General features: G+C 37.0%; 1 protein-coding gene and 1 non-coding gene across 2 annotated transcripts; one reads left to right on the forward strand and one right to left on the reverse strand.

Moving 5' to 3' along the window:
- Positions 1 to 33,114: 33,114 nt before the first annotated feature.
- Positions 33,115 to 37,001, reverse strand: LOC127257623 (uncharacterized). The gene is made up of 5 exons (XM_051284059.1): positions 36,084 to 37,001; positions 35,113 to 36,022; positions 34,936 to 34,998; positions 34,642 to 34,824; positions 33,115 to 33,215 (listed from the first exon to the last, which is right to left on the reverse strand). The coding sequence occupies exons 1-5, from the start codon at positions 36,999 to 37,001 to the stop codon at positions 33,115 to 33,117; spliced, it is 2,175 nt and encodes a 724-aa protein (XP_051140016.1).
- On the forward strand, positions 36,340 to 36,446 carry LOC127257770 (small nucleolar RNA R71). The gene has a single exon (XR_007840114.1). It is a non-coding gene; the product is annotated as a small nucleolar RNA R71 (small nucleolar RNA).
- Positions 37,002 to 72,089: the final 35,088 nt, after the last annotated feature.

Here is a 72,089-nt window from a genome sequence, read left to right on the forward strand (position 1 = left end):
ATTGATATATTAAATTAAAAATCTTTCAAAATTCATAATTGGCTATTTAGCTCTTTAATCGACAATGTTTTCTAGCTACTAGCCTATTTGTAGCCTTAGCATTATATTCTGAAAATTTTACAACGATTCAAGAGAAATTGAAAACAACAATGGAATGTACTTGCCCTTTTGTTCATATATTTAAGTATTTTTATTTAATAATCGAGGGATATACAAATTATGAGGTATAAGGGTTTTGTAAGTAGGATATTGTATTTACTAAATATAAAAGTTTAAAACCCAACGAGCAAAAAATTAGCTTTTGAATAAACATGTAGCTCCTATGAATAAACATACAGCTCAGTCAATTTAAGAAAATAATAGGACATGTGTATGTCGAGGAAGATTTGGATGAAATTGCACAACCCAAAAAGTATCGATAAAAAGGTAAACAAGTAGAAAATTAAATCTAATTTTAAGAAATTGGGTATGCATGGGCATTCAGTTATGATTATAAGGTTAATGTGATATTATGGGGATAATCTTGCAATGCATGTATATATTTATATGTGTGTGTATGTATGAATGTGTGAAATTTCACATTTCATGATATTTGATATACGTATTTAATCGTGTTGGCGAATTTTTGAAAATGAGGATAGATTTATCGGATATATTTTATGGATCTATCGTTTAGTCTTCGTGTGCGATAGTGCTAGGCGAGGGCATCATTTGGGGTTAGGGTATTCGACCCTGATATACCGTAACACTTTGAATATAGTGGATAATAGTAGTTGGACAACTGGATGACTTAGTCGCACGGTCATTCAGGGATTAAACCCATTGTAGTTGAGACGCATTCAGTCTAATTATTCGTGTTAGGTGTTGTTCCATTCATTAGAGTAGCTAGGTGTAGTTTAGGATAATATATCAAACTCCAAATTTGATCCCATTAGGGAGTACGAGGAGTAGAGTTTCTGATTTTCCCTTGGGTAATTTCTGGTTGCATTGGTTCTACTCAATTACACGGAGTAGGACTAGATATGAGGGTTCTATATTCACTATCACAAACTATGGGGCGTCTTGTGGTTAATGGAGACAACATCGGCTATGCATGTATTGATTATGGGGGTCGTATGACGGGTATATGGAAGTGACCGGATGACCGTTATATTTTTATGGGTTTATCAGGTCTTTCCTTTGAGTTGATGATTTTTCAGTTATTTATTGATGATGGTCTACTGAGCTTATTATTTTGGGGCCGAGGTTATTCCAATTTTTCACTTAGACAGATATAGGGAGCTTATCATTATGAAGCCGATGTTATTTCAGCTGCTCACTTAGACAGATGTATATAAACATATGTGCATGGTTTATCAAATTCGATAATTGCATTATTTCACTATTGGCATGACATGACACTTATTTTGTGAATGACGAGATTGAACTTCATTTTGAATTATGGCATGATATATTTTATGTTAGTTTTTAAAATAGATTTAGTTCTATACCATTTAAAAAGAACTATTTGGTTCAAATATGCGTGGCACCTTTGGGACAAAAAGCGTCTCGGGATATCAGAAAAACAGGCTGAGTGTGTGAACTTGCATCTTATGTACTATATGTAAATTTCTAACTAGAAAAACCTCATGTAGGATTGTATTTTGTAAATATTCCTAAACTGGTTTGTGTGAATAATAAAATTCTTTTATAGTAATTTTAGCTTTAACACTGTATTGTAGGGCTAAAGGTAGGAGGTAATGATCTCATGATGCAGTGTGATGGTAGTAGTTTTAGTATGAGCCAACTGGGGGGTGTTACAAGTTGGTATAAGAGCATAGGTTTGTTAGATTTTGGCTATTTGGATAAAAAAGAGTTTTGAAAATAACAATAATAAAAATAACACGGCTATTAAATTGGTTTTGTGATGTTTGGGTTTTGTGGGTGCATTCATATATTTTATTTCTTATGTTTGATTGTTATATTTGTTTTAGTTGTGTTGTTGGGTTGGTGTTAAATCAGGAAAGTCGGGGGTAGTATGCCGAATTTTGAGGTGGTAGTTTACGTGGGGCTATCTGAGGCTCAGAGATAGATCATTCCTCTTATGAGTCACAGTATCCTATGCCAGAGCATGTACCGATAGCGGATCCTAGTTAGGATTCCTTATGGTAGTTTATGGCTGCAATCATGCCTCCACAGAGAAGTTTTATTGATGTTGTAATACAGCAAAACCCACAAGCATATTTAGGTACAATAGAGCCTGGAATTTTTGAGTTTTGGGTTGAGAAGATGAAAAAAATATTTCGAGTTGTTCAGGTTCCACCAGATCAATGATCTAGTATTGTAGCCTATTTTCTTAGACCAAGTGAGAAAGTTGTGAGTGTAGACCAAGTGAATATGACTTGGGGATAATTTCAAAGCAAAATTAAAGGCTAGGTTTATAACATCGCATGTTCAAAAACAAAGAAACAAGAAGTGTTGGACTTGAAGCAAGGCTCGATGTCAATTGAAGACTATGTTGTGAAATTCAATGAGCTAGAGATGCATGTTCTTGATTACTTTTCCTGTGAGAGAGATATGATTGACTATTTTGTAGATGGGTTGCTATAGAGAATTCAAGAAGCTTTAGCTGTGTTGGATATCAATTCATTGTATAAGGCTTACAAACGTGCGGCTTGATTTTATCATAAACAGAAACTCAAGTAGAAAGACAATGGGAAAGAGATAGATTACCCATATTTGTTTTGAGATAAAGAAAAATCCAAGGTAGAAGAAAAACCGAATGGTAATAATTGGTGACCAATATTCTAGTATTGGCTATGTCTAAGGAGATTTTCATTAATGAGCCGAGTCAAAAGAGGTCCTAGCAATCAGTGGTTATATCGCCAGGTTGTGCCTATGTATAGTGGTGTGTCAATAACTTCATATAAGATGGCACCATCCGGGCTCCCTATGGTTAAATTGTCATTGCAGGAATTGTTAGACAATGGATATATCCAAGTATATCATCTTGGATGTAAGATCTAGTTCTATTTGTGAAAAAAAAAAATATGAAAGTTTAAGGTTGTGTATTGATCACCATGAAGTAAATAGAGTCATAGTGAAGAAAAAATATCCTCTTATGAAGATTGATGATCTATTTGATCAATTGAGAGGTACAAGTATATTCTCAAAGATTTACTTGTGGTGTGGATATCATCAGTTAAGGATTGCAGAATATGATATTTGTAAGATAGCTTTTCGTACTAGATTTAGACATTATGAATTTACAGTTTTGTCTTTTGGATTTACAAATTTTCCGGCTGTGTTTATGGGGTTGATGAATAGAGTTTTTCAACTATATCTCGATCATTTTGTGGTAGTATTTATCACCGATATCTTGGTATATTCCCCAGATAAAAAGACACATGCAAAACATTTGTGTGTAATATTAAATACATTGCCCACAAGAAAATTATATGTCAAGTTATCCAAATTCAAGTTTTGGTTGAAAAAAGTTGCTTTCTTAGGGCATGTTATTTCTGGAAAGAGTGGATCCTTCTAAAGTGGTGGCGATCTCGGATTGGCCAAGACCTACCAATCAATTAGAAGTAAGAAGATATTGGGTTTGACAGTGTATTACCGAAGATTCGTTCTTGATTTTCTTAAGGTTGCATAACCACTAAATAATTTGCTAAAGAATGATGCAAGGATTAACTGAGATCTTGAGTGTGAGTTATCATTTTTTGAATTGAAACATCGGTTAACTTCAACAGTAGTCTTGGATTTACCAATGGAAGGTCAGAATTTTGAAGTTTATAGTGATTCATCGAAGTAGGGATTGGGATGTGTATTAATGTAGAATCAAAGAGTTATTAATTATGCATCACCGCAACTAAAACCTCACGAAGAGAATTATCCTACACATGGGTTGGAGATGGCAACAGTTGTCTTTAATTTGACGATTTGGATACACTACATTTATGGCGCTCATTGTAGAATATTTACTGACCACTAGAGTCTAAAATATATCTTCACTCAAAGGGAAATAAATTAAAGAGAAAGAAGATGGTTGGAATTGCTGAAGGAATATGATCTTGAAATTGTATATCACGAAGGCAAAGAAAACATTGTAGCTGATGCCTTAAGTAAAAAACCAAGGCATCAATTGGGTTTTATATCGGTTGTTGATGAACTATGCCAAAATGTGCCACATATGGAAATTGAGGTACTTGAACAAGGTATGACTCGGAGATATTTGCAAATGATGCAAGTTGAGCTTGAAATTTATGATCATATTAGAACGGCTCAAATGGAAGATAATAAGATGGTCAAGTTGACTATAAAAGTTCAGTACGGTTAGATTTGGTGGAATTCTCGTATAATAATAGTCATCAAACAAGTGTTGGAATAGCTCCTTTTGAAGCTCTCTAAGGCCGAAATTGCAGGACTTCTTTGAGTTGGAATGATATGAGTGATCGAATGATATTAGGTTTGGAAATGGTCGATGAATCAAAAAGTAGAATTCGAGTTATTAGAGAAAAGATAAAGGCAACTTAAGATCGTCAAAACAGTTATGCCTATAAAGCCCATTGTGAAGGTCAATTTCAAAGTGGAGATTTCGTTATGTTGAAAGTATCTCCAATGAAAGGTATTAGAAGGTTTGGAATTAAAGGAAAATTGAATCTGCATTATGTTGGATGTTATGAAATTATCAACGGAGTTGGTCATTGGGTTTATCATTTGAGACTTCCAAATTCTATGAAACGTATCCATAATGTGTTCCGTGTATCATAACTTTGTTGGTATGTCGCAAATCCTTATTATATTCTATCTCTGGATGAGCTAGAGCTGAATGGGGATATTTTATATGAAGAAAGACCTTTTTGGATCATGGACACAAAGGTTTGGACCACGAGGAATTGGAATATTCGTATGGTAAAAATAATTTGGTCCCGACATGGAGCAGAAAAGACTATGTGGGAAGTAGAACAAGAAATGTTCAAAGCATACTGATAACTCCAAATAATAGCATATTTATCGCTTGATAAACTATATATTTCCTGAATTTTTATGTGAGAACCATCACAATATCTTATTTATGACATACTTTATTGATATGTTTCATTTCATATGATCCAAAGTTCGCTTGTGAAGATTATTGATATTTTTAGCCTTTTTAACAACAATTCTGGCTAACAAATGCCTAAGTATGATGAGACGAGCGAGGCTGCAGCCAGCTGTGGCGAGCAATGTTCTTTTTGCTCACGCCCGAGCCAATCAGCCAGCCAGTTGTCCACCGTTGACGAGCAATGATCCAGAAGTCCTAAGAATTGATTAAGTATGGAGCTTTCAGTGGTCAACCAACCATTTCTGGCCAACGATGACAGCCTCACTTGAGCTGTGTCAATACCCTCCAACTAAGAAAAGTGTAGCATGGCAAGCGAGGAAGATCTGCACCAACTAATGCAGTCCCGTAGATGAGCGAGCTAGATGAGAGTTGTGGCAGTCCCAACCGCTCAACGAACTAACTACAACATCTCAATCGTTCTCAACTGTTTCTCTGTAACCGCTCAACTACCGCCAACTCCCGATCCAAATAATCTATAAATAGAGTCAGATTTCTTGTATAATATATTGTAGATCATATTGTGATACTCTGGTTTTACTCTATTTATTTTCCGTTAGCTCCAATCATGTAAGGGAGTTCACCTAGTTAGAGAAGGAGGTCGGGGGAGTGGAGATTCTCTCCTCCCCTGACCACCCAATTTTCAATTGCTTTCTAGGTAGATTTTTCTTTATTGCTTTCTTACAACTTTATTAATGTAGAGTTATCACTTTTCTAGAAGTAACTCAATATCAAGATTTTCCCATCTTCAAATTTATTTCCAAATTCAAGTTTATATTTGATTTTTTAAATTTGGAATTTTACTCGCCGTGGAAAGTGCATCAAAAGAATTGATTATCAAAACCTAATTTTGCGTCGTATTCAATAACAAATTTTAGGTAGTTCACCGTAATTAAGTACGTGAGAGCCTTGTCGACCTACTTAATTGCTATTTTAAATTCAATTTTGATTAAAGAGATGTATCAGAAGGGTAAAACCACTAATGAAACAGATTTCTAGAATAATTAGTTAAACATAGGCACTTGTCTATCAGGTCCCAAAAATGTCTAGTGATAGTAGATTTTCTTGCTTATAATATTCTGAATCTGTGTGTCATTGAAGTCTTGTTGTAAATCCCTTAAGGTCAAATACCATCGAGTCAACAATCTGGTTTAAATGAACAAGAATGATCACATTTTTTACTTCTGTCGCTTCTCATTATATATATGGTTTTCTATTTCACTTTCATCATTTTCTCTTTTCAGCTATGAGAATCTAGTCATTTTATTAACATACAGATCACACACAAACACCTCTGTCCATCCTCACCGTTGCTATTATCACCGCTCATTTACTCGCTTTCACTATCAATCACCGCTCGCCAACCATCATTCACATATATATATATACAACTCACTATCACCGTTGCCACTCCGCTCACCAGCACACCTGCCGCTCGTAAACCCTCACTCCGCCCACCGTCATTGCCACTCACTCTTTACTGCTTTCTTTACTCTACTGCATTTACTGTTTTTCGGCTCGCTCGCCAGAGAGCCAACTTTTATCGCTTTTTCGAATTAGCGAGACTCAATAATCTTTCTTGATTTAATTTTACGACTTAAAATCCTTGTGTTCGACCTGGAAACTCACCAGTCAAATAGTATAAATCAATTATAATATAACATTTTAGGGTCTACAACAACATCATTTACATTGATTTCTATATTTGATCATTTGCCATATGCCAAGATTCAAGATTATTTTAACCTATCAAAAATCCTTATTTGCTGAAAAGCTAAACCATAACCATTCACTTTAATCATAGATTGATCATAATTTGGCGCTGTTGCCATGGATTTTAACTTCAAGAAATCAAATATCTGGAATATTTGAGTTATGCGCCGTAATTTATTCTATTTAGGGTAAATTATATAATACCCCCTTGTATTTTAGTAAAAATGCAGAAAACACCCCGTATTTTATTTATTGCGTGAAAACCCCTTGTGTTAATATAAAATTTGCATGAAACACCTTCCTTCTCCAAAGCTGATATTTGGTTCTAAATAAAATATAAATTATGCAAGTTTTATACAAATAAAAAATGCAAAATATCTTAAACAATTTTTTTTTGAATAAAATAAATAAATAATTGATCAATCCTTTATTTTTATAGTTTTTATAAAAATCAAATAAAAATTTGTCTCGCAAAAATTATAAAATGGAGGATTAATTAATTATTTATTTATTTATTTTATTCAAAAAAATTATTTAAAATATTTTACAATTTTTATTTGTATAAAACTTGCGTAATTTAGGTATTTATTTAAAACTAAACATCAACTTTAAACAAGGAGGGTGTTTTATGCAAACTTTATATTAACAAAGGGGGTTTCACACAATAAATAAAATACGGGAGTGTTTTATGAAGGTGGTTGACTAAGAGAGTCGAACCATTTCCTCGCTTTACCTGCTAAGGAAAAAGGAACGGGAATTAGCTTGGCAACATCCTCCGAGATGCCTTGCACCTTCGAAGTAGCGGCGATACTGTTGAAGTTTTGGATGTGTTTGTAAGGGATTTCGTTGAGTAGCCCATGAATTGGTTCTGGCTAGCCAGCCCTATCAGTGCCGGCTTCAGTTCATAGTTGTCAGTTTCTCTGGGTGCCGTACTCATAATTAATGTCACATCCAACAGGGACTGATAATGAGAATCCATAAGGACCTCAGCAGTCGGGCGATTCGCGGCCCTGTGTCCCTAAAATTGCTTCAGTTGAGGTTCAACAATAGATGAAGGTAGAGTGTCGTTGGTGGGATTCACAGCGACGTGAGTTGGTTGGGCCACTTAAGTAGCAAACAGTGCAACCTAAGCAACCTAGTATTGCTCAACCTTAATAAGTTGCGCTTGTAGTCCAACCATCCTTTGTTGCATGGTTGCAAGTTCTTGATCAGATGCTCTTGCTTTGAAATAGGACATGGGGGACAAAAGTTGGTTGGGCCACAACATAAGTGTTTTGCAGCCCCTCCAGTGAAGAAGCGAATGGCTCGCTCTACACTGGTGCAGAATTGATGGAGTAGCAGTGAGCTTTTCCTTCAGAAGTTAGAATGCTTCATCGTACTGGCTCATCCATTCAAACCTAGCTTCCTTGCATGGCAATGTGGTCACCGGTTTTGCGATTTTGCTGAAGATCACTGAAGCACTGAAACTTCAGCAGAAAAGAATACTATCTGGGATGACCAGGAAGCACACCTCATGTCCACCGCTGCCAAATAGAGGTACTAGTTGCTCTCATTCTTCTATTGCTTTGAATACATTACCTATATAGGATGAGAATGTTCAAGCCCCGAATGAGGAAGTCAGCCCAGCTGAGCCACGAGCGACAGAAGCCGCTCGGGAGCCAACACTGACAAGGAAGGAGCCATCGCAAGGGAATAGCCAGAGCTCCCTTCCCTATGAGGCTCAGGAAGAAGGATACTTCCAAGGAGTTTGAAAAGTTTGTGCACACTTTTTGTAATCTTAAAGTCACTATTCCTTTTGTTAATGCTTTGCTACAGATGCCGTATTACGCTAAGTTTATCAATGATATAATCAATCGAAGGCATACCATTCCTGACATGGATGTAGCGGTGCAACTAGAGGGTGTGTGTAGCACCATGTTGAGCGAGGACCTCACATGTTTTTTATTAAATTAAGGCTGTATGAGCTTGAGCCATGCTATACTATAATTCAGCTTGCAAATAAATCAATAAGACTCCTGAAGAAGATTATTCATGATGTAATGGTGCAAGTTAACAAATTTATCTTCCCTGCAGATTTTATTATAATGGAAATGAGCGAAGATCATGATATTCCAATAATTCTAGGAAGACCTTTCCTTGCCACCACTCAAGCTAATATGGACGTCGCTCAAGGAGAACTCACATTGAGCATTGGTGGAGATAAAGTCACATTCTCCATGAACAAAGCATTAAGCCAACCCTATGATGAGAATGATGATTTTCTTAGTAAATTAATGAATTGAATTCTCTTGAAAACACTTTAATATTGGAAATTTTAGATGAAATTTTAGAAAAGGAAGCTCAAACTAGAGCTATTAGAAGACTAAGACGAGAAGGGGTTATACCACCATACAAATTGAGTCTATCGAACAAGTAAAACGAGAGCCAGAAGAGGAGTTCGTACAAGGGAAAGAGTTGAAAAAGCTGCCAGAACACTTGAAGTATATGTTTCTGGGGCCGGAGGAGAGTTACCCGTTGATTATCTCTGCTTTGCTGGTCCCAGACCAGGAAGCTCAGCTCATTTCCCTTCTCAAGAGAAGAAAGATGGCGTTTGCATGGAAAATCTCAAATATCAAAGGCATCAGTCCAGCGGTGTCTATGCACCATATCAATTCAGATGCTGAAGCGAAGTAATGTAGACAACCTCAGTGATACGTGAATAAAAATATGCAAGAAGTGGTAAAAAATAAGGTAATTAAGCTTTTTGATGCAAGTATCATCTACCCCAGAAGTGATAACCAGTGGGTGAGCCCAACCCAGGTGGTCTCCAAGAAATGAGAATTCGTTGAACAAACGAGCAATCAAGGGGAGGTCTTCATGAAAATTCATGTCACTAGATGGAGGGTCTGCATCGATTAAAGAAGGCTCAACACAATGATAATGAAGAATCATTTCCCACAGCCGTTCCTTGATCAATGCCTTGAGAAGTTAGCTGGCCACGAGTACTATTATTCCCTGGATGGCCGCTCAAGCTACCATCAGATTGCCATCAAGCTTGAGGATTGTGAGAAAACTACTTTTACTTGTCTATATGGTACTTTTGCTTATAGAAGGATGTCGTTTGGGCTCAGCAATGCCCTAGCCACCTTCCAGCGATGCATTTACCATATTTTCAACGATCTCCTAGACTTGTGCATTGAATTTTTTACAGATGATTTCTAAGTATATGGCAAGACCTCTTCCAGATGCCTGAATAACTTGGACAAAGTTCTGCTCCGCTGCATTGAGATTGAACTTGGAGAATTTCCATCTAATGGTAAATGAAGAAATTGTTCTTGGCCATAAGACCTCGCTCGCCGGTACAGAGGTGGACAAATCAAAGGTTAGTGTAATTGAGAAGATGACAGCGCCCAAGAATGAGAAGGCTATGCGAAGTTTCCTTAGCCATGCTTGGTTTTACAAAAGGTTCATAACATTACTAAAAAAACTGTTTTCTACTACGGCCGGAAAATCGTAACAAAAAGCCATTTTTCGTGCAATTTGCGTATTTGCTACGCCTTCGTTACGACTTTTTTCCGTAATGTGTACTCGCGTAACGAATTTTTTTTGCCACGCCATTTTTCGTAACTATTACTGTAGGTCAACGCTTCCTAATGCAGGGTTTTTGTTACGCTTTTTGTTACAAATTTCCCAGCGTAACCAAATGTCGATCCTTCCACACGTGTGTCAAAGCTTTTAGTTACAATATTTGTTACGAAAGGTTGTCGCATTACAAAAATGTTCTTGTGATCGCTTGTCATATTTGGTTTTTGTTATGAATATTTGTAACGACATTGAACCCATAATAAAAAAATATACTTTCCTATAGTCACGGAACAACCTGAAACAACAAATATCCAAGGACCACTTTTTGTCACGGTATTTCATCTTTTTGTTACGCAGAAGTAGCATGCTATGAAAAATAGTAGGTACACTGCAATTGAAATTGTGCGTAACAAAATGACCTACTGTGATCTCCCTAATACTGAAAGAAATTCCGCATACACATAATGCTATAAATATCATCATTGGCAATACTTGCAAACATTAATTCATAGTAAATACATTAAACCCAACATTAAGGCACATGGACACCACAGTTTTTACTGGACAATCTCCATACCTAACAACGAAGTAAAGCAACCCATAAAACAAGTCTAGCAAGCACTACACAGCAACATCCTGTTCCGCAAAACGTGCTTAACAGTTCAAACACCAAACCTAACAATAAGCAAGTACGGATATCCATCAATCCATAACCACATCTTTCACCACAAGAATTAAAACTCCAATGGTCTATGCATCCATTCCACATATAGTTCACACAGCCTCAACACAATCCATCCAAAAATAGGCACGGCATACAATCCATAAGATAAACGGGGCAACTAACATGGGTGAATCGGTAGATACGCTTCAGGGGCAGCGCGTGAGCTGCAATTGCCAACACAAAGATTAGTTTAAGTCATATTTCTTATAAAATTTAGAAGGCAATACAAACAGCACTGCACTCCCCTGTTAGTGCCACTCGTTCATCATCATCGATCGATCTCTTCTTTGACAAAATTTCCTTAAAAAATTTGGCATATACAGACATCTGCAAAATAGCATCAGAAAAAGGTACATCAATGCGCAACTTCTTAAAAACTTCAAGAAATTTAGAGAAATTCTTATCATCTTGTGCTGTTCTGAGACGGCTCGGATATGGAACAGGTGGTTGATACGCCTTGAACGCCTCTCATTTTTCCTCTATTGATTTTCCTCCAATTTTTTCATGCCTTTTTCTTTGATCTTTTGTAAATGCATTTCATCATTTTTATCCTTCATTAACTTTTCCGCCATCTCACCTTCGCAAGCAGCCCAGCCTCTTTTTTTTCCTCATTCGTAGATTCCTCGACAAAATCTCTAAATTCTTTCAAATTCGGATAAGGATAAGGTAATTGCTTCTTATTCCTTAGTGTTAATGCTTTACAATACTCTTTTGGATTCGGGTCAAGCATACTTGGCAATGTCCCTTGCTCCTCTTCAAAGTGTCACGAGCAATCTGCCCTACTTGCACCTCCAGATTTCGCATCGAAGCTTGAAATTGGTGAATGGTCTGTTGTTGTGCCAAAACTAAGTCCTTTAAGCTTAAGTCATCCTGTCCTCTTGTGCTGTGCTTCTATTGAGGATGATATGGTCGATTTGGTATTTGTTGCGGCTGTTGGTAAGTGGTTTGGTTACGGTTTTGGTTATATTGTGGTTGGTGATGAGTTTGGTATTGTTAGTTATTTTGGTAGTATGAATTTGGTTGAAAGTGTTGTGGTTGAGGCTGGTAATATGAAGATGAAGCACCGTCAAAATTCCTCAGCTGATTTTTTATAGAATTTATATCCCCGATTTGTTGCTCGGTCCTTTCACATTGTATTCTTGGATATTTCCTTCCAATAAGTGACAGTTTGTTGTCTCATGGCAGCCATGGCACAATTCACAACGAGATGGAACAACTTGTTGCTTTTTCAACAAATTTACTTCCCTCATCAATGCATCAAGCTTAGACTCCACTGCTACTTCTTTATCGACTTCGTACAGCCCCCTAACCTTTCCGCCAGCAGCCTTTTTTCCAGAAAATTTCTTCATGTTTTCTATCTTCTTCTTGATGATTTCCTTGGCTCGAGTAGGTCCAACAGATAGGAACGAGTCACCAGCGGCAACATCAAGTAAATTTCTCCATTGCTCGGTTAGTCCAGTGTAAAACAAGTGGACCTGCTGCCAATCAACAAAACCATGATTAGAACAACGAGATAACAATGAATTATACCTGCCCCATGTATCTTGTAAGCTCTCATCCTCCTATTGGATAAATTCTTTAATTCGTTCTTGCAATTCTAATACTTTCGCCGGTGGGAAAAATCTGTCCAAGAATACAGACATCATTTCCTCCCAAGTACTAATCTCACGAAGCACCAAGGTGTTATACCATGCCTTTGCTTTATCTCTCAAAGAAAATGGGAATAAACGAAGCTTAACAGCATCTTCTGAAGCTCCATTCAGTTTCACCGTGTCGCATAACTCAAGAAATGTGGTGATATGATCAACAGGATCATTCGATGGAGATCCATTGTATTGGTTGGACTGCACCATGGTGATGAGGGTGGGCTGAATCTGAAACTGATCAATGTAGGCCTCGAAGTTCGATTCGACCTTGTGTTGTTTCCTCCTTGTAAATGATCCTCAATTGTCCTTTCGGGCGCAATTGGTCCATTCTCCTGATTATTTCTTTCATGGTCATTCATGTTGTCCATATTCTAGCCTGAGTGAAAGGGATATTCAGAATAACTTCTTAACAATGACTCAAATTCACTGCTTTGTCTTCTTTCTTCGTCAGATGATGAATTTACATACACCTCAACCTGAGGTGGTCTTCTACGCTTATTGAGCCGATTTTCCCTACAAGTTTGTTCTATTTCAGGATCAAAGAACAATTCGCTCCCTCGAGCAATTCACACTGCAAGAATAATATATATATATATATACACATAATATATATATATATACACGCACAACTATTTATCACTTGATAAAACTGTGTATTTCTTAAATTTTTATGCGAGAACCATCAAAATATCTGATTTATGGTATACTTTATTGATTTGTTTCACTTGATATGATCCAAAGCTTGCTTGTGAAGATTATTGATGTTTTTAGCCTTTTTAAACGATGATTCTAGCGCAAAAATGCCTAAGTATGATGAGACGAGAGAGGGTGCAGCCAACTATAGTTAGCGACGTTCTTTCCGCTCGCACCTGAGCCAATCAGCCTGCCAGACATCCACCGTTGACGAGCGATGATCGAGTAGTCCCAAGAATTGATTAAGTGTGGAGCTCTCAGTGGTCAGCCAACCACTGCTGGCCAGTGATGACAGCCTCGCTTGAGCTATGTTGATGTCCTCCAGCCAAGCCAAGTGTAGCAAGGCGAGCAAGGAAGATTTGCACCCAACTAATGCAGTCCCGCATATGAGCGAGCAAGCTGGGAGTTGTGAAAGTTCCAACCGCTCAAAAAACTAACTGCCTAGCAGTTGCAACAACACCTCAACCGTTCTCAACTGCTGCTCTGTAATCGCTCAACTGCCATCAACCGCCAATCTAGAAAATCTATAAATAGGGTCATATTTCTTGTATAATATATCGTAGATCATAGTGTGATAATCTAGTTTTACTCCATTTATTTTCTGAGAGCTTCAATCCTGTAAGTGAGTTCACCTAGTTAGAGAAGAGGTCGGGGGAGTGTAGATTCTCACATCCCGACAACCCAATTTTCAGTTGCTTTCTAGGAATATTTACAACTTTCTTTATTGCTATGTTACAACTTTATTAATGTAGAGTTATCGCTTTTCTAGAAGTAATTCAATATCAAGATTTCCCCATCTTCAACTTTGTTCCCAAATTCAAGTTTATATTTGATTGTTTAAATCTGGATTTTTCCTTGTTGTGGAAAGTGCATGTGAAGAATTGATTATCAAAGCCTAATTTTGCGTCGTATTCATTAATATATTTTACGTAGTTCACCGTATTTAAGTATGCATGAGCCTTGTCGACCTGCTAAATTATTGTTCTGAATTCAATTTTGATTAAAGAGAGATATCAGAAGGGTAAAACTACTAATGAAACAAATTTTTAGAATAATTAATTAGATAAAGACGTTTGTCTATCAGATCTTAGAAATTTCTAGTGACAATAGATTTTCTTGCCTATAATGTTTTGAATCTGAGTGTCATTGAAGTTTTGTTGTAAATTCTTTAAGGTCAAGTACCAACGAGTTAAGAATCTAGTTTATGAATAAGTAGGATAACATTTCTTACTTTTGTCACTTCGCATTATATATATATATATATATCTATTTTTCTATTTCACTTTCATCATTCACTAATTTCAGCAATGACAATCTATCCATTTTATTAACATACAAATATCACACACAAACACCTCTGTCCAATGTCATCGTTGGTGTTATCACCGCTCATTTACTCGCTTTTTCTATTACTCACCACTCGCCAACCATCGCTCATATATATATAATGCTCACTGTCACCCTTGCCGCTCTGCTCACCAACACACTCGCTGCACTCGCCACTTTAAACCGTCACTCCGCTCACTGTCTCTGCCGCTCACTCTTTACTGCTTTCTTTACTTTACTGCATTTATTGCTTTTCGGTTCGCTCGTCAGCGAGCTTATAATACCCCAATTTTGGAGTGTATAAAATAATATTGTTATAGCAAATAAATATTTTTATAATATTTTGAGATCAAGAAATTAATATTTTGAAAAAAAATTTATTTCCTATTTTATATATTGATTATGATTGAAAATATTGTTAAAAGGATAAATATCGATACAAATAAATATAAAATATAATATAATATTTATATGAATATAATAAGTATAATAACATAATAATAATAAAGAAGATAAATATGAACGCTTAATAATCATAATAATAGTAATAATAATATAATTATATATATATATAAAGAAAAAAAAAAAAAAAACCAAACCCTTACCAAACAAGAAAAGAAAATATAATGCATCAAGGATTAAATCCATTGTAGTTGAGACATTCGGTCTAATCATTCGTGTTAGGTGTTATTTCACCAATTACAGTAGCTGCTAGTGAGGTCTAGCGGTAATTTAAGATTATATTTCAAACTCCAAACATAATCTCATTAAGGCGCACGAGGATGAGTTGAGTTTCTGGGTTTCTCTTAAGTGAATTTATGATGCACGGATTCTACTACATTACACAAGATAGGTCTAGACATTAGGGTCTTATTTTCACTATCACAAACTATGGAGCGTCTTGTGGTTAATGGCGACAACAACGGCTATCCATATATTGATTATGAGGGCACATATGGTGGGTATATGGAAGTGACCAGATGACCATTATATTCTTAAGGGTTTTTCAGGTCCTTCCGTTGAGCCCAGAATTTTTCGGCTATTTATTGATGATGGTCTAGTGAGCCTATTATCATGGGGTCAAGATTATTTCAGCTGCTCACTTAGACAGATATAGTGAGCCTATCATTATGAGCCGAAATTATTCTGATTGCTCACTTAGACAGATGGATATATATGTATGTGCTTGGTTTGTCGAGTTCGATAGCATTATTGAATTATTTCACTATTGGCATGACATGCCATTTATTTGGTGAATAATGGTGATTAAACTTCATTTTTAATTATGGCAGGACATATTTTATGTTAGTTTTTAAAATGAATTTAGTTCTTGACTGTTTTTAAAAAAATATTTGGTTCAAGTATGCATGGCACATTCAGGATATGGGACATCTCGGGATATAGAAAGACAGACTGAGTAAGTGAACTTGTATCTTATGTATTATATGTAAATTTCTAACTAAAAAAAAAAAACCTCATATTTAGGAGTGTTTTTTTCAATATTCATAAACCAGCTTGTGTGAATAATAAGATGCTTTTATAATTAATTTTTAGTCTTAACACTGTATTGTGAAACCAAAGTAGGGAGATGACAACCTCATGATGCAGTGTGACAGTAGCATTTTTAGTATGAGCCAACTAAGAGTGTTATTATTATTATTATTATTATTGTTGTTGTTGTTGTTGTTGTTGTTGTTGTTGTGGTTGTGGTTGATGTTGATGTGGTTGTTGTTATTCTCGTCATCTTCATTTTTATCACTGATATATCTCGGCTTTCTCCTTACATTATCTTCTTTTTTTTGTATTTCACTTTTGAGAAAAAAAAAATAATCTAAATTTTCATCTTCCATGTCGATATGTGAGGAATCTTGATTTTTTCGTATTCGACCGAAAGTTTATCAAAGTGTCATTGTTTTCAAAAAATCAAATTGTGTAATCCAGCACAAACCATCACTAGCTTTGCTTGTGTTTGAAATGAGAAAAGATATGTTGTTTTAAAAATTATGAATCACTGTTTAAAAGTACAAAAAAATCTCTCAATTACATTCCTTAATGATGCATGACGAACATCGAACATCTTACTTGTATTTTTATGATGACGATCTTGACCACCAAAATCCTTCAGATAATATCAAACACTAAATAAATATTTACATTGTTTAGCAAATTTACAATGCACAAGAAAATATTTACTTAAAAATATTTTTTTAAAAAAAATTATTTAGTTTGTTACGACTTGAAAATATATACTCTTTCTGTTTACTTTAAATGTTTACTTTTTGCATGTTTATTTTTTAATATTAATTAGATCAAAACATAGTACAAATTAAATAAAAAAAATACAGAAATACTTGTATTAATGTCTTATAATACAAATATAATGATATTTGTATACAAATTTATACAAATATAATGATATTTTTAATGGTAAATACCATGACACAAAAGATAAATGTAAACTTTCAAAAGCGAACGGAAGGAGTATAAAACAATAAAAAATATTACCATGAGATTTTGAAGTTCATTTTTTTTTTGATAATGCATCATTTAAATATATAAATAAAACAAAGATCATATTATGATTTTTTTTAAAAAAAAAATATAAAATAAAATTGAAATTAAAAAAATTAAAAGATAAAATGAATAAAATAAATAAATTATAAACCAACAATTCTCGTTTTTAGGAAAGAAAATATAATTATGTAGTTTACTTCTACCCGAAATGATGATGCAATGTATTCTTTAATTGAAAAATATAGGCCATAATAGTGCAGATATATTATAATAAAATCATAATATTTTTAAATATTATATTTAATAATATAAAACACAATCTCAAAAAAATTGGTAATGCATTGGTAGTATATATTAATTTTAAATTATTATTTTTATAAAAGAATATAAATCTATTAACAAATATTATCTTAATATTTATATATAGATAATAATACATTTTTCTTGTAAAGGTATAAGAATCTATCAAAATCTCTATTTATTAGAAATATTTTATACTATATAATTTTCAATTAAAATTCACAAGGTTGTAAAGTTATGAGATTGTTGAAAAATAAAAAATTAAAAGTCTAACTTGAATGCTCGAGATTTTATAAATTTTTAAGAATTTACTTTCAGATTTTAAAAAGTTTTTATAATTTTGAATTGAATACACTATTTGTAAAATCTAACAAAACCTACACGAACTTGATTAACTACATCATTGTAAATTCAAAATAAAAGTAAATAAATAATAAATAAAAGCAAACTCCAAAAGTACACAACTTTCGACAGTAACGTTCATGAAATCACAACTACAACTGTTGCATTGCCTTCATCAACTTGAAGTGAAGAAAATACAACAAGCCAAGCCAATTGAATAAATAAATTCGATTTATTTTTATCATATTGTCAATTAAATTGTCGTATATAATGCAATGCTATAGAACTAAAATAAACTGTCATTTTATAAAAAGGTAGTAAACATTAATTTTATTACATAGTTTTCAGCATCTATTACATTACTATTTGATATGAAAAAAATAAAATAAAAAATGAAACCATACATTTTCTTGTACTTCCTCAACGTTATGACCACTTTTTTTGTAATACACACGAAGTGGACATAAAATTAGAGGATATAATTCTTAACATAAAGATTCTGTTTATTTGTAAATCTTTAGAATTTTACTATTCACTGTATTTTAAAAAATATTTAATCAAATTTTTATTTGTTATATTATATTAAAAAAATAATTTTATATTTAAAATCTACATCAATACTTATTAACATCACATGAAATAATTATTTTAATTTAAACTTTTATATTTAAAATCCTAAACTCAATTTTAAATCTCACAAGCAAGCATGATCACATCATACAATAGTATTCATTATGATATTATTAAAAAATCTAAATTTGCAGTATCATTAATTAAAATATATTTTACATTTTATTAATCATTATCACCTTTTCAAATTATATGACGAACATTTTTTTGGTTTGATTTTGAGATTTTGATTTAAAATTTAAAGTAAATAGTATTTTAATATAATATGTTTTAAAGTAGTGTGAATTGAATAGTATATATTTAGATTTTTTTTTATTTTTTTTAAAAAAACTAACTTATAAATTATTCATCGTTGTATTACCAATAGCATAGGATGTGTTTACTTTTATAGAAATATTACATATCATGGGTGTGTTTGGCTCAAGCATTTTGGCTTGAATTTTGAGTTTGTTTGCATAGTATTTTTTTGAGAAATCTATTTTTTTATCCCATAAAAAAATATCCGATATATAATATTTAACACAATATTACAATTTTAGATTACGATTAATTAAAATGTATTTATTATTTTATCACACATTATTCAATGACTCCAAATACATGCAAAAGCAATACCTGAACCAAGTTTTGATTTTCGAGATAGGAATGCTTATTCACCATGGTGAAAAAAAAAAAAACAAAAAAAGAAAAATTTAAGGGCAAGCCAGAAAATAATATATAAATATATAGTTTGGAAGACAATTTTATATAAACATAATAAAAATTATATTTTTCACTTATAAAAGGAAAACCTTTTTCGGGCATATCATACAATAATATCAACACAGTGAACTTTGAGTTTGTTTAATTTTGATTTGAAATAAAAAATAAATTTCAATTTTAATTAAATAGTATGTTATTATGATATTCTCTCCGTCTGCCTCTAAAGATCACATTATATTTTGCGTAATTATACTTAATATTAAAAATATTATTATATTTGTATAATTTTTTGTACAAATGTCCTTCTATTAGCATTGTTACGTATGAAAATTATAATTAGGTTAAAAAGCCCAAGTCAGAAAGGGAGATGGGCCTATAATTGGGTCCTTCGATCAGGGAATGTTTCGAGAAAATCGGATGGTTCGCAGGTCGAAAAGTCTGAAGGTCGGATGGTCCGCAGGTCGGAAAGTCCGAAGGTCGGAAAGTCCGCAGGTCGGATGGTCCGCAGGTCGGAAGTCCGCAGGTCGGAAAGTCCGCAGGTCGGAAAGTCCGCGAGTCGGAAGGTCCACAGGTCGGAAAGTCCGCAGGTCGGACGGTCTGCAGGTCGGATGGTGTGCAAGTCGGACGGTCTGTAAGTCGGATAGTCCGCAAATCGGGAGGTTTGCGGCTGGACCAACAAGTCGGAAGGTATGCGGTCGGACCAACAAGTCGGTTGGTTAGTGGTCGGATAGGCAAGTCGGATAGTCCGCCAGTCGGGAGGTTTGCGGCTGGACTAACAAGTCGGGAGGTCTGCAGTCGGACCAACAGGTCGGTTGTTGTGGAGGTCAGATGCTGCGGAAAGCAAGTGAAGACAATAGCTTGGTCGGCTGAAAAAATGTGTCAGCAGAAGATGAGGTAGCGAACGGTTAAGAGAAATATTATAACCGTTCGGGTGACGGTTCCAAGTACCGTTTCTGAAGGGTATTTAAGGATTGGGATTCGCAACTGACAGGACATCTTCAATCATCTTCAATCGACATCAAATTCAAGAGATTCGGGGATCATCATTTAAATTTCCAGTCTTTATTTTTCCAGCTTATTTTCTGTACCGTACAGTTTTTAGAGATTCCTAATCTCAGGCACTAAATATATCAAATTCGAAGATAAATTCCTATTTTCGGATTTTACTTTTGTATTGTCGAAAAAATACATCAACAAATTTGCAATCACAGTGGGAGAAAGGCAAGATTGCTGATCCTACATCATCAGAGAATTTCATACGACCGAGATCTGGCCGAATCATCAGAAAGATCACTATGGCAGGCTCACAACCTCAATCATCATCAACACCGGTGGGAGAAAATATTTCACCACCTGTCATGCCAAATTCAGGGGAGATTCCCCAACCACCTACCGATTGGTTGTCTTATGTTCAACAATTGAGCAATTAGCAAACTTCGGCTATGCAGAACATGTTGTGCGAGCAACAAAATCTTATGCAGAACATGTTAGATCAAGCATTATCAAGGGTTACTCTTCAACCCACTCAGACGCCGCCAGGAGTGTCACCATCAAGAATGCAAGCAAATTTCGCAGGGGCATCATATGTGAACAGCACACTTCCAAGCGCCACAACGTTCAACCGAACAGATAGGGGAAAGACTCCTCTAACTTTCCGTAACAATGTTCCTTTGGGACCAAGAGTTGATAATTTGCAGCCAAATGTTGTCAGGGAGGAGAGGCAAGGAGCACATGTGCAAGATCCCATTTTTATTCCAGATCATCAACACCCTCGTGTGGATCCTGAGGAGATTCCGCAAGTTTTAAGGGTGCATTTTGGTTTGAATCCTCAGATGGCCAATCGCCCTGCTTATCAAAGACCTTTCCCCGAAAGGATCATCAACGACTATCCACTTCCAAGGAATTACCGACCACCTGACTTCCATGCTTTTTCAAGGGAAGATGGATCTTCTACCATAGAGCATGTGGGTCGCTTTACAGCACAGTTAAGGGAAGTTGGAAATAATCCTTTTTATAAACTACAATTATTTGGGTTATCTCTCACCAGAACAGCTTTCTCATAGTTTGTAGACCTGCCACCTGGGCAAATACAAACTTGGGAAGGATTGGAAATGGCGTTCCATGCTAGATTCTTCAATCCTTTACCGACTGTTTCTCTTACCGATTTATTGGAATTGAAACAATATCCAGAAGAGTCAGCCTCACAGTTTATTGAAAGGGTGCGTTTGATGAAAGGACGTTGTCCTACTATAATCAATGAAAAAGAAATGACTGACTTAGTGGTCTGGAACATGCACGACCGCCTAAGCGAGGCACTCACTGCTTATGATGTGGAAGATTTGGCAAGCCTTGCTTCCAAGGCTGGACGTTTAGAGTATCTTTTTAGAGAAAATGATCAGAATTTCAGGCGCAATAAAGTTCAGCATATGGCAAGTATGGAAACAGAAGCATACGACTTTGATTATGATCAAACAGAAGAGATGGCGGCCGAAATCATTTCAGGAAAGCCTTATGTGTGCTCTAAGTTAAAGCCAGTACCAAGAACTGAAGGAAAAGAGCAACCGACCTTTGACAATTTAAAGGCCGATGAGATTTTTGATATTTTGCTAACTGATGGTCATATCCGAATTCCAAAGGGGCAAAGGTTGGCTACTAAGGAAGAAATCAAAGGGAGGCCATACTGTAAGTGGCATAACTCTTTCACACATAATACAAGTCAGTGCACTCATTTTCGAAATGAGATCCAGAAGGCTATTAAGGCAGGTCGGCTCAAATATATCACTTTGGGTGTAGAGCAACAACCTTTTCCAAAAGTGACCACAACAATGGTTAATATACAAGCAAGTTCTAGATCAGAAAAAGGGAAATCATCAAACAGTGGCCGACCAGAAGTGAAACTCAAGGTCTGTGAAAAAACAGTGGCTGAAAAATGGGATAACCAAGATGGTTCTTTTAATGTGGAATTAAAGGAGCAATCGTTGGTTCGGGTTCGGTCGGAAGCAAATGGATTCGAAATAAGAAATCTTTACCAATTGATGTGGATCCTCGCTTCCCAGGCATGAATCGTACTCAGATTCGGAATGCCAAGCGCAGGTATGCTGCGAGATACAGAAACAAGGTCGCTTCCTTGAGGCAACCGAATATGCAAGGCAATATTACTTCTCCGGAAGAAAGTCGGTCTATACGGGTCGCCTCATCAAAGCAACCGAACGACAGCCGAGGCGCTGCTAAGTATACTGAAAAAGGTCGGTCCATCAGGGTCGTCTTGTTTGAGCAAGCGAATGAGGCAGAAGGAGGTCGACCCATAGGGGTCGCTTCGACAAAACAGCCGACCAGCATACGAAATACTCCTAATTACAATGAGGGAGGTCAGTCCATGCAAAAAAAGGGTAAAGGCTTGTCAGATGAAAGAGTTGAGTATTTCAAATGTCAGTATTGCGAGAAGATTAACATTAACCCATCTCTGGAGGAATTTCGTTTGGAATCTCTGACTGTTCAACCTGAAATTGAAGTCAGAGACGAAATTCCAGAGAATGTTTCAAGGTCTGTCAAATCTCGACTAGGGCCACGTATCCCCTTCTGAATGACAGAAATTAATTGGGTTGAGAAAGAGCCTTTGTGGGCAAGTCTGGTGGATGAGTTTATAGAAGAGCCAGAATAGGCAAAGATTTCATATCCTGATTTTCAGTCAGAGGTTCCTCCAATAGTCTTCCCTCCCATTCCAGAAGGTACAGTGTCTTATTTGAAGCCTCTGTATGTTAATGCTCATATTTGTGGGAAACTAATTACAAAGTTTTTATAGACAACGGGGCCGTCTTCAATGTAATGCCTTTAAAGAATCTCAAGAAGTTAGGGAAGGGAATTCACGATCTATCTCCTGTGGATTTTGAGATGACTAGCTTTACAGGGCAGCCGACCAAACCAGAAGGCATGATGGTCGCTTCAATCGAAGTAGGTCCTAAAAAGATTTCTTCTGTTTTCTTCGTGGTGGATGCAGATACTACATATTCAATCCTACTTGGATGAGACTGGATTCACGCATCTAAATGTGTGCCATCAACACTGCATCAACAATTGATGTTCTGGGAAGGCAATCAGGTCTTCAAAATGGAAGCAAATGACAATCCATTCGGAGCATCAGAACAAGTTGAAGAATCAGTTTTTTATTCTGGTCATGTACCTCCAATGTCTCAGTTTTTTATGGCTAATGAATACCCAAAGAAGGGTTTTAAATTCATTGGCCAGAATTCAATGTTTTTTTAAAAGAACAGTTGTACTATATGGCTCTTGAGGAAGCCAAACCTACTTTTTATAATATATTTCTTATGGAAGAAGCAAATTTACAAGATTGTAGTGTACTTATTAATCAGTATTATTTAAACCAGCTTTTGAAAAGAGTAGAAAAAATAAAAATCTGTGATGTTCATTTCCAAGAAGATGAGCAATTCCGTTGGCCTGATTTATTAGAGAAAACAGAGCCAGTATTTTCAGCAAAAGATCCTTTGCTGGAATTTAACTTAGGAACCGACCTGGTTCCAAAAATAATCAGGATGAGTGGTTATTTCTCTGAAGAGCAACAAAAATTGATGCTCGAGGTTATAAGAAACAATATTGATTGTTTAGCTTGGAATTATTCAGAAATGCCTGGTTTAGAGCGAAGTCTGATAGAACATCGATTGCCCATTAAAAAGGATTTCAAGCCTTGTAAGCAATCTCCAAGACGTATGAGTCTTGACTTGATGCCTCAGATCAAAGAAGAAATTCAGAAGCTTCTTAAAGTAGGTTTCATCCGACCTTGCCGTTATGCGAATTGGTTGGCCAATATTGTGCCAGTTGTTAAAAAGAATGGTAAGATCAGGATATGCATCGATTTTAGAGATCTTAATATGGCCACTCCTAAAGATGAGTATGTGATGCCTATGGCTGACATGTTAATTGACTCAGTAGCAGTGCATAAAATTCTTAGTTTGATGGATGGTTATGCAGGATATAACCAAATCTTTTTAGCAGAAGAAGACATTCACAAGACAACATTTAGATGCCCAGGAGCGTTAGGTATTTATGAGTGGACAGTTATGTCTTTTGGTTTGAAGAATGCTGGGGCACTTTATCAGAGGGCCATGAACTCAATTTTTCATGATCTCATTGATAAGTCTATGGAAGTATATATTGATGATGTTATCGTCAAATATTCTAGTTTTGAGGAACATTTGAAAGATCTTAAAGATGCTTTCAGTCGGATGAAGATATACAAGTTGAAGATGAATCCAACTAAGTGTGCTTTCGGTATCTCAGCCGGAAGTTTCTTGGGGTTTTTGGTTCATGAAAGGGGAATAGAGATTGATGCTAATAAAGCCAAGGCAATTTTAACCAGCCGACCACCCAGGACGGTTAAAGAAATTCAAAGTTTTTTAGGGAAAGTAAATTACCTCAGACGGTTTATTTCCAATGTTGCTTGTAAGGTCAGACCAATCACTAAATTGTTGAAGGCAGGAGGAAATGCCTTTGAGTGGTGACCAGACCAACAGATAGTTTTAGAAGCTATAAAGCAATCATTGGCTCAACCACCTGTGTTGATGCCCCCTAAAGAAGGTCGGCCCCTCAAGCTTTATTTGACAAATACATATGAAGTGGTCAGTTGCTTATTAGCGTAAGATGGAGATGATGGAAAGGAAAGGGCAATTTATTATTTGAGCAAGACTTTCACAGGACCAGAATTAAATTTTACTATGCCAGAGAAGATGTGTGTTATTTGTTGGTGTTTGCATGCACCAAGCTCGAGCATTATATGTACCCCAAGAGAATTGAGTTCATTTCAAAGATTGATCCCATCAAGTTAATTTTGCAAAGACCTACCATGCAAGGCAGACTTATTAAGTGGGCCATTAAATTAGCCCCTTTCGATTTGTATCATTCTCCTTTGAGGGCGGTCAAAGGCCAAGCAATAGTAGATTTTTCGGCCGATTTCGCAGGTCAGGAACAGGAACCGACCGGGTGCATGTCCTATATAAGTACTCGAAATTGGTTAATGTTTTTTGATGGTTCTGCCTCAGGAAACAGATCGGGTGCAAGTGTCTTGTTGGAAGGACCAGACGGTCAAATGGTCAATTTGCAGTTGCAATTAGAAGCCATGACCCATAATTCAGCAAAATATGAGGCCTTAATCTTGGGATTAGAAGCTTTAATAGCCAGGAAAGTTCAGTCGGTTATTATAAAAGAAGATTCTCAGTTGGTGATTAACCAAGTAAACAAACAGTATGTTTGCAATTATCCCCACCTACGCAGATACAGGGATTTGGTAGGTCGGTTGCTATCAAAGATCTCCGAAGTGATAATTGAATTCATCCCTAGAAAGGAAAATCATTTTGTAGACGAATTAGCTCAAAAAGCTTGCAAGGGAATCCCAAAAGATATTTGTGCAGAGGTCGGTCCTGAGACAAAAGGTGGAACCGACTGGAGGGCAGAACTTGTCATGTATTTACAAGATCCATGAGCAAATGTACCGATTGGAATTCGACTGAAAGCCTTGCGATTCCAATTGGTGGAAGGAGTGCTATATAAAAGGACATTCGATGGATTACTCTTGAAATGTTTGGGGTGCAAACAGGCTTTGGAGGTGATGACAGAAGTGCACAGTGGGATTTGTGGAGCTCATCAGGCAGGTTTGAATATGAGATGGGCTATACATCGGTTGGGTTTCTTTTGGCCAAAGATTTTTTAAGATTGCATACAATTCACCAAAGGCTTCCAAGAATGTTAGAGGCATGGGAAGTTGAATCACTTGCCAGTCACAGAATTGCAGACTATGGTAAAACCATGGCCCTTTAAATCTTGGGCTATGGATATCATTGGTAAGATCCATCCTCCCTTGTCCAAAAATCATTGTTTTATTCTGGTTGCAACAAATTATTTCACCAAATGGGTGGAGGCTGTTGCTTTGAAGAATGTGGATCAAAAGGAGGTAGATTTTGTGTTGAATCAGATCATATATAGGTATGGTATTCCTCATTCAGTAACAACCGACCAAGGTCTGGTCTTTACTGGGGAGAAGTTTTTAAGCTTCTTGGCAGAGTTTGGTATTCGTCTGAATCATTCTTTGCCTTATTATCCCCAAGCTAATGGGCAGGCGGAAGCCGCTAACAAAATCATTATTGGGATTATCAAGAAAACGATTGAAGAGAACCCAAGGAAATGGCATTTTTTGTTATCTCGAGCCTTATGGGCACATAGGAATAACAGAAATTCTGCCACAGGGTTTTCACCATATAAACTCACCTTTGGACAGGATGATGTGTTGCCAGCCGAAGTTCAAGTTTCATCTGGACGTACAAGCTTTACCAATGATGAATTTACTGAGGAATATCAACAAATTATGTTGCAGCAATTGGAAAGTATGGATGTTAACCGACTTCATGCAATTGATCAGATTGTGAAGCAGAATGAAATCAGGGCTAAGACTTATGGAAATAGATTTTTTTATAGAACATTCAAAGAAAGAGACCTGGTCTGGAAGACTATCCTTCCTACATATAAGATGGTTGATCAATTAGAAAAGTGGTCTACGAATTGTGAGGGACCATTCATAGTTCAAAAGGAGATCGGAAATGGTGCCTTTATTATTATAAATCAAGAAGGTAAAAGGGTACACGACTGTATTAATGCTAAATATCTGAAGAGGTATTTTCTTGCATTTTCAGATAACAAGAAAGCGTGAAACAGTAACTTTATTCAGAACTCGTTTGCCAAGGGTTTGAACCTAACAAGGGTTCATTCATTATCAGATGTTGAGTCGTGCAGAGGATTACTTTCTTCTGAGTCCGAATCTTCATTCCAGTGATTAAGGATTAATTCTGTTTCTTTATCAATAAGGTCCTTTAAGCTAGGTCAGTACTTCTCCTATTGATCCTGCATCTTCCCAAGATCATAGTCGGTCCGAGCTTTCATGTCTGTCACGGCTTGGTGCTCACGATCAACAAGAGTGTGTAATCTTGAAAAGACTATGCGCTGATTGGAGAAGGTATGATCCCAGCCAAGGTCTGGGAGCATGGCTGTCACATGGTGTTCAATCAAATCCATGTGATGATCAATGTCGGGAAGGCGATTTTTAATATCCCGAAGAATTTAATATCCTTCTAATACATTTTCCATCAGGCGAATAACACGATGAATGGTTTTTCTGCCTCGTTGGGAAATCTGAATTTGAAATCTAACTGTTTGAGTATGTATAAAAGGTCCTCGACATGGCCTCCAACAGGATGATTACCCACAAAGAAGGGTTGAATAACACCTTGCCAATTGTTTACAGGAACATGAGGACGATGGGGTGGCATTTTTAATATTTGTTAGCAGGCGTGCTCAAGGTTCGATTTGTGGTTAAACGTTTGTTAGTTGTTTTGCAAGGACTGCAAGTGTTTATAAGGGAGACGAGTTGGATTGGTTTCCTAGAGGATCGGTGTTTTGGAAAGTGATCCTTAACATTAGGACAAAAAATTATTTACTAAGTCAAAGTTTCCAAAAGTTTACAGAAGAGGTCCTAGAGCAATTTTAATCTAGGACCATTTATCTTCTGTTCTGGAGAGTCGCCTGTTATTGGCAGCCGACTGGTACTGTTTTATAAGTTGGGATCGGGCGTGAATCTTTAACTCCTGGTCCAGGTCGGCTGCATTTTTCTTGCACCGATCAATCAGGCATTGTTCGTCTCTTATGTGGCCTTCCACGATAGACCTTTCTTGATAAAATTTTCTCAATTTAGCCTCATTTTGTTGGATCGTTTCTTCTATTTTTGCCTTGGCATTAGAAAGGCCCTCCAGTCTGCCAGTTGCTTGTTGAATAGATTCCTTGGTTTTAGTCAGGGAAGTCTCTAGACTTATTTGATCCAAGTCGGACGAGGGCGCTTCAGTTGTCAAAAGTTGAGCGAACAAAACTTCATTTCGGAGTTCAGATAGTCGCTCAATTAGCTGGTGAAGAATGGAGGTAGCAGCCGACTCTGAAGGCACTTGAAATAAAAGATCGCCAATGGTTTGAAGAAGACCGTCAGCAAGTCTAATCTCAGGTCAGGGAAAGGTTGATCAATTGCCTGCGCAATTATAGCTCGGGTGTCCGTCCGAGTTGGCACAACTGACAAGAGGGCTAGATCGGAACATCCCTGGAGGAAAGGATGTTTATTTCAGAATAAATGGAGAATAAATATTGAGAATTGACTGTGGAAGTTGTATTTACTTCTGGACGGATCGTGGTCACGGAAGGCGCCAAGAGTGTTATAAGTCTGGAAGGCTGGGCGGCTGGTACTGCAGCAGAAGCGGTTGCACTAGAGGCGACTGTAGCAGAAGTAGACGCCGGCGTGGCCATTGGCGTTATATCAGGAAGAGATGGGTCTGAAGCTACATAAGGCAACCTACCCATCTCTAGAGCAGTCGCCTCACTGTTAGATGAAATCCTTGTTGTTGCCAGTTCGGCTGGTGAAGGCGCCTGCATTAAGGTCTGTCGTTTGGTCGGGGGTTCAGGCGCATAAAGTTGGTCAGTTGGTGGCTTTGCTGCTTTGTTTGGGTTGGAAGTAGGTTGGACGGTCGTCCTGGCTGAAGTCGGACCTGAGTATAAAAAACAATAAGGATTAATAAAATGGTAAGGAAAGAATCAGACTAAGTTAAAAAAATGAAAATATACCTGGACGAGGTCGGGTCTTTATGGGGGCCCGACCTGATGGGCAGTCTATCAAGGTCGGTTGATTGTTTCCAGAGATGGGAACAGCTTGAGTCCAAGGAGCTCTTCTTTTCCTCTACGGAGTGCCCGATCCGGTGCCTTGAACGATTAATTTCCTTCGGGTATTGGTCAATGGGGTCGCCCCCAACACCACTACAGGCTGGGGCAGAAGAATGCCCAGCAGACGATCTTTGTCAGGAGCAATTAAGACCCAAGTGACCGACCACCACTCGCGAAAGGATTCAACTGAAGTTGGAGAAGTTCGGAAGGGAATGTAGGAGTTGGAAGTTATGTAATTGGTGAGCTGGGATACGTACGGGGCAATCAAATCAGGAATGACTCTCACATCTGGACTTTGAATTATTAAATGTGGATGGGCATTGGGACCAGGTAAGCTTTGTTGGCATCCGAATTGGCGTGCCAAAAATTGAGGCTGGTAGTTGAAGGTATAAAATGCTTTAGGGCCTTTCTTATCAATTTTCTTGCTAATAAATAAGGACCTGGGCTTAAGAGCAACATCCCAGGAGAAAGAGTAAGTTGGATGTGGGAGTGGGTCTGGTTCGGACAAAGGTGAAGATACATGGAATGGCCAAAACAGCTCGGACGCATAACCGATGTACTTTCGGTGCATGTAAAATCGGGAGTTACTACGGTCGTCGGTTAGAATAGCAGTGATGATAGGGTCGGATGCTTGGAGGTTGTAGCGACCTAAACAAAGTAGGTTAAGGGCTATTCCTAAAGACTTCTCAGGTGTGGGAGCAACGGTGTTGACCAAGTTGGAAAGCGTCGGGAAAATAGAGACGGAACCATACTTCCAAGAACCAAAAAGGACCCGAAGCGGCAGTATCTAATTTTTTACCGTCCTTATCTGTAAGGCGGGTGCTAACCCTGGATAACCCTTCAAAAAGATTGGCAAGGAAAAGAGTACCCAGAGAAAAGAATGGCCAGAGGCTATATGTATGGCAAAATCAAGATGAGTGGGAAGGACGCACTTCGAAGGAGAAATGATGACATACTTACAGAGCCAAAAGAGCAGAAAGGCAGTATGCTCGCGGTCGGTGACAGGGGTATCGTCTGCTCCTTGTTGATCGTTTAAAAATATGGTCCAGCCTCATTCCTTAACGCTAGCCAGAGACCAGCTTGTATGGTCTGCACTAGGCTCTTGTCCGTCTAGGGTACCCATTACAGGATCTTCTCCTACGATTGGCAGATGAGCGATCATGGCCACATCCATGAGTGTGGGGCCGATGGGGGCTGTTGGAAGAAGGAAGGCGCAAATCTCAGGGTGCCAGAACGCCGACATTGCTAGAAGAACCTTCTCATGTAAATGACATGGGAGAGTAGACAGGATTATGGCCTGGTCCATGTGTTAGATTTTCCATTGATCTTGAAAGTGTTCCGTGACCCTTTTGTACCAGGTGGGGTATGGATCCTTAGGATCCGTCAGATGAGTTTTTATGTTATCATGGAGGCGGACTGCGTTGTAGTTAGGATTGTTGACAACTAGTAGGTTTCGGGCTTCCAAGACTTCTCTCATTCGATTGGAGTCTTCAGAAGTGGTGCAGTATGGACGAATGGTTGGAGTGAGCATTTTCGTCGCCACAAAAGTTGTTTCAGGGATTGATCCGTCGAAGGGAAATGCAGGAATGTATTGATTCGCCATGGTTTAGAGTTGCAGAGACTGAGAGTACCAAAGGCTAGTATTGAAGAAGGGAGCGTTTTGTGGCACCAGATGTGTTGCAGTTACTGATTGTAGTTGCAGAGACGATTCCTCAGTAGGGTTGTGGTTTACGAACTTCCAAACGGCGATTGAGGAATGGCGTTTGAAAGTCTGATGGCGGCGGGCAAGTTGTTGCGTATGAAAATTATAATTAGGTTAAAAAGCCCAAGTCAGAAAGGGAGATGGGCCTATAATTGGGTCTGTTAGATCGATCAGGGAATGTTTCAAGAAAATTGGATGGCCCGCAGGTCGGAAAGTATGAAGGTCGGAAAGTCCGCAAGTCGGATGGTCCGCAGGTCGTAAGGTCCGAAGGTCGGAAAGGTCCGAAGGTCGGAAGGTCCGAAGGTCGGAAAGGTCCGAAGGTCGGAAGGTCCGAAGGTCGGAAAGTCCGCAGGTCGGAAGGTCCGAAGGTCGGAAAGTCCGCAGGTCGGAAGGTCCGCAGGTCGGAAAGTCCGCAGGTCGGAAGGTCCGCAGGTCGAAAAGTCTGCAGGTCGGAAAGTCCGCAGGTCGGAAAGTCCGCGGGGCGGAAGGTCCACAGGTCAAAAAGTCCGCAAGTCAGATGGTCTGCAGGTCGGATGGTGTGCAAGTCGGACAGTCTGTAAGTAGGATAGTCTGCAAGTCGGGAGGTTTGCGGCTGGACCAACAAATCGGGAGGTATGCGGTCGGACCAACAGGTCGGTTGGTTAGTGGTCGGATAGTCCGCCAGTCGGGAGGTTTGCGGTCAGACCAACAGGCCGATTGTTGTGGAGGTCCCCATTTTATTTAATGTTTGCCTTAATTATTTTGTAGATGGGCTTTTGGGCCTTTAATTAATTTCTCATATCAAGAGGATGTAGTTAGTCATGGTCATGACTAACTAGGTTGTGCAAATCTGAATTTTTCTTCCCTTTTTCTGCCAATTATGCCAAATTTAATATTTGTCCTCTGCACAAAACAAATAAACAATTCGCATATAAATTAGGTAGAATCCAATCAAAATCACCCAAATATTGCATATGATATGAATATAAAATGCATGCGATTTCCAACTATCAATTATCCCCACACCTAGATCATGCTTGCCCTCAAGCATGAATTCGAAATAAGCCAAAGAAATCGCAGGCAACTCGATATGACAAGAGGATCCAAAACAACCAATTCAATCCAAATTTTAACACATCAAGCCAAGTCAACCTCACAAGATAAAGTGTATTCGCACATGCTCTCTGAAGGAATTAAGTGTATAATTGGTTCAACACTCAGGTAGTGCAACAAAAGATTATCCTATAGGCTTGAGTAAAAATCAAATCTCCCTTGCTTAAAATATTCGAATATAGCATAGAGAATCAAAGGGACTTTCAACAAGGGTTGTAACGGGGCTTATGGTCAGGGTAGGAAAAAGGATATATAAGGGCTAAAATATGTCAGAAAAGAACACAATAAGAACACGATGCTAGCACATGAAGAACAAATCGGCATAAACAATGAAATCTTTACTCTATTCACTACCCAAACTTTAATAATGAAATTAAATGAAAATACTTTATTAAGATAATTATTTATTTATTTATTTTTGTATTATTTTTTTGTTTCTCTTTTTTTCGTTTTTTTTATATATTTTTTTTTTATTTCTTGTTTTTTTTTTTTGATTTTTTTTTTTGGCTTTTGCCTTTTTATATATATATACCTACACTACCCACAGTTATTCTTTCATACTATGACTTATTCGTACCCAAAATTCGTTTCTAACTAGTGCCGAAGAAATGAAGTGCATCACAACATGAACTTAAAGTAATTCATTCCAACATAGGGTTCAAATCAGAGAAGGCTCAATCGAAAGAAGGGTATGAGGCTAAAAAACATTTTATTATAAAAGAAAAAAATAGACTAAGAAGGCTCAAATGGGCTAACTAGGGGATATATTGTGCTGGGTAATAAAGAAAGGCTTAATGGGTTACCTAATGCCCTTATCATTTTCAAAACGCAAGACCCGATAGTTGCAAGTTCAACATGCATAATCACTCAAGTTCTAGGTCATCTAATTGAGCACTACAAATCACACATGAAAAAAATTTCCAAAAGCTTGAATATGTGCAATTTATTTTCTAATGTAACTTTTGGAACATAGGCTCAAATTCTCACAGGGTTCAAACGTCGACTTGACTCAACATATCACCAATAAAATGTCATTATTCATGCCAAACTAACCTATCACACAAATCACATTTGACTCACTTCAGACTAATCTCAAAAACATGCGAAAAGACAGCAAATAAGACATAAAAAGTAGCAAAAAAGAAAAATGAAAATTTTGCCCAAAAATTTGCATAACTCTCCCCACACCTAAAAGTATGCATTGTCCTCAATGTAAAGAAAGAAAAATGAAAATAGAAGGAAGAGAAGGAAGAGTAATGCTTCCCTGGTTTGACGAGCCGATTTCAATCGGTGCGGGGAATGAGTGACTGGATCATTAACTTTATCTTGAAGAGGGTTGTCTGCATTTCCTCTTAGTGATACCTGCTGATTGAGTAGCCTTGATGGAGCTTGAGGTCGAAGCTAGAACCGTACCCGTGAAACCTGCAAAACGAAATAAGCGGCAACACAGTAGCCTAGAACCAAATCAAGGCAATGTCTAACACTCAAATTCGACAAGTATTGAGATTTATCGCTTGAAAAAGAAGATCAATTCCAGAGTACCAAGAACAAGAATGTAATATTCTATCCGAAATCAGAATTGCACAAACTAATTCTATCGCCCAATCTTACCATCACACAAGAAAATGTCGACAGCAATATCAAACCAAATTTCTCAACAGCAAGGACAATAATTCAATAGGGAATTCTAAAGCAGTATAAGTAAATCACCCAATTCTCAACATAGAATCCAAAATTCCAAAATTGATAAGGGGTGAAGTAATACTACCAATACTAATGAACCGGCGGATGAGAGGAATCGGCTATTGTTCTGGGCAGAGGACGATCGGGCGGTGTCTGGCGTGGGCGACGGAAATCGGCGTGGGCAGAGGAAATCACTGGCGAAGGGGCGGCGGCTAAGGGCGACTGGATAAGGAGAAGAGGAAGAAGAAGAAGAAGAAGAAAAGGAAGAAAAATGAGAAGATGAAGAAGAAGATGGAGGACGATCGGCGGCGTCTCGGCAGAGGCCGGCGTGAACTGGCGAAGGCTCGGCGGTGAGATGTCTGGTGGAGGAGAATAAGAAGAAGGAGATGGAGAAGGGCGGAGGCGAAGCATCTGGCGGTCTGGCAGAGGGCGAGAGGGAGAGAGGAGAGAGAAAGAGAGAGGGAAAGGGAGAGAGAGGGGAATTATTTTATTTTATTTTTATTTATTTTATTTTGGAAATTTTTGGGTTAAAGGGGGATTGAAAGAATGAAAGGCAGTATGAGAAGTGGTTTTTAGTCATGGTCATGACTAAAGACTACCTTGCATGCTGGAAATTGGAGGGATTAGGCAGTGTTATAGGTGCTATTTAGTCATGATCATGACTAAATGGCACCTTGTGATCTGATTTTTTTTTTTTAAAGCGTTGCGCCTTCGTTAAGAATCAGTAATTATTTTTCAAAAGACCTGCATCAAATCAAACAAAACAATTAACAGTATTATTAGCAATTAAACAAAAAACAATTAAAATTAAAGAAAGCAATTAAATGATTTTGGGTTGTCTCCCAAAAAGCGCTTTTCTTTATAGTCTTTGAGTTAGACTTCGCCTCGCATCAATTCTGAACATCGAAATCGGCAACGGCTGCCAACTTTATAGGATCAAGTGAGGGTCCATCGTGGTATAATTTGAAGCGATGTCTATTGGCCACACACTTTTTCTTCGGCTTAGAATTTTGATTCTCCTTATGACATTTTTTTTATGCCAGCAATGGTGATCCCTTGGGAATCCATCTCCACTTTTCGACAATGTTTTTTCTTCTCTTACTCTATCCAGTTGGTCTTTTATCTAACTGTTTTGTTGACACAGTTTTTCGTTTATTCTCATTACCAACTTCATAAGTTTCCTGCACCACATAATTAATAACATTAATTGCATATAACGATTCAGATTCAACAGGACATTTGATGGGATTAAAAATATTGAAATGAAGTTCTTCTCCATCAAACTCCAAGCTGAGTGTGCCCTTTTTAACATCTATCTTTGTTCCTGCAGTGCACATAAAAGGTCTTCCTAACAAAAGAGGCAGTAGATTAAAGAAGTGTGCATCATGCATATCCAGAATATAAAAATCAACAGGAAAAATTAAGTCATTCACTTGAACTAGCACATTTTCTATCATACCATCAGGATAAGCATTAGTTCGATCAGCAAGTTGAATAAAAATTCCTGTTTCTTTTAGAGGCCCTAGATTTAAAGAGTCGTATATTGATCGAGGCATGACATTAATAGCAGCTCCTAGATCTAGCATAGCCTTAGTTATTTTGGTTTTTCCAATCTTACAAGGGATAGAAAACATACCTGGATCACCTGTTATCGGTGGTACCTTTCTTTTGAGAATAGCAGAAACGTTCTCACCCGCTATAATATGTTCGTCCCCTCGCAATTTTCTTTTGTTGGTGCATAGTTCTTTCAAAAACTTCGCGTACTTGGGGATTTGGTTGATAGCCTCCAGGAGCGGGATATTAAGTTCCACCTTCTTGAAGATTTCCATCATCTCTTTTCGTTTGTTCGCCTTTTGTGGTTTCTTTAACCTGTTAGGAAAAGGAGCTGATTTAGTTTCAGTAGGAAAAACGGAGTTAGGAGGTACCTTTTCGTGAAGTTCGGCCTCTTTTTGAATCTCCATCTTAATCTGATCCTCATTTTGTTCCTTTGAGATAGGAGGTGGACCTTCCAATTCCTTTCCGCTACGAAGCGTTATAGCACTCGTATTCTTTGGATTAGGCCGTGAGGAACATTCAATCATCGTATCACTGCAGATAGTGATGGCCTTGACATTTGCTGGATTTGACTCAGGCTGAGCAGGCCACTTTCCTCTTTCACGTAGCTGTTTCACCTCCTCTGACACTTGATTGATCTGACCTTGTAATTTGCCGACAGTTGACTTCATCTCTTGCTGGAATTGCAGGGTACTGGTAGCCATGGACTTCACCAAGTCTTCCAAAGATGGACTGGAGTTGCTTGTGGGTGCTTGGGGCAGCTGTTTCTCATAGAAACGAGGTTGTTGCATCTGATGCATAGCTCCGAATGGTTGATGAGCATTACCCTGCTGTGCGTTTCCATAACGCAGGTTCGGATGATCTCTCCAGCCTGGATTGTAGGTGTTAGAGTATGGATTGTACGCTGGAGGTCTATTCATACCGTAGTTTGCAATGTTCACATCCACTGCACAATTCTTCTTGGAGGGTCGAACATGCATCTGTAGGGTGTCCTGCACTCGTGCATATTCCACACACCTTGACCTGGACACTCGGGTTGGATTTTTCCACGACCATCTTGCAAACAAAGCTCGTCAACTCAGAAAGTTGTTGTTGCATCGATTGGATGGCATGGTCACTGTTGTTTCCGTTCATCTGTCCAACATCCCTTGAACCAAATTGCTGCGTGTTTTCAGCCATCCTCGCAATAAGATCCCAAGCTTGTGCCGGCGTCTTATTTACTAGAGCTCCACCACTTGCAGCGTCGATGATGTTCCTGTCCATCAATGATAAACCATCATAAAAATATTGAATCAATAGTTGAGGAGGAATTTGATGTTGTGGACATTTAATGATAAGCTTATTAAATAGCTCCAAATATTCATGGAGCGTTTCACCTAATTTTTGTTTGATGCCACATATTTCCTTCCTCAGGATCGCAGCTCTGGAAGCTGGAAAGTACTTCTCCAAAAATTTCTTTTTCATGTCGTTCCACGTGTCAATGCTTCCAGATGGGAGATAGTAGAGCCAATCCTTTACAGCATCTTTAAGTGAGAATGGGAAGGCTCTGAGTTTGATCTGTTCATCAGTAACACCTGGTGGTTTCATGCTGGAGCACACCACGTCAAACTCTTGCAAGTGTTTCTGAGGTTCTTCACCTGCAAGTCCATGAAAAGAAGGCAATAAATGAATTAATCCAGATTTCAGTTCAAAAGCAACAGTGTTTTTCAGAGTTGGAAAGTTAATGCATAAGGGCTGCTGCGCCAAGTTGGGAGCAGCCAACTCCCTTAGAGTGCGGGTATCTTCAGCCATGACAGTCTCTTGATCACTTTCAGAGTCGCTAGAGCTAGAGATTTTGAGGTGGTTTAAAGATTCTGCCAGCTTCGCAACCTGAGCAGCTTTTCGTTGCTTGGCTTCCTTTCGTAGCTTTCGCTCAACCTTCTCGATCTCAAGATTAAATATCAGTTCACCTGTACGAGAAGAACGGGGCATAAACAAGAGGATAAATTAAAATAACACAAACGAGTAAAACAAAGCGCCAATCCCCCGGAAACGGCGCCAAAAATTGACCTGTCGCGCAGTCAATCAAATATTTCACCTAATCCGTTATCACAATTTAATGTAATACAGGGGAAGGGATCGTCTCCACAGGGATTGTGTGATTCCCTCTTTCGTATTCTAATGCAATAAATAAATGAGGAATTTTCTTTTATTATCTAATTAAAATAAAATAACAAAGCAATTAAATTAAAGGGACTGACTGTCAAGGGGATGTCTGGCTCAAGGGATGATGCAGTTATGACACTTGTGTTTTATCATTAATTCAATAAAATTAATTCTTATTAAAGTATCAATAAATTGGTTATAGTTATCAACAAGCTCTGACAACCAATTTTTCCTTACAGTGTAGGTAATTAAGGTACGACCGTTAACTACCCCTAATTAAGCAAATAAACCTAGGTGCGCCCATAAGAATATTGCCTAACCGCATTGTAATCTAGAAAAACCCAATTCAAAATAATTACTACCTAGGAGGAGCAATTAGATTTTATTGTCTAACCCCCGGGAAGAAACTATTCAACCCGGTTATCACCTATTCAAGTGCGAATACAATTACGGATATCCTACCTGAATTGACTTTAGATTATCAAACTAATTTAAACATCGGTACCAAAATATTCAATCAATCTAGTAATCACAAACGCTATTATCAGAATCAGACAAATATTGATAATCAAAAAGAACTTTTATAAAGAAAATCAAGAATCTCCAAAACAAAAGAACCAAAACATTATCACCCCTCAAACCAGAAAAGTATCTACTCCATAATCAAATAACAAAGAATAAAAGAGAAAGATGAAGTCATAGTGGGAGGGGGAAATCTTCTCTGTCGATTTGCTCATGCGCGATCTATGAGTCTGTCAGTCTCCTACTCCTGTGCATTTCTGCCCTCGCCGTTCTCTCTTTTTGAAACGTGTGATCCCTCTTTTATTTAATGTTTGCCCTAATTATTTTGTAGATGGACTTTTGGGCCTTTAATTAATTTCTCATATCAAGAGGGTGTAGTTAGTCATGTCATGACTAACTAGGTTGTGCAAATCTGAATTTTTCTTCCCTTTTTCTGCCAATTTTGCCAAATTTGATATTTGCCCTCTGCACACAACAAATAAACAATTCGCATATAAATTAGGTAGAATCCAATCAAAATCACCCAAATATTGCATATGATATGAATATAAAATGCATGCGATTTCCAACTATCAAGTACAATCATGGTCTTACCAGAAATTGGCTTTTGCTTTTGTAGGTGGACAAAGCTTGTTTCGATAGCTTTGAAGAGGTGGATAATCTAGAAGGTAGTGGCGATTTAAGAAAATTCTAACATTTGAAAATTAGACAGTCTAATATTTGCATTTCTTTTTTCAGGGACGGAAAAGTGCAAATTGCAGCCTTCTAAAGGAGAATTGGAGGAAATTTTGGAACAGTTGAGGAGTCGAGCTCAAACTTACACTCGAATTTTTGGCGAGGAGTGTACTAAACTGGACTGCCTCTCCAACGAGGACAATGCTGACAGCCTCTCCAATATGATGGTTCCGCTTGATGATTTGGAAGAACATTTGTGGGACAGTGTCGTCAATTCAGTGGATTCTGCCAGCGGAGGCAATGCGGATGATGGCATTGGACGTCCGGTTAGATCAACAAGGAGAATCAATGCGCACCTGTCGTCAATTTACGTTGTGGATGAGCTGTGTGAACTGTCTTCCTATGAAGGCTTCACTCTGAGGAAGAGGCAGAAACTGAACAATGTTGAAAGAGTTGACACTGCAGAGGACAGTGTGCCTGTCGAGGCTTCAGGGAAGCGCACAGTCGGAAATCCAAAACGTAAGCCTGCAGTGAACTCTCCATAGAGGAAGACGAAGAACACAGATTGGAGCAGGTGGGTGCAGCCTCAGTGTCAAAGCGTTCCAAAGCTCCATGGACTAGTAGGAACAACCGCAATGGAGATGAGATGCCCTATTAACTTGAGGAGATGACGAAGTTCATGACGGGGGCCAAAACGAAGAAGATGAAGCCAAAACGATTTGACATCTGCAAGTTCCTAGAAGAATCCATTTTCCGACCACCATCTAGGACATTGCATACCGGTGAAGCTGAAGACTACCCTGCTTTTCCGAAGAAGTTCAGATTTGAAGAGGATGTCGTGGCACTGACTGAAGAGGAACAGCGAGAAGCTGAGGTAGCCAAGGAGGTGGACGACTTGTTTGATGACATGAACTTTGACTTGGCTGTGGAGGAAATGGGAGCAATTACCAGCCATGAGGTAAGTTGATTAGTTTCAATACTTGTGCAGATCAAATTCTATATATATTCAAACAATAGACAAGAACAGATTTGACACAGATTCAGAACTAATTCGTCACTATTATTATTATTATTATTCAGAAATCGATATAATAACTAACGATCCAGTGGATGAGGAGGAAGACACACAGGAGCGCAGATGTGCTCGAGGGCTGCATGAGTTGACATTAGAAGACGATGAGGGACTGTATTGTATCTACTGTCAACATGTGGGATGTAATTCCTCCGTGGGTAAGTATATATCGATTTTCTTAAGTTATCTATTCTCCCTAATTCTGCACTAATCTGTTATCTGAAAGTAGGTCAGTGTAATTTCATGTTGATTTAAAATTTGTGTGGCTACCCCTGTTTATACGGCTTCTTCTTCTTCCTCTTGCATGCGATCAAAACTCATCGCGCCGGGAAAGAAGAAGAAGCAGGAGAAAGGGGAGGGTCTGAATCTCAGCACCATGAGTCTCACAGTAACGGATGCAGCTGAAGTTAGCTGCTTGATGAGCGGCTCGGTTTGTAGCATCAAAGCTGGTGTACCAGAAACTCTATACGAACACCAACGAGAAGGATTTGAGTTCCTCTAGAAGAACATGGCAGGCAGTACTGACATTGCCTAGTTAAAGAACTCAAATCTACCTGGAGTGGGCGGATGCATCATTTCTCATGCACCAGGGACCGGAAAGACACGTCTAATGATTGTATTTCTTGAACGTATCTAAAGATGTTTCCAAACTGCCTGCCGATGATCATCGTCCCAGCCATAATAATGTTTGCAAAAATTGTTATTTCTGTTCTTTGGCCGCGTGTGAGGTTCGCGTGGTCACGCGCGGCCAAATAACAAAAATAGCTTGCAAGCATATAGGATATATTTTGAAAGCTACATAAATACACAACAAAAGCGACAATGACTATATATGCGGATATTTTTTAAAATTTTTCCCCATAAAATTACCCCAATTTTTATTATTATTACACAAATGACACTATTTTTTACACATACTACTTACAAGAAAAAATAATCTTTTAGATATCAATTTTTTTTACATCTCGTGCCCAAGACAAACCGATCTATTCTTATGGAGATAGTATAATGTTTACTAAAAACATAAATATGAACACTTTTAGATATCACCCAGAAAAGGAAAATAGACATTTTTTAATAATGGAAGAAGTATATGTGTTTATCAAAACTTACACTCTTATGTATGGCTTCTTAAGATGTTATATATGCTTTTTTTTAAATAAGTTCTGACAATTTTTTAGTCCAGTATTTAAATTTAAATTTCAAGTTGATTATCGAAGTTTGAATTAGAAACTTGAACTTAATCGAATGAATCTATATTGATATAAATATAAACAAGAATATGATTGATATTTAATTATAACGAAAAATGGCGAATTAGAAATAAGTGAAAAAATAGGCTATATGTTCACTTGATACAATATGGAACCTCAAGCTAAAATAGTTGTAAACTACAAAAGTAAATTAAAATTGATAACTCTAAAATTTTCAACAACTTGTTCGAGTTACGACGGTATAGTATAAAAAAATGCACTACAGTTTCTCCATTGTTTATTGTCTTCAAACTATTCTCAACATTACATGAAAAAGATCTAAATATTTGAAAAAACAAAATTATTTAGATGCGGGCTTCCAACCTAAAATCAATTAGTGATAGGTGGAGTGGCCCTTCATCCTTATACCCTTATATAGTAGGGGAGTTCCCACATATTTACCAATGTGGGACAATATTCAACATCACATCTAAGCTTCAGCACCGATGTCCTTGCCACACATGCAAATTTGGCAGTTAAAGACTAATTATGCTTCATGTACAAGTAATTTATAATTCTAGAGCGACAAAGGAATCACATAGAAAAACAAAAACAAAAAATAGAAAAGTTTACCCAATTAATTTTGGTATGGCTAAGAGTTTCAAACCACTTGCAATTAAAATAGCTTATCACTTCAAGTTTTCAACTTTGGTGTAATGTAATTTAATCCTTTAACGTGATGCCATAAATAAAATATTAATCTTGGAAAATGAGAGAACCTTTAAAAATTCAGCCAAAAATCTTTAAGAATAACTTGTCAGATTTAATCTGTTCATCTCATAGGAAAGGTTCAAGTTTGGTGAAAAAGTATTCCATAGCAGCTGTAAGAATTCAGATATGGCTGTAGCTGCTTATGCATCTTTGGTTTCTCTTACACAGGTCCTTGATAACATTCATTACCGAGCCCATCTTTGTCGCCTTCATGTGGACATAAAACACATCGAAACTTTACAGGGAAGTGTCAACTCTTTGTTGAAATTTGTTGAAGTTCACTCAGCAAAAGAAGGCAAAAGAATCCATGGTTTGTGGAGGGAAATAACTAAGGTTGCCTTCGAAGCAGAAGAAATATTTGATTTATATGTAGTAAATCAACTTAAGCTCCATTCTAAGGGGGTAGAGGTGATTTTGGCCTTTTATCTTTCAACACAGATATTGAGGGAGTGATCCAAATGTCTGACTTAATCATGAAAGAGTTGTCCGTGGAGGAAGATGTACCAAAGGATGTTCAAATCGGAAAACAACCCAAAGTTTCCGAGCTTGGTGGCACTTTGGTTGAAGGAACTTCATTGACTATCCCCGCCTGCAACAAGAATATACTCGTAGGATTTGATGAGCATGTCAATGCAATTGTGGATTTGGTAACTAGCTAGAGATGAACCAACACTCCAAATTATCCCTATTGTAGGGATGGGTGGTATTGGTAAGACTACTCTAGCTAAAGCTGTTTTTGATAGCCTACATATTGCTGATCGCTTGATAGACGCATTTGTCTAACAATATCACAAGAGTATACTGCTCAGGATATCTTATCAGGTCTTCTAAATGATGGAAAAGTTACAACAGATGATGGAAATTCCGGTAGATTAAGGGATGTTTTGTACAAAGAATTATTTCATAGACCGTATTTGATTGTTATGGATGATGTGTGGACCATGCCAGTTTGGGATGATTTAAGAATGTGTTTTCCAGATAACAATAATAGGAGTCGGATTATGATGACTACTCGGCTTGCAAATGTGGCTGGCACACTTTGAGCTCTGACAACTCTTATTTGATGACATTTCTAGACCTGAATGAAAGTTGGAATTTATTTTGTCCATACCCAGAATTAGAGAAGTTGGGAAGAAAGATTGTGGAGAGTTGTAAAGGGCTTCCATTAGAAATTATTGTAATCGGCGGCCTACTAGCAAAATCCGACATGTCTAGAAAATATTGGAAGTTTGTCGCGGACAACGTCAGCTCCTTGGCTAATTCAGAATATGATGAACATTGCTTAAAGACATTGTTTCATTCGATCGCCAAAGGTGCAAGACATATATATACCACTAAGACTACGGTGCTTTCGTTGTTCTCTGCCAACTTGCTTTATGATGTCCCGAAATTTTTTCTTTTATCCACATCATGGTCATCTCCATCAATTTGTGATGTGTATTTAGAACATGGATGGAGATGGTTTTTAGAGACAATGGGTGGTCGCAGTTATCAATTAGCTAGGCTTCTCTCGTGCTACTCAAGTGCAGTATCTTTCTGTTTCCACCGTTGCAGAGTTGAAACTGATACTGTCAAATTTATACTTACTCTGGAATCTTCAGATTCTAAAGCTATTTTCGCCAAGTCAGACAGTTTTCCCCGATGAAATTTGGGAAATGCCACAACTCAGGCATTTGAATGTCACGAGTCACGGCGGGGCTTTCTTTCGGGAACCTCCGGTAGCTGGGAAGGCTTCATTCTCAAACAGCTACAGACACTTTCGGGAATATGGAATATGAAGTGCACTAGGAATATCTTGGACAGAAAGGCACTGGAAATCACATATACTTAAATCTTTGAAGGAAGAATTGGATCATCAGAGCACTCTCTTTGTAATCTTGTCCAACTCCAGAATCTTCAGTCTCTTACAATAACACAGGCGAATTCTCTTAAAGAGTTGTATCTGATTACTTGCATATTCAAAATTCCTTGGAGTATTATGTCGATCATTGGCTCATTACCGAATCTTGAGAAACTTCAATTGTCTTATGTCACTAAAGAGACTGAATGGAATCCAGTTGAGGGTGAATTTCTTCGATTGAAAGAATTGAGCATTTCGGATAAAGATCTTGTGCAATGGAGAGCTGATAAAACATCATTTCCCTGCTCTCGAATGGCTTCAACTTTGCTTCTTAATATCATTGGAAGAAATTCCTTTAGGCATTGGAGATATTCCAACATTGTGTAAAATTCAATTGAGTGAATGCAGAGGATCTGCTATCAATTCGGCGTACCAAATATGGGAGGAACAACAAAGCATGGAAAACGATACCCTTGAGATTCTTGTAAAGACAGATGAGCAATGGTGTTCGATCAATGATTTCGTATCACGACTGAGGGAAGATGATGAGTCCAAAGACGAAGGAGAAGATGAAAATGAAGAAATTATTGTAAGGAACCATCTTTAATTCTTGTGATCACTCCCTTTCATCTTTTTGGTATGCTTGTTATCACCCACCAAATTTTCCGATTGTGTTCCATTCACCGGAAAATGAATTTGAACATGTGGCCGAAATTCATGATTTTTTAACGACAATTCAGTATTCTTTTCAGTTAGCAAAACACAAGTGATTAGCTCAAAATATATGCGCCTTCTTTATTGGTATTATTGCAGCAAGAGCATGTTAGAAGCATCAAACTAGAAAATAATTTTCCATCATATCACTTTTATTATATTTTTCCCACATAATCACACTTTTTTATGTAACTTTAAATATGACAGAATTATAATATTAGACTGTTTTAAAGTCCCGAATCCTGTAGAATTTGTCTTCTGTTTTATGCCTTTTATTATATTTTTCCCGAAAACGATATCTTTCCTTCAATTTCTTCAACAACAAATATAGTTTTTCAATATGATGTATTGTATTTTCACTGCCTCGTTAGTATGATAAGATGCACGATCTTGGAGATATTACCTTAGTCAATATTTTATTTTATTTTATTTTATTTCAAAAACTCCACTACACAATCATGTTGCTAAATTTATTCTCTCGGTCTTGTAAAGATATGCTTACTTTACTATTTTAATGTGTCTAACAAAACTGTATTCATGCTATATCTAGTTAAAAAGTAGAATCATTCCTTAAATCTATACTTATTATTTTTCTATCTATTTACAAAAATGCTATTAATGAACACTATATATTTCTTACGCTCAGTAAAAAATTTCAATTATATCCTTACAGAAAAGTACACAAATAATATTAAAATACCATTTTTCTTAATCTATGTCCAGAATTTTTGAGCATAATTTTATAACATGCAGAGAGTATAATATAACTAATTTATATTAGTATGTACTGCAGCATGTGTATATATGTATGTATACCTAGCTATGTAATATGATTTATACATATGTTAACATATATATATATACTATGTGCATAGACCGAACTAGAGTCCTATATCACGGGAGGCTAATTCTTAAAAATTTTAAAATAATATCATTAAAAGTATATATTTCAATGTTGTATTTTTCAAGTTGATATATTTAATAATAATAATAATAAATAAAGGAATAAAAAGTACATATTGTATATATTTATTTTTGTATTGCTTGAAAATAATAAATAGAACCGATTTTTTTAAAAAAGGAAAAATATTTAAAAAAATTATTGAAATTATCTTATTGTCTGTGTTTGAACTTTTATTATTATATTATATTATTCTATAATATTTCTAAATAATTATATAAAATTAAAATACAAATCATAAACATACTTAATTATTTTTTTTTAACATTTTTAAATATTTTTCTATATAAATATATACATACTTATATATTTAAAAGAAATTCAAATAAAATAAAGGGGAAGACCTGGGCACAGGGGCTGAGCCCCCCTTGCCCTAAGGTGGTTCCGCCCCTGACTATGTGTGGATATGTATGGATATATAATATATAGTAAACTATTTTTTTGGTCTCGTAACTAGACTTTTTCTCATTGTAGTCCCGTAATTGGAGGCGGTCTGAAAATAGTCCCGTAATTAGAGGCTGTCTGAAAATAGTCCTCTAAGTGAAAAATTGTCGCACATTTAGTCATCAATACCTATGTGGCACCTGCGTGGCATGTCTGTGGATATATGTCGGTCAAGTCAGCGCCACGTGGCAAACAAGGGTCAACAGGTCCTCTCTCATCGCGAGAGGCTCCTTACCCGCATTTCCGATCTCGACCATCATCTAGATATAATAGACCATCATGTCTCGGCCATTCTCCCAGACCTTAGCTGGAACAATATTTTCCATCAACAAAGATCAACACTCTCTAGGCTGCGTGTTCTTGTTGAACAAGAAAACCAATCTTTACAAGACATGAAAGTCCGCACCGATTAAGACCTTCAAGAAATGCAAGATCAATGGGATCGTTATGGTCATGATCTAGACGATCTCCTGGATGAAGAACCTGAAATAGTTTATGCGGGTTGGGATGAAACCTCTGAACCAGAAGACAATCATCCTTATGTCACCCTTTCGAATGATGACTAAAGAACCCTTTCCTATAGGTTCGAACCCTTTGAAGGGGTTCTTAGATTTTGTAATAAGAATTAATGACAATGTTTTGAAAAGGTAGGAAAATACCTTTTCAGATACTTAGCATTAATATTTTCATGTACCAGTTTTCCTTCTTAGTTCACAATAATGAAAGCTCCATTTCCAATTATTCTGTGAATGATAAAAGGGTCTTCCCAATTTGGGGATCATTTCCCTAATAGGTCCACCTTCTTATACATAGGCAGAATTGTTTTCCACACCAAATCTCCTTCTGCAAAAATCTTTGGGGACACCCTTTTTCCATAATACTTTGCTCTAATCTTATTATGTCTAACCACTCGGTCCAGAGCATTCAACCGATCTGTGTCCAACTCCTCCAGTTGTTGCCACATCGCTTGTGCATACGCCCCATCAATATTTGTTGTTGTATTAACCACCCTGGGTGAAGATACAACAAATTTCACTGGCAGAACAACATCTTGCCCGAACGTCAATTGGTATGGGAAAAATCCAGTAGAAGTATTTCTACTATTTCGGTGGGCCTACAATGCCTGAGACAACAATGTACGCCATTTCCTTGGATTTCCCTCTACCATATTTCGGATGATGCCGATGACGATTTTATTTGTTGCTTCGGCCAACCCATTAGCCTGTGGGTAATAAGGTGAAGAATGATGCAATTTGATGTTGAACTCAACCAAAAACTCAATAAATTTCTCCCCGGTAAACATCAAACCCTGATCAGTTGTAAGGGTGTGAGGAATCCCAAACCGATAAATGATGTGATTAAGTACAAACTCAATCACTTCTTTCTGCGTCGCATTCTTCAACAGGACTGCCTCTACTCATTTGGTAAAGTAATCAGTTGCTACTAAAATGAATGAATGTTGCTTTGATGACGCCGGATTAATTTTCCCTATTACATCCAATGCCCAAGCCTTGAACGGCCACGGCTTAACCATCGCCTGGAATTCCACCGCTGGCAGATAATTTAATGGGTCATGCCTCTGGCACTCCTGACACCCTTTAGCAAATCTGATACAATCATCAAATATCTTTGGCCAATAAAATCCCATACAATGAATAGCCCATCGTATGTTTAATCCTGTTCGGTGTACTCCAAAAATCCCACCATGAACTTCTTCTATTACCTTAATGGATTCTTCTGGTCCCAGACATCTTAACAGTATTCGTTCAAAGGTTCTCTTATACAGAACCCTTTCAATAAGCTGGAAACGTAATGCTTTCAGTCAAACGCCCACAAGAGTCACAGAATTTGGTGATTCTAAATAGACCATAATTTCTGTTCTCCAATCAGTACCTGTCCCAATGATGCCAACAATTATTTGTTGGCACACATCTTGAGCCAGATTATCCGCTTGTCGATTCTTTGTTTTTGGTACATGCTCAATAACCACCTCCGAAATTCTATACAACATACAATATACCAAATCTCGATATTGACGTAAATGAGGATAATTACAAGCGTACCGTCTTAACACTTGATTGATGACCAATTGAGAATCTCCACAAATCATAACCGACTGCGCTCCTTTAGCGACAAGTGCCTCCAGACCAAAAATCAATGCTTCGTATTCCGCAGAGTTATGAGTCATCTCTTCCATTTGAAGCTACAGACTAATTTTCCGAGCTCCTGGTTCTTCTAATATCACTCCTGCTCGTGACCTCCCTTTTGAACGAGAACCATCAAAAAATATTTTCCAGGGGCTAGTACCTATATATGGTACCACTTTGTTTTCTGTTGGTTCGTTGTTCGTAAATTCAGCCACTACCTGCCCTTTTACTGCCTTGATAGGCCGATGTCGCAACGCAAAGGGAGCCAATTTGATTGCCCATTTCATTTAACTTCCCTGAATGGTTGGTCTGTGCAGAATCAATCTGATCAGATCCACTTTGGAAACCACCTCGGTTTTTCTAGATGCTCCAACTGGGTATACGCAAAAACTAAAGAATAACATATTTTTTCGGACATAGTATAATTCAGCTCTAGCCCTGCTAGAGTTTTGCTTAAATAATAAATAGCCCTTTCCTTACCGTCTTCCTATTCTTGCGCCAGCAGACTGCTCAACGCATCGGAGTTGTTTGCTACATACAGTCTGAGAGGTCGATCTCCTCTTAGGGGAACCAAGAAGGATGGTTTTGTTAATGCCTGCTTGATTTCTTCTAATGTCTTTTGCTGCTCCGGACCCCAAGAAAAATCGGTTGCCTTATTCTTTAGCAACTTTGTGATGGGTTTTAAATTCCCTGCGGCATTTGATATAAACCTCCTTAGGTAGTTCACTTTACCTAACAAGCTTTGAACCTCCTTTATCGTCCGAGGGGGGCACATGGTCAGAACAGCTTTAGTTTTGTTCGCATCAACCTCTATCCCCTTTTCATGCACCAAAAAACCGAGGAAATTAACTGCAAAGGCACATTTAGTTGGGTTCATCTTCAGGTTGTACTGCTTCATCCGTAGAAAAGCATTTTTCAAGTCGGCCAAGTGTGTATCAAAGTCAGTAGACTTAATGATCACATCATCAATATATACTTCCATGGACCACCCAATTAAATCGTGAAAGATAGTATCCATTGCCCGTTGATAGGTTGCTCCAGCATTCTTTAAACCGAATGGCATAACCGTCCATTTGTAGATCCCCAAGGCTCCTGGGCACCTGAACGCGGTTTTGGGTATATCTTCCTCTGCTAATAAAATCTGATTATACCCCGCATAACCGTCCATCAGGCTTAATATTCGGTGTCCTGCCGCCGAATCGATCAACATATCAGCTATGGGCATCACATACTCATCTTTAGGAGTGGCGAGATTGAGATCTCTGAAGTCAATGCAAATCTGAATCTTTCCATTCTTCTTGGTTACCGGGACGATGTTGGTTAACCATTCTGCATATTGACAGGGTCGGATGAACCCTACTTTCAACAATTTCTCAATTTCTTCTTTGATCTATGGAAGCAGTTCTGGACTAATCCTTCTTGGTGGTTGTTTATACGGCTTGAAACCCTTTTTAATAGGTAACCTGTGTTCTATTAAATCCCGCACCAATCCAGGCATCTCGGAATAATCCCATGCCAAACACTCCATATGGTCTCGAATTACCGGTATCATCTGCTCCTGCTGGTTTTTAGTCAACAAACCACTAACTTTGACCATCTTGGGTGTCTGTTTGGTTCTTACATTGTATTCAATGAGTGGATCCTGAGCTGATAAAGAAGGTTTTGTTTTTTCCAGCAGGTCAGGCCAGCGAAAGCCTTCTCCCTTGTCAACATGATTGTTGGAACCTTCCTTACTGTGTAATCTAACCATTAATTGATTTAAATAAAACTGCCTAATCAACAAGTTGCATTCACCTATCTCTTCCATAATTAAATTTTAATAAATTTACTGTTTTTGGCTAATAACAGAGCCATAAGAAAGACGAATGTTTCTAATGAAACACATAACCCTGCGCAGTGAGCTTACAGCTCCTCCAGGGATATTCGTCTACCACAACTATTTGTGAGATCGGAGGTACATACTCAGAATAAAGTACGGACTCTTCCACAACTTTTGTAGAACCGAACGGATTAGTGCTGGCATCCATTCTGAACACTTGATCTCCTTCCCAAAACATGATCTGCTGATGGAGAGAAGAAGACATGCATTTGGAAGCGTGAATCCAATCTCGCCTTAACAAGACCGAGTAAGTGGTGTTGGCATCTACCACAAAGAACACTGTTGAAATTACCTTCAGTCCGACTTCGATAGGGGCTACCATCATCCCTTCTGGTTTCGTTGGTTGCCCCGTGAAGCTTGTCATCTCGATATCTACTGGAGACGGATCCCTAATCCCTTTTCCCAATTTATTCAAAGTCTTGAGAGGCATAACGTTGAAGACAGCTCTGTTATCTATGAAAACCTTGTTAATCGGCTTACCACAGATGTGAGCGTTAACATATAATGGTTTCAAGTGCGGGATTGCTTCTTCTGGTATAGGTGGAAAAAGCATAGGTGGGGGACTGCCGTGTGTATGTCCGGGACTGCTAGCCATTGTCGCCCATTCTGGTTCCTCTTCCTCCAGCCTTGCCCAGATGGGCTCATCTTCTTCCTCGAACCACCGCATACCAGTCATCCTGACCTCGAACCCGGCTTTATCGATCTTCACTATCTTGCTGCGCAAAGCCTTCGTTTCTTCTGGAGCAAACATCCCAAAGATTATTTCAGGAGCCTCTTCTTCGGCAGCTTCCATTTCGGGATCGATGTTGATCCGCCTACAGAATTGACACCGGAAACACCTAGCCTTCTTGATAGGCCTTTCGACCTCCCTTGTTTCCTGTAATCGGTTGCTCGAGTTTTTCCTTTTGGGTGACACCTCCTTCTTCTCTTTCCCTTTGTCTGCTCGCCTCCCATGCCAAGTTGCATACCTGCACTTAGCGTTACGGATTTGTGTATGATTCATACCTGGAAATCGGGAATCTATGTCTATGGGTAGAGGCTTTCTGTTCCGGCTTCATTTATCGTGCACTGGTTGTGGCTTGCGCATCAGTCGATCTCACACTACCACTTTCTCTTTCACCTCTACTTCGAAGGAGCCATCCTTTTTGTCCTACTTTTCAGCCACCCTGGTTTCGCAGCTCTTAAACTTGTCATCCTGATCAAGCTCCCTTTCTTTTGGCTTGCGCTCTCTCCGTTTGCTGTCTCTTTCATCGTCATCCTTTTGTGGGCTTTGTGGGAAGCGCACAGAAATCACCGTTGCAGTACTTACCTTCGGGAAAGGCTGCTGCTCCACTCCCATCATCACATACTTGAACCTTCCAGCTTTGATCGCCCTCTGGATTTCTTTTCGGAAATGCGTACACTGGTTTGTATAATGCGAAAAAATATTATGCCATTTGCAATATGGCCTCCCTTTTATTTCTTCCTTTGTCGCCAATCGTTGTCCCTTAGGGATGCAAATTTGACCATCCGCCAGCAGAATATCGAAGATTTTCATCTGCTTTGGATGCGTCAAAAGTCGGTTGTTCCCGCTCTTTTGCCCCTGGAAGAGGCTTCAGTTTGGAACATACATAGGGCTTGCCGTTTACAATTTCAGCCGCCATTTCTTCAGCACCTTTTCCTTGTTCATCGTCTGGTGCATACATCTCCGTGTCGACACTAGCCATTTGTTGAACCTTGTTCCGCCGGAAGTTATGATCTTTTTCTCTAAAAAGGGACTCTAATCTCCCTACCTTGGATGCTAAACTGGCCAGATCTCAAACATCATTAAAGCCTCCCGCAGTCATGTATGCATATTCCTGACCACCAGATTGGTCATTTCGCTTTCTTCGATGACTGTTGGGCAACGTCCCGTCATCAGTCGTATCCGCTCTATGAATTGGTAGGCGGTCTCTTCTGGCATTTGCCTAATCTCCAAAAGGTCTGTGAGTGAGACCGTTGGAAGAGGATTAAAGAACCTTGCTTGCAAAGCCGCTTCCAAACCTTCCCAAGTTTGCAACTGTCCTGGCGGAAGACTGGTAAACCAGGAAAAAGCTGTTCTTGTGAGAGACAACCTGAACAACTGTAATTTGTGAAAAGGATTATTGCCAACTTCCCCCAGTTGTGTTGTGAAACGTCCCACGTGCTCGATAGTCGAAGCTCCATCTTCTCCCGAGAAAGAGTGGAAATCAGGTAGCCTATAATTCCTCGGGAGGGGATGCTCATTGATGATTCTTTCTGGAAATGGCCTCTGATATGCCGGTCTGTTCACTGTTTGAGGATTCATTCCAAAATGCACCCATAGAACCTGAGCGATGTCTTCCGGATCCACTCTAGGTGGAATAAGGTCGAAAACAGGAATGAGATTATGAGTCTGTCCTCCCATTCTATCTTTTCTGGGGAAATTTGGCTCGGCTCTGACACCCGATGGAACATTATTCGGGTATGTTAGAGGATTTTTTCCTCTATCAACCCTAGTAGTAGCACTTGGAAGAGTGCTGTCTACATATGATGGCCCTGCAAAATTTGCTTGTAATTTGGATGGTGACATCCCTGAAGGTGACTGAGTCGGTTGAAGAGTAACCCTTGATAACGCTTGATCTAACATATTTTGAATGAGATTTTGTTGCTCACGCAACATATTCTGCATGGCCACAGTTTGCTGATTGTTCAAATGTTGAACATAAGACACCCAATTGGTGGGTGCTTGGGGTACTTCCCCTGCATTTGGCATGGCAGGTGGTGAAATTGTTTCCCCCACCGGTGTTGAAGATACTTGGGGTTGTGAGCCTGCCATATGGATCCTTCCAATGATTGGGCCGGACCTCAGTCGTATAAAATTCTCTCTTGATGTAGGATCAGCAATCTTGTCTTTCTTCCACTGTGGTCGCCAAATTGTTGAAACATATTTTCAACAATAAAAAGTAAAACCCGAAAATAGAAATTATATTTGAATTTGATAAAATAAATGCCTGAGATTAAGAATCTATAAGCACCGTACGATACATAAATAAAATAGGAAAAATAAATACTACAGCCTGTAAAAGTAAAATGGTGATCCCCAAAAGAAATGCACTGAATTTGATGTCGATTGAAGATGGTTTCTTTAGGTAGTAAAAGACCTATTTAAAAAACCCACGTCAACCGTCACAACCAGGTCGTGCCTTCATATCCGCTCGTCGGTTGTAACTTCTCTCAACCGTCTTAGAACTGCTTTTCATCCGACCTGCACACCTGCTGCCACGTCTCCTCTTGCCCACCTTCCACTTGTCTGACCTCCGTATCGATCGTCTCATCTTTCTTCGCCCGACCTTATCTTGTCCGACCTCCGTATCGGCCGTATCATCTTTCTTCGCCCGACTTCTGTATCCTCCGCTCGCTTAATTTACAATTTCTCCTGATCCAGACCCATTTAAGACCCTACTACCATTATCCGGCCCATTGGACTATACATCAGTCCAATTTATAAGCCCATTCTCAAGAAACCCTATACATTGGTTTTTTTTTTACTTAACAACTGTACTTACTAAAATCGACCTACTGCACCAAAATAATCACATAAAACCTGTCACTCACTAACTTCTATCACTGCTTACATAAAAGCTGTCACTCACTAACTTCTATCACTTCTTACATATAAGCTGCCACTCTAACACAACAACACGCCAACAAAATCCATTTAATTATAAAAACAAGATTGACTTTGAATATGTGCTACATTCTTCCTTAGCTTTTCTTTTTCTCACCGTTCATCACTCTTTCATCAATTTTTCTTATTGCTAATCACTACAAGAGAATGGCTAACGACATAACACCCATAACTGATTTAACCATGGAAAATAGAGACTGGACGGTCCGTGCTTTGCTCGTAGAGATGTCTTCTATCAGAACAACCAAGACCAATGGAAAGCCCTATAGACGATACGTTTTTGTTGACACACAGGTATTCAAACTATCCTACTATACTTCAGTAAGAGCTCATGCAAGTCAGAATCTGTTAGTTCGCAATGTCGGTTGAGGCTCGACCAATTCTGAATCGGAACGGCCAGCACCATCTCAATTCTTTGCAGGCTGAATATTTATGCGGCAAAGATGAAGACGACTAGCTCAGGCCTCTTAGGTTTACTTTAGTATGGTTTGTCAATTAAGTTTAGTTTAGAAAAATTAGTAGCAGTTTATATGATCATTATAAATTTGTTAGTATATGAATATTATAATTACATATTTTTTAAAAAAAAATAAATTTAATAGATATATATTCTAATTGTATCCATATTGAAAGTAATAGAAATAAACTATTAATAAGAACAATAATAAAATAAGTTTTTTTAAATATTGACAAAATTATATAACTTATAAAAATAATTGATTGAATTTATATACTACTATTTAAATTTTACATTTAATATATTTTATTTAATATTGAATAGAGTTTAGAATTAATTACATTTATTATGCTAATTATTTATTATTATTTATTGTATAGTAGAAGAAAATTGATCAATCGATTGTATACATTACTAATTACTTTTTTTTGGGTTAACTATCTTATTTATTTATTTTGTAGGGCACAAAACTCATGATGTGTGCCTTCTCTGCTGACATCAAAGCATATGATCATTATTTAAAACTCTTTAAAACTTACAAGAATTTTCTAAACAAGGCAAAGACTACAAGACGGATCTACCAAACTTCAACTCTAATATCCAACTCTATCTCAACAGACAATGCAGCATCGTCCCCGTCGAAACTAATTCCATATCTTCTCTGACTGGAAAGCCATCGTTCAAAAAGCTCTTATGCATTGTTGATTGCCTAGCAACAAATGAGTACATTGGTATAACTGCTATTATGTTTATGCTATAATTCATTTACTTCTTCATATTTTTGCATTTATACCTAATATATGATACATATCATACAGATGTTATCGGTGTACTGATAGATGTTGCGGAACAAAGGCAAAGAAACAAACGTCAACAATCAACCTCTTCGAACATTATAGGAGATCGTGTTCAAGAGATTGTAATCCTAACTGAGGAGTAAGCATAGATTCAATTAGATTTATTTTGGTATCATTATATTTTTATCACCTTTGTCACATTAATGTATGTTTTCATCTTTAATCACAATTTATTTCTCTAAAAGAGGTTATGTCAATAATTATGCCTAACAACTATATTTAGAAATAAATATACTAAATGTTTATCAGCTTCCATTTCTATTCAACTTCTTTTAATATTAGACTAAATTCACCGAATTCATAGTAACATACGTTCCCCACTCAATTTTCCCCATTAATTTTCATGCATAATAGATTGATACTGACAAGACTGACCTTATGGAATGAATTGGTGGACACTGAAGGAAAATACTTCACATCCATTGTGAAGGAAAGACCTATCATTATTGCCCTCCACCTGAAAGCAACATGGTATGCAGGTAGTTTATCCATCAATCTTATTTGACTCAACATATATAAATTATTGTCAATTCTTGTATCATAGTCCACCTAATTATCATTTCACTTCATTTGATTCTATATTTTCATGTCTAGGTATTTCGTTATCTGCAATATCCATGGCGAATCTTATTATTGATCCTCCATATCCTGAAGCTGACCATCTATTGAACTGGTAAGTTTTTTTTATATCAAATCAATATTTTATATTTTTATATCGCAACACTACACTCCCATTGAAAATCAATTACAAATTTCATGTTAATTCAAAACATTTTACATCACAAGAAGGTTAATAATAAAGTATGCATTGATGACCTTGTAATCCAAAAACCATACTTCAACACAGCCAAAGGAATCCCGCTAGCTGTAGTAGCTCTCTCAACAATTGCAATCATGTCACAATCTACTCGCGTGAGTTATTTATAATGTATATTTGTTTATATTCAAATAAAAAATCAGAAAGTAAACCAAAAGTTGCCTGATATAGCAAGGTGAGTACAAAATCAAGGGATGTTTATCAATTCAAGTGGATAAGAAAGTGCAACTCTACTACAATGCTTGCGATAAGTGTTACACATCAACTCCCGCGCCAATAACACGGAAGTTTTTTTTGTTTAAGGTGCAAATATGTTCAATCGTCAAAGAAAAAGTAAGAAAGTCTATTTATTTTACTTTATACGCATTGGAAATTTTGTATATATATAGCAATACACATTTATAAACAGATCAATTATGCGGTTACAGATTGTTGATCAGACATGATCAATTTTCTGCGTTGCTTATGACAATATAGCGCAACAAATTCTTAACTTTGACTTACCAGAGTCAAACGAACTAGGACAACAGGTTATACTTTAAATATTTCATCAAAGTACTATAGTGTCTCGTTATATATATATATTTGCAATTCATAATGCAAATAGTATAACATTGTATCAATCAATGCTCTATCGTATTACGCAAGAAATCATTTCACTATGCAATCTGCGCAATCAAAAATTTCTAAACCAATCATATCTCTTTCACATAAAGAAAAAGGTTGCCGCACCATCCCAAATAGAAACACATACCTACACATTTATGTCTGCTTCCAAAGAAAACAAAGGTACATTACATTATGATGAAAACAACTATGACTAATACATCATATGGTGTAATCATATACCACTCATTTTATATAACAAATAAAATTCATGTACAAATAAAGAATTGCTACCGAAGAAACATTGTCAAAAAACCACCCTATTGTATATCAACACACTGGGATAACACCACAAATGCAGGAGAAGGCAACTTGCATAACTGCTACCTTAGAATCATCTATTCTTGGTAAGAACGACAATATATCATCCCAACTATATAAAAATAATAAACATAAGTCCAATTTTATAGTTTCAACTATACTTATACAACAAACATTATTTAGGTAAACGTGCAAAGAACTTGCTTCCATTGTTCAATGAGTTGGAATCTAGCAACGATTAGAAATCGAAGGATCAAACACCAAGCATGAAGAATTCGGTCGCTCCACCTAAAGAATCCAAAAAAAATAGTTGTTAAGGTTCTCTACAACATCTTTTGTTTTGTACTACATCCAACTACTAAACTACTTACCTTTTTGTAATATTAGTATCTGATGCGTACATACAACATTTTGAATATTAATCGGCTACATATCTTTATCAAATTTCTTATTACTATAAATTAATAATTCTATTGCATTTTTGTTTTGCAGTTTATATTTCAAACAAATAATGTTTCAATACATTACATTATAGAATAATCGCGCGGTATACCGCGCAAAAGCGTGTTCTAGTATATATATATAAGATAAGATATATAAGCTATACATATTAAAAAATCATTAGAAATTAATATTATACTATTATTATTAAAAATATATATAATATATACATATAAATATGTCACAAATTAAAATATCTATATATATTGACCCCACATTCATGTAATAGCTAATCAAATTTAACAACCAATAGAAATTTAAAAAAATTAAAATTATTCAAAATTCATAATCAATCAAATCTTTCACCCAATTAATTTTTTTTTTTTTAAAAAAAATCAAAAGTTCTAAAAATTCTTGTTTTACATTGTAGTGGGGCACAATGAGCTCAAATATATATATATATATAATATATATATAAAAGATAAAGAATTAATTCTCATTCTCTAGTATTATTTGTCTACAATTTTATTCATTGTATCAAAAGTACTATATTCTAGTTTTTGCCTAAAAATTTTGTAGCAATTTTTTTGAAGATTCTGTATAATATTTTTCTAAAACACAAAATTTCATCAAAATTTTAAATTAATAATTATATAAACTATTTAAAACGCAAACAAATTATAATTTTCGTGTAAAATAGACAAGGGAGGTGAATGGAATTAGAGTAACTGCAATGATCCACCTTACAAAGAGCTTCTACTTGGTTAAAAAAGCTGATGTATTAAAAGTCAATTAAAAATTTAGAGGTTATATGTCACAGTGGCACATTCCAAAACTTATACACTCACTCGTCTCATATATTATGGGTCGATTACTGTAGATACGAGAATTTAGGCAAAGTGTGATTAGTAAGTAATTAAAAAGTATATTAATAAAAATAGTTATCGTATAATAAAAATAATTATGGATTAAGATTAAGATAACTAAATAATTTAATTAAAATTAAAAAAATTATAAAATTTAAAATTTAAAATAAGATTAAAGTGTATAATTATATTTCCAAAAAAAGAATGGACAAATTATGTAGGACGGACGAAAATAGAAAATAGGGACAAATTATGTGGGACGAAGGGATAATGTTTTAATTGTTCTCCACCTATTCATCCAGACCTAAATTCCAATAATTTCCAATTTCCACCAATTAATGTTTTAATTGTTCTCCACCTATTCATCCAGACCTAAATTCCAATAATTTCCAATTTCCACCAATTTCATCTCGAAACACTTGTTGTAAGTTGGTTATAAAATAGATCGACACATACATATAAACAAAATTCGGACAGAACGACTACATGTGGGTTGTGAATACAAAAAAAATTGTCTAATAAACTACAATATTATTCACTATAAAATATATTTTTCTAGTTAAAACGTATCATTCAGCAATAAAAATTAATTTCGCCGTTAAAAATAAATTATGTACTATAAAATTAATTTCAACGCTAAAATTATTTTGTTAAAAAAATCATATTTCCATAAAAAAAGGATTTTAGCTACAAAATAACTTTCATAGCTAAAACCATTTTGCTGAAAAAATTATACATATTTTACTGCTAATTTGTTTTTGGTTATGAATTTTATTTTTACAGCAAAAGTACTTTATCTACGAAATCATATTTTTGTAAAAATATCTTTTTTCTTTTAATTTTCATTGCAAAATACTTATCTTTCAATACAAAAACCAAATAGATTGTCAAAGACCTTTACGATATAGACGACAAAACTCATTTCGTCGCAAAAATATTTTGCTACAAAATTTTTGTAACTAATTTTCAATTTTTTTTGTAGTGTGTATAGTCCAAAATTACCAATAATAGTAAATTGAAAATAAGAAGGCAATGCGAGAAATTGAAAATAAATTGTAGGAAATAATAAATTTGATTGAGATGCTAAATCTAAATTTTTACAATAATTACAATGTCTATTTATAAAATCTAAACAATGTGTACGAATCAACGCAACCTTCTACTCTAACAATGGAAAGAGATGCAACTCTTCAATACAAAAATAAATACAATTAAATTATTTTCTAATTTTCTAAATTTAGAAACTATTTTCTAAAATAGATTTGATATATATTATTTTAATGTTTGGACGTTTTTTTTTTTTTAAAAAATTACGTCTTGACATTTGTAAATATATCAAAATACACCTAGGCCTTTGTTAATATATTTAACCTTCTGAAATCCAAATTTGCACATACACCTCTGTAAATTAAATCTGACAGCGCCCGAATTATTTAAAATATATCTGAAAATATATCTGCCTTCTAAAATCCAAAATCACAATCCTCCATCTATAAATTAAATCTGACAGCACCCGAATTATTTAAAATATATCTGAAAATATATCAGCCTTCTGAAATCCAAAATCACGATTGTCCCTCTATAAATTAAATCTGGCCCGAATTATCTAACATATATCTGAAAATATATCAGCTTTCTAAAATCCAAAATCACGCCCCTCTCTCCGTAAATTAAATATGACAGCGCCCAAAATTTAAATTTTAAATACTCATTCCGTCCGGCTCTAAAGATCTCATCTACCTTTTATGTCATTGTACTTAACATTAAAAATATCTTTGTATTATAATTTTTTTCCACAAATGTCATTATAATAGTATTATAAGATATTAATAGAAGTATATTTGTCTTTTTTCCTTAATTTGTACTACGTTTTCATATAATAATTAATATTCAAATATCAACACGCAAAAAGTAAGACCCTTAGAGCCGGCGGAGGTAGTATGTGTTTAAATATTTATAACACTATATATCAATAAAATATATACAATATGAATATCATTTTGTAGAAAATAACATTTTATATAATACAGATAAATTAAAAATATAATAAAAAAATAAAAATATTTGTCAATTGAAGAGAATGATAGAAAAAAAAGGGTTTTGAGTGAGTCCTACGTATAAGAAATAAAAATTTTAATTTAATTGACTTATATTTATTAAGTATGTTTAATATTGATAAATTTATTCAAAATAGAAATAAATAATCTTCTGTGGGACGAAAAAAAAAAAAAGGTCATCTGTGAAGGAACCGAAGGAGTATACTATATTATATTTATACACATATATATATATATTTATTTTTATCGATATTAATCTTTTTAATAGTATTTTTAAACATAACCGACATACAAAATAGAAGTAAAATTTATTTTATAATATTAATTTATTGTTCTCATAAATATTATCAAAATATGTATTTATTATAATAATATTATTTTATACATTTTGAAATCGGAGGATTGCAATAATAATAATAATAATAATAATATAGAGAAATGAAAGTAACTACATTGTTCTTGTTTGATTACCAAGAAAATTTACATTTGAGAACGAAATGATCTCTCATTTTTTGATTTTATTTAGGGAAGCCGAGCTATGCACACGACGTAGTTATAAATTTTATTGAATTGTTAAAATATATTGTTATTATTAAATATATATTTTTTATATAAAAATCATTTGTATAAATTTTTACACGATCAATTTTTAATATTTTAGATATTATAAATTTTTAAATATAGATATTACAAAAATAATGTCTATAGATTAAAATTAATATTATAAATTAGTTTAACTAAAATAAAAAATATTATATATTATAAATTAAAAGAAACAATTAGTGGCTGAGAAATATAAATAGTGTGTTTAAACTGTGCAATTTTGTTTTTGGGTTTTAGTTTTGAGAGATTTTGAGTTTTGATTTTTAAAATGTGTTTATTTGTAAGGTTAGTAATTTTACATTGAGAAGAATTTGATGTATGTGTAATAATAATTATATTTAAAATAAAATTAAAAATAAAAATTACTAAAAAAATATTAGTAATATATTATAGTAGTATAATATTATAATTTAAAGTAAATCTAAATAAAAATTCTATAATAATAAATTATAAAATTAAATATAAATATAAAAATAAATATAATATACTACAAGTTTGCTGTTGTCGTAAAAAAATCGCCACCGACGGCTTAATCGAAAAAGTCTGTCGGAATTGATTTAATTGTAGGGTTCTCCGGCCTCCTCAAGAAAGGATCCGGGCTATCTCGCGATAACCGAAAAATTGATGAAAAAAAAAGGTGAAATAAACAAGAACGAAACTGAAAATTAAATTGGAATTAATCTAAGAAAACTGTAAAAATCTGGAAAAAATTACAAGAAAATAATGCAAAGAAAAATTATGAAAAAAAGAAGGAAGATTCATGATAAATGGCCCTCTTCCTCTGGTTCTACCCTTGGATATTTATTTTGTTTTTTTGAATTCTGTTTGGATAAGATATTATCCCTAATTATTCTCAACAACTCCAACCACCTTCACTTCCACCTTCTTTCATCGGTTGACTGCTTCAAATGCACCAGGCCGGCTGGGTCCTTGGGCTAGTCAGGTCCGTACGCCCACTCGCTGATCTGGACCTTCTGTTGGGTTGCGAACCTCGAGGATTTGGGTTACACTTGTGTTGAACCGGTCCAATTAATTTTGAGTGTGTATATCTACAAACATATATAGTATAATAAATACTTCATTCATTCCATAAAAAATTATATTATTTTTATTTTACTATGTCTCATAACAAATGATACTTTCTTACAATATAACATTATACATCACTTAGGACTTCCTCAAAACTCATTTATTTCTATTTTTTCTTAAATAAATAAATATTTTTATTTTACTATGTCTCATAACAAATGATACTTTCTTACAATATAACATTATACATCACTTAGGACTTCCTCAAAACTCATTTATTTCTATTTTTTCTTAAATAAATAAATATTTTTATCGATATTTAAAACTCTTTACCTTCGTCCGGTTCTAAGGGTCACATTTCTATTTTGCGTATTGATTTTTGAATTTTAATTATTATATCAAAATATAGTAGATATCAAAAAAAAAAAGAAAAAAAATATTTCTATTAGTGTTTTATAATTGTTACGTACGAAATTTAGAATTAGGTTAAAAGCCCAAGGTAAAAAGAAGAATGGGCCTGGCAATAGAGTTGATTGAACTGGCTGAAGGACACCGTGAGGAAATCAAGGAAAATACAGGACGGAAAGACCTCAGGTCGGAAGGTCCTCAAGACGGAAAGTCCTCAGGACGGAAAGACTTCAGGTCGGAAGGTCTTCAGGTCGGTAGGGCCTCAAGACGGAAAGACCTCAGGTCGGAAAGACTTCAGGTCGGAAGGTCTTCAGGTCGGGAGGCCCTCAAGACGGAAAGTCCTCAAGACGGAAAGACCTCAGGTCGGAAGGTCTTCAGGTCGGGAGGTCCTCAAGACGGAAAGTCCTCAGGACGGAAAGACCTCAAGTCGGAAGGTCTTCAGGTCGGGAGGTCCTCAAGACGGAAAGTCATCAGGACGGGAAGTCCGCAGGTCGGGAGGCTCTCAGGTCGGGAAGTTCTCAGGTCGGAACTCTGCGGCGGGACCAACAAGTCGGATGGTTTGTTAGTCGGGATGTTTGTAGCTAATCCAGATAAGTCAGATGGTTTGCAAGTCGGGAGGATTGGCAGTCGGACCAATACGGTTGTAGATTGGCAGTCGGGCCAAAAGGGCGGAAGGTCTGTGGTCGGCTCAAAGAGTGAAATATAGGGATAATTTTGGTCTGCTGAGGACACGTGTCAGCAGGAGAAGGGTTGGAAGACGGTTGGGAAGGAGACGTTGTAACCGTTCGGGCGACGGTTTTCAGTACAGTTTCCCAGAGAATATTTAAGGGTTTGGATCATCATTTGGCAGGGCATCTTCAATCAACTTCAACAAAGCAAAGTCAGATTTGGGGATCACCACTTTAAATTTCAGTCTTTTATTTTCCAGTTTATTTTCTGTACCGTACAGTGTTTAGAGATTCCTAATCTCAGGCACTAATTAATCAAGTTTAAGGATATTTTCTATATCTTTGAATTTTACTTTATTTTTGTTGAAAAATTACATCAACAAATTGGTGACCACAGTGGGAGCAAGACACAATTGCTCATTCTAATTCCGGCGATAATTTCATACGTCTTAGATCCGGCCGAATCATCGGAAGGGTCCATATGGCAGGTTCACAACCTCAGTCATCTTCGGCACCGGCGGGAGAATCCGTTCCACCACCTATTGTGCCAAATGCCGGGGAAAACCCACAACCACCAAATGATTGGAGGTCTTATGTTCAACAACTGAACAACCAGCAAACTTTGGTTATGCAGAATATGTTGCGTGAGCAACAAACGAGCATGTTGCGTGACCAACAAAATCTAATACAGAATATGTTGGATCAAGCACTGTCAAGGGTTAGCCTTCAACCCACTCAAACTCCACCAGGAGTATCACCATCCAGATTACAGACAAATTTCGCAGGGCCATCATTCGTGGATAGTGCGTTTCCAAGTGCCACAAATCCCAACCGAACGGATAGGGGAAAATCTCCTCTGACGTTTCCCAACACTGTTCCGCTGGGACCAAGGGTGTCCAGTCCGCAGCCGAACAATACAAGGGAGGACAGGCCTGGAGGATATATACATGATCCTATTCATATTCCTGTGCAGGATCCTTTCCATGTTCCTGATCAGCAACGCTTTCATGTAGATCCTGATGAGATTGCACATATATTAAGGGATCAGTTTGGGCTAACTCCTCAGATGACTAACCGCCCTGCATATCAGAGACCTTTCCCAGAAAGGATCATTAATGAACATCCCCTCCCAAGGAATTATCGACCACCCGATTTTCATGCATTCTCAGGGGAGGACGGATCTTCCACCATAGAACATGTTGGTCGGTTCACAGCACAATTAGGAGAAGTTGGCAATAACCCTTTTTATAAGTTGCAGCTGTTTGGTTTATCTCTTACTAGAACGGCGTTTTCGTGGTTTGTAAGTCTGCCTCCTGGACAAATTCAGACATGGGAAGGACTGGAGATGGCATTTCACGCTAGATTCTTCAATCCTTTACCAATTGTTTCTTTAACTGATTTACTAGAATTGAGACAGTATCCAGAAGAATCTGCTTCACAGTTTATAGAAAGGGTGCGATTGATGAAGGGGCGATGTCCTACAGTAATCAGTGAGAAAGAGATGACCAATTTAGTGGTCCGGAATATGCATACTCGCTTAAGAAAGGCACTCAAAAAGAAGGCCACCAACCGTCTGAATGAGTTTGTCCAATAAGTCGGATCTTAATTCTGACAGGGGATGGTTAATGGCCTCAGTGAATATAGTTTGGGCCTCTGCTGGAACCGGAACAGTCGATAGGATAGCTAAGTCCGAAGGCCCCTGCAAGTCTTACAGTGTCAATAAGTATTCCAAGGGAGGTGCAAATTTATTCAGATAAGATATGTGTCACCTCTGGGCGAACTGCTGTCAGTGAGGGGGGCAGCAATGAGGTCGGTCGAGTAGGGCGGACAGCTGGTGTAACAGCAGCCGACTCGTCGGCTGCTGCGAATGGTCGCTGAGGTGCCGACCTGGGTCCCTATGAAAAGTAGTATATAAAACAGTTAGTGTTTTTTTAGAAAGAAACATTGTGGCATGGATTGGTTTAATCTTACCAAATTCACAGAAGTCTCCGAATCGGACGAAGACACTTCTTCTATTTCTGGAGGTTGGGCTGCCACAGGTGGTTCTTCTGCCTGCCACTCGATTGCTGGAGGGAGCGCCGCTGCTGGTTGGGCGGCTGCAGGTTGGGCAGCTGCGTCTAAAGCCACTGCAGCTGGTATCTCAGGAGCAACTGGGATAGCCGCAGCTGTGGCATTTTCGGTTTCCAGCGCGGCTGCATCCGATTGGACTATTTCGGGATCAGCAGCAGCAGGGATGTCGTCGTGAGGGTCAGCTTCGGCAGGGGCAGTTGGTTCTTCCTTCGAAATGGATGAGTCTGATGCCATGTATGGCGGTCGACCCATCTGGGAAGTAGTCCCCTCGCTGTTTGAAGAGACCCCTGCTGCTGATGCGATTGGTGAAGGTGTCTGTGAAAAATCATGGAAATGTTGTTGTTGAATACACGAAGGTTTATCATTTGAATCCTAAGTCTTGCTGATGAGAGAACTTACTGGTTCTATAGGCACTGCTGGTAAAGATTGCCTCCTGGTCGGGTGCCTGGCCCGACCACTCCTCGGTACGGGAGGAAGAGTTTGCCTCCTCGTCGGGTCCTCCGCCTGACTGCTCATTGGCAAATTGGTCTGGACCAAAGGTACGATTGAATGGTCGGCTGGGGCTGGCGTCGTTTGTGTGGTCGGTGTCACCAAGGTCGGTTCTGGTGAATGAAATAAGTGAAATCAAAGTTAAGATATAGTGAATTGGTTCACGGTTTTAAGAAAAATTACCTATTCGGGGTCGGGTCCTTGCTGATGTCTTAGTAGTTCCAAGGTCCGCTGGAGCTTGCTGGTCGGCCCCAGAGGTCGGGGGTGTTTGCAGCTGGGAAGCTTTCCTTTTTCGCATTGGAACACTAGATCCGATTCCCGGGGCGGCTGTTTGTTGCTGAGTGCTAGTATGTCTAGCCGCCCCTAGAACTAATCCTTGGGGGGGAAGGAGTATGTTCAGCAACCGATCCTCATTAGGGGAAATCAGGGGCCATACAACCGACCACCATTCATTGAATGTATCTACAGTCTCAGGGTTGGAGCGGAAAGGAATATAAGAATTGGAAATTATATACGTGGTGAGCTGGGAGATATAAGAAGGGATTGAATTAGGTAGGACTCGTCGGTCAGGACTTTGAAAAATTATATGCGGACAAGCGACGGGTCCAGGGATACCTTGGCAACAGCCGAACTGGCGCGCCATGAATTGAGGTTCATAATTAAAGGTGTAAAAAGTTTTCTGCCCTTTTTTATCAAGTTTTTTGCTGCTAAAAAGAGACCTGGGTTTGAGGGCAACGTCCCAGGCAAAAGGATAGGTGGGATGAGGACAAGGCTCAGGAGTCGGAAGAGGATTTGGTGCCGGAAAGGGCCAAAAATGGTCGGGAGCATAACCCGCATATTTTTTATACATAGAAAATCGAGAGTTATTGCGGGTATCCGTTACAATTGTGGTTATTATTGGATCGGAAGATTGGAGTTTACTGCGTCCTGAGCAGAGTCGGTTGAGGACTAATCCCAAATGTTTTTCGGATATTGGCATAGTGGGCGGAGATCCTAAGTTGAACGCGTTGGGGAAGTAAAGACGGAACCAAAGTTCTAAAAACCAAAAAGGACCCGATGCGGCAGTGTCTAATTTTCTATTATCATTATCTGTTAAACGAAGGCTAACTCTAGTAAGTCCTTCAAACAGATTGGCTAAAAACAGAGTGCCAAGGGAAAAGAACCGACCAGACGCGATATGAATGGCTAGGTCGAGATGAGAAGGAAGAACGCATTTAGAAGGGGAAACAATGACGTACCTACAAAGCCAAAAAAGGATAAAGGCAGTATGCTCCCGGTCGGTCACGGGGGTCCCTGGAGCCCCTTGCTGATCGGTTGCGAACTTTGTCCAGCCCCATTCCTTCACACCTTGTAAAGACCACCCTGGATGGTCTTCTGATGGCTCCTGCCCATCTAGGGCTCCCATCACAGGGTCTTCACCCACGACTGGGAGATGCGCGATCATTGCCACATCCATAAGAGTTGGACCAAAGGGGCCCGATGGTAAGAGAAAAGTCCCATTTTCCGCATTCCAGAAGGCAGACATGGCCAAGAGCACCTTCTCATGCAGATTGATCGGCATGGTGGACAATAGTATTGCTTGGTCGATTTTTTGAGATCGCCATTGGGTCTGGAAGTGTTCTGCTACCCGTCGATACCAAGCGCGGTAAGGATCTTTTGGGTCCGTGAGATGGGTTTTGATGCTATCTCGAATGCGAACTGCTTGGTAGTTAGGGTTGTTGATAGCCAAGGAATTTCGGGATTCCAAAACTTCCCTCATCCGATTTGAGTCTTCAGGAGTAGTGCAATATGGGCGGATCGTCGGAGTTAGTACTTTCGAGGCTGAAAACGGGCCCTCTGGGAGGGTTCCGTCGAAAGGAAGGGCAGGAATGTATCGATTCGCCATGGTTAGAGTGTTTTGGGATTGTGATTCACAAAAGCTCGTATTGCGGAGAAGGAAGTTAATCAGGAGTGTTGCAGTAACTGGTGCAGTTGCTAAGGGAATTTTTCAAGAGGGTGGTGATTTATGAACTTCCAAACATTGATTGTTAAATGGCGTTTGAAAGTCCCTTGGCGGCGGGCAAGTTGTTACGTACGAAATTTAGAATTAGGTTAAAAGCCCAAGGTAAAAAGAAGAATGGGCCTGGCAATAGAGTTGATTGAACTGGCTGAAGGACACCGTGAGGAAATCAAGGAAAATACAGGACGGAAAGACCTCAGGTCGGAAGGTCTTCAGGTCGGAAGGTCCTCAAGACGGAAAGTCCTCAGGACGGAAAGACTTCAGGTCGGAAGGTCTTCAGGTCGGTAGGGCCTCAAGACGGAAAGACCTCAGGTCGGAAAGACTTCAGGTCGGAAGGTCTTCAGGTCGGGAGGCCCTCAAGACGGAAAGTCCTCAGGACGGAAAGACCTCAGGTCGGAAGGTCTTCAGGTCGGGAGGTCCTCAAGACGGAAAGTCCTCAGGACGGAAAGACCTCAAGTCGGAAGGTCTTCAGGTCGGGAGGTCCTCAAGACGGAAAGTCATCAGGACGGGAAGTCCGCAGGTCGGGAGGCTCTCAGGTCGGGAAGTTCTCAGGTCGGAACTCTGCGGCGGGACCAACAAGTCGGATGGTTTGTTAGTCGGGATGTTTGTAGCTAATCCAGATAAGTCAGATGGTTTGCAAGTCGGGAGGATTGGCAGTCGGACCAATACGGTTGTAGATTGGCAGTCGGGCCAAAAGGGCGGAAGGTCTGTGGTCGGCTCAAAGAGTGAAATATAGGGATAATTTTGGTCTGCTGAGGACACGTGTCAGCAGGAGAAGGGTTGGAAGACGGTTGGGAAGGAGACGTTGTAACCGTTCGGGCGACGGTTTTCAGTACAGTTTCCCCGAAAATATTTAAGGGTTTGGATCATCATTTGGCAGGGCATCTTCAATCAACTTCAACAAAGCAAAGTCAGATTTGGGGATCACCACTTTAAATTTCAGTCTTTTATTTTCCAGTTTATTTTCTGTACCGTACAGTGTTTAGAGATTCCTAATCTCAGGCACTAATTAATCAAGTTTAAGGATATTTTCTATATCTTTGAATTTTACTTTATTTTTGTTGAAAAATTACATCAACAATAATACTAATAAAAGAATATTTGTACAATAACCTATACAAATATAAAAATATTTTAATGTCAAATATAATGACGCAAAAAGTAAATATATCCCTTAGAAGCGGATGAATAAACTATTATATAAAATTTTATTAACTACAAAATGATATTCATATTGAATATATTTTTTTATTAAAATATAAATCTTAAATTTTTTAAATATATATTTTAATTTTTTTAATAATATATATTAATTTTAATTTTAAAATTAAAATACTATTATAATTTATTATTATTAATTAATTAACCATCGTTACGGTATCCTTGCTATATACATACACAAATTTTATCTACATGCCACAACACAATTACAATGAAAGTGAACCCACATAAATTTTTTTTTTTTTTTTTAAAAAAAGAAGAATAATGGGTTGGGCCCACATTCAAAAAATTAAAAAAAAAAAAAAAAAACTCAGGAAGAGAAATGGACAAACTAAAAAAAATAAAAAATAAAAAATTGGCCTGTATTTTAAAGTTTAAAAATAAAAATAAAAATATTAAACAGCTTGGCAACCGCTTTACTATGCTAAATATCTAATCTATCTAATCCAATATCTAATATACATATATATTATATATTTACAGTTGATTTTGGTTCGCCACGTGGTGAACTAAATATAATTAAAATATAAAATTAGAATTTCGAAAATAAAAAGTGATAAATTATATGAAGGGACGGAAATAAAAAACATAAACATTTAATGTGAAATGAAAAAAATATTATTTAGATAAATTTTTATATAATAAATAAATAATAAAATATATCTGAATAAATCACATAAAAATCAATTATTTTTAGTAAAATTAAATTTTAAAACAAGCCAAAAAATTAAAAATAAAAAATAAAAATAAATATATATAAACTAATGGTTCAAATCGGTTATATGATGTAATATAATTAAATTTTTAGTATAATATTTAAATAAAAAAAGTAATTAAATGCAATATACTCTCATTACTATATTAATTTATCAAGTTAAATATATTTAATAAATATAAATTAATTTATTAAATTTTTACCATCTTATAGATAGGATTCGGTCAAAATTCTTCTTGTTGCTATGTTTTCTCAATAAAAAGTATTTTTATCTACCTTGATTTTTTTTTTTTTTTTTTTTATAGTAATCATATATAAAATATAAATGAATATATAGAGTTTGGATAAATGAAAATAGAACAAAAAAAAATGTTATGTTTTGTTTTGAACAAATTGAGTGAGTATATTATTTTACATAGAGTAATAATGTTTTTTCTTTTAGTATTTCAAATTTAAATCAATATTATTAATTGACTCAATTTCAATAAATATATATCCATTCGGCCCTCTTTAATATACCTTTGGATTTTTGTAATAAATTTAAAAAATAATAGTATTATATTTATTAATGAAAATGTGTAAGAAGTTTTGACTTTTGTAATTTAACTTTATTTATAAAGTAATTGTATATATAATAATATGTTTTAAATAAAAATTAAATATACTTTGATATTGGTATACAATTACTTTTACTAAAAATAGGAAATGAGTACTTATAAATGAGATAAACAAAATAATAAAGAAAGTATTTTGAATTGAAATAGAGGGAGTACTATTTCTTACAAAACAATGTCAAAATACTATTTAAATAAAAACTAAAATTAATATCTCATTTCAAATCAATTTCAAACCGCGTCCAAACAAACTGAATAATAAATTATTGAAAATGCAATTAAAATTACCATATATTTTTAGCACATTTTTAATTCATCAAATTAGTTAACTATTTTTTTTTCATAATATTTATCTCTGAAATTTTTTATAATAACATAAATAAATAAAAAAATAGTTATCATTTTAATGATATTTTTGTATTAGCTTAAAATCACTATTATTAGAATACAAAAGATACATATTAAATATAGAGAATCGTGTTGGTAATATAAAAGTAATATTTTGTAATTTGAATTATTAATTTTTTTCTAAGATAAATAAAATATATATTATATATATTGTGTTAATATATATTTTATTTTTATAATATACTTAGTAAAAATCATGACATTCGAAAATAAGTTGAATGAAATAAATCCTTAATAACTATGTATATTTTTAAATATATATATATATATATTTAATCATATAGTATTGTGTAAAAAAATAATATAAAAAATAATTTATTATTGCACATTTATAAATAATAATGTACAAATAAAATAACACAAAAAAATAATTTATTATTGCACATTTATAAATAATAATGTACAAATAAAATAACACAAAAAAATAATTTATCAGCCATCTGGGCATAGCACGGCTATCCTCTAATATATGTATATTAAAGCATTTGTTGCCATTATTTTCTCTATTTTATTATTATTATTTTTTTATCAACAGTGTATTTATGTCGGCGTTCAAATTACTTTCTATATCACCATGTTGTAGTTCAACATGTTACTTTTACTAATTTATAGGACTCACCAACAATTTATTTATTTCTATATATCTTTATTACATAATATATATAAGTGTACACACTCAAAATTAATTGGACCAGTCCAATGCAAGTGCAACCTAAATCCTTGAGGTTCGCGGCTCAACAGAAGGTCTAGATCAGCGAGTGGACCTACGGACTTGACTAGCCCAAGGACCCAGCCGGCCTGGTGCATTTGGAGCAGTCAACGGATGAAAGAAGATGGAAGTGAAGATGGTTGGAGTTGTTGAGAATAATCAGAGATAAAATCTTATCCAAACATGATTTAAAATAAACAAATAAATGGAGCAGATCAGAACAGAAAAACGGACGCCATTCATCATGTGATCATCTTCATCATTATTTTCTCCGCAATCTTTCCATTCTTGTAATTTTTTCAGATTTTTACAGTTTTTTTCTATTAATTCCAATTTAATTTTTAGCTTCGTTCTTGTTTATTTTACCTTCCTTTTTCATCAATTTTTCGGTTATCGCGAGATTGCCTGAATCCTTTCTTGAGGAGGCCGGGGAACCCTACGAACAAATCAATTATGACAGGCTTTTCCGGTTAAGTCGTCGGTGGCGATTTTTTATGACAACATATTGGCACGCCCAGTGGGACACCAACGATTTCGCGACTTTTGCATGCAACTTCAGAAGAAAATTGATGCCGTCGACGACTGCAGAGATTTTTAAAAACAAAGGAATCGTTGGCGATTCGTCGTCACGCCCTGCGCTGCAAGTTGCCCCACGCGACGAGGCTTTCGCGGCTGCTGGAAGATCGGACCCAATCATTAATCTTCCAACCAGCGTCCTTCAGGAGTAGATTCGTGAGGAAATTCGGTCATCCATTCACGGATCCACCCTAGATATATCTCGGTACATTACCGACGTTCTGAAACTCGCCATTCAGAACGAGTTTGCGATGCTTTTGGAGGAAGAAACTTGAAAAAGCAAGGCCCGGAAGGTCGATTCCAGTCAGCCAAAGATTTGGCCTCCCGCAGGCTTTACAACCAGCTTCGCAAGAGATCCGAATTCCCAGACACTTAAGTATGGATATGTTACTATGTTAAGTAGGGGTTCCGGATCTGAAGGACCTCCGATCACCATCCAAAAAGTCGGAGAATCTCAGGCATCGGCCGGGTAGGCTTCATTTGGGCCGCCTCCAACCGACGGATTTAGGATGACCTTCGAGTCAATCCCATCAACACCACATGGGCAAAATAATTTCCTATTTGCTGGAACTACTTTCAGCACCCTAGTCCCCACTCCATGCCTTCTAAGAAACCCAATGGCTGGACAAAAGACTTCCAATGCATGAGGGGCAGGGCGGATAGTGATTCCAGCACCATCCTTGGTCCCTAAGCCTTCTGGAATGACTTGGGAACTAGGGGGACCAGTCCCAACACCATCCCAATACACTGGGGGGCAGGGAGCTACTGGGGAAGACCGATTTGCTGCTGGTTATAGGATACAACAACATTACGAATTTTCTGCCCAAACAGACCCCACAAATCCACTATTCCAGTAGGTTCCAGTCTCCAGAGAGGTAGTGGAAGGCTCCCGAGTTTGTTTCCCACATCAGGGACCTGTTCATCAGGCCTTCTCGCAGCCTGCAGTGCGGAATCTGCCACCCGTTCAGGCAACTCCCGAATAGCCTGGGGGCAGGCAGATGTGCTGCCACCACCGCCTCAAATTATAAATTCTCAAGCGATCGAGGAAGCAATTCGGAGAATTTATGGTGATCTCATCCGCTTACCAACAAAGCCACA

The sequence above is a fragment of the Andrographis paniculata genome, unplaced genomic scaffold (genome assembly GCF_009805555.1).
Source record: "Andrographis paniculata isolate CXL003 unplaced genomic scaffold, ASM980555v1 Contig58END, whole genome shotgun sequence".
Taxonomy (NCBI): domain Eukaryota; kingdom Viridiplantae; phylum Streptophyta; class Magnoliopsida; order Lamiales; family Acanthaceae; genus Andrographis; species Andrographis paniculata.

What these genes read in the sequence shown, in the direction of transcription:
- LOC127257623 (XM_051284059.1), bottom strand. Translation starts at nt 37,001, where the DNA reads ATGCCCCGTTCTTCTCGTACAGGTGAACTGATATTTAATCTTGAGATC. An exon ending in ACCGATAACAGGTGATCCAG is followed by an intron (nt 34,999 to 35,112) that starts GTATGTTTTCTA and finishes CTTTAAATCTAG; the next exon opens with GGCCTCTAAAAGAAACAGGA. An exon ending in GCAGGAAACTTATGAAGTTG is followed by an intron (nt 33,216 to 34,641) that starts GTAATGAGAATA and finishes TTCGTTTTGCAG; the next exon opens with GTTTCACGGGTACGGTTCTA.